Consider the following 67,099-nt stretch of genomic DNA (forward strand, 5'->3'; position numbering starts at 1 on the left):
GGATGCACTCCACTGCGCACCAGTACCCCAATCTGGGGCATTCCTCAATGCACCCCATCTTGCAGCTATGTTCTCTGGTTCCACCCTGTCCCATGTAGTCTGTGTTTACTGCTACCAGAAACTGCTTAAAACGCTGGTTCTACTAGAGATAAACAAACAAAAAGAACAAGTCGTATCAGTGCTGTATGTGTGCTTTTGCGTAGCCTATCTGATGTTTTGGGTTATTTAACTAGTGCATTTATTTACTTGTTTGTTTGTTTATTTTTGAGACAGGGTTTCTCTGTGGCTTTGGAGGCTGTCCTGGAACTAGCTCTTTGTAGACCAGGCTGGTCTCGAACTCACAGAGATCCACCTGCCTCTGCCTGGGATTAAAGGTGCTGGGATTAAAGGTGTGCGCCACCAATGCCCGGCTACTATTTGGTTTTTTGAGACAGGGTTTTGCTGTGTAACAGCTCTGGCTTTCCTGGAGCTTGCATTTGTAGACCCGGATGGCCTCAAACTCACAGAGATCCACCTGCCTCTGCCCCCACAACCTCTTCTACTCCCCCTTCCCAAGTTCTGGGACTAAAGGCATGTGCACCACCACCCCACGGTGAATACAATTGTATTGTGTGTATGTACATTTTGTTTATCCATTCATCTGTTGATGACAGCTAGACTGCTTCTATTTTTTAGTTAGTGTGAACCACACAATGAACAAGACCATGCATGTATCTTTGTGGTGTGCTAACCTAGAGTACTTCACTGCACAACCAAGAGTGGTATATAGCCAGTCTTTTACAGTTTCATTTCTTAGCTTTCCAAGGAAGCCCCACACCAACTTCCATGGTTAGAGGCAGCATCAGTTTACAGTCCCAACTGTAATGAGTCTTTCTCTATACTGCCAGCTCCCAGATAACAACATAGACTTATTGCTAATTATGAAAGCTCAGCCTTAGCTTAGGATTGCCCCACTAGCTCTTATAACCTTAAGTTAACCCATATCTTTGTTAATCTTCATTCTACCACTCGGCCTTTATCTCTTTCCCATTCTGCGTGTCCAACTTGTTCTGTGTCTCCATGGGGTCTCTGCCTCTCTTCTTTCTAGAGTATTCTCTGTGCCTGGAAGTTCCACCTATACCTCCTGCCTAGTTATTGACCATTCAGCTCTTTATTAAACCAATCAGAAGGTGCCTTGGCAAAGACACATATTGACAGCTTTCAAAAAGATCACTCCACAGCACCGTTTAAGGGCTTCTTCCCTCACCCAGCATTTGTTGTGGTCTGCTTTCTAGGTGATTACCATTCTGGCTGGGATGGATTTCTGAGATGGAACCCCAAAACCATTTAATTTGCATTTCCCTGATGGCTAAGGCTGTTGAACTCTTTCTCAAATACTGGCCATTTATGTTTCTCCTTTTGAGAGTTGTCCACTCAGCTCATTAGCTCATATGTTGATCGGATGTCTTCTCTCATTGCTGTTTAACTTTTGCAGTTCTTTATGTATTCTGTATATTAATCCCCTGTCTGTGTATAGCTGGCAATTTTTTTCTCCCGTTCTGTAGGCTGTCTTTCCACACTGGAGATTGTTTCCAGTGCTGTGCAAGTTTTAAATTAGATGTGATCCCACCTGTCAATTGGGATTATTTCCTGTACTGTTAGAGTCCTTTCCCAAAGTCCTTGCCTATGTCTTCAAATGTTTAAACTGTGCTTTCCGCTAGAAGTTTCAAAGTTGCCAGTCTTGCATTGAGGTCTTTGATACATTTTAATAGACTTTTGTGCAGGGTGAAAGATAGGGATCCAGTGTCTACCTGTACATGTTTTATTTTCCCAGCACCATTTGTTGAAGAAGGTGTCTTTGTGTTCCTGGTATATTTTGGCATAGTTGTCATAGCTATAGCTGTGTGAGGTTTCTGTGGGTCTTGTGGTCATTATATTCGTCTACATGCCTGATTTTGTACCATTGCTTCTTAGTTTTGCTACTCTGGCTCTGTATAAAATTTGAGGTCACTGGGGGATCCCAGCATTCAGGAAGCAGAGGCAGGCGGAGCTCTGAGTTTGAGCCCAGCCTGGTCTACAGAGCAAGTTCCAGGACATCCAGGGCTACACAGAAACCTTGTCTGAAAACCCAAAATAAAAAAAAGTTTGAGATCAAGTATTGTGATGCCTTTACCTTTGCTCTTGCTGCTCAGGATGCCATTACTATTCAGATCCGTGATTCATATAAATTTTTGGAATATTTTTTATTTCTGTGAAGAATGTCATTGGAATGTTGATTGGAATTACATTGAACCTGCTGATCACTTTTGGTAATACAGCATTTTTACAATATTAATTCTGCCATTCTTTAAGTATAGTGGCTCTTTCTGCCTTCTAGTTTCTTCTTCAGTTTCTTTCCCCAGAACTTTAAGTTTTTTATCTCCTTGTGTAGGTTTGTTATTCTGGCTTAGATTATTTTCATTCCTTGTTTTCTCCCCAGCTAGAACTGCATTTGTTGATTTGTTGGTTCTCTGTGTTGAATATGATGGGCAGTTCCTACCCTCACTGCTTTTTTTGCTTGTCTAATCTCGATTCAATTTATTCCTGTGCTTTTTTTTTTTTTTTACGAGACAGGGTTTCTCTGTATTGTTTTGGAGGCTATCGGTCCAGCCTGGCCTCGAACTCACAGAGATCTGCTTGCCTCTGCCTCCCGAGTGCTGGGATTAAAGGCGAGCGCCACCACCGCCCGGCTTATTCCTGTGCTCTTTTATGAAGAATTCTCTCCTCCTCTGGAGATAGCATTCCTTTCACTATCTTCTGTAGTGCTAGGTTTGTGGACGTGATAGATAGTTTGTCTTCATTTTTTTTTTATTTCTCTGTCTATTTTAAAATATAGCTTTTCTGGATGTTGTAGGGAACAGATGAAGTCTTGAGTGAATGTGTTTTGTTGACATGAGTAAGGCCATGTCAAAGATCCCAATGCCTCAGACTCATGGGAATGGCCAGGTCCGGCTCAGGAAGAAAAAAAAAAAAGCCTTTCTATGATCAGTGTGTGAATGTTGATGGTGTGTGAAGCAAGTACGACTGAGGTTCTTCCTCCTTCCTGTCTACAGCCCGAGACTACTGTTCCCCTTGACCTGCTACAGAGATTAGCTAATCTGCCTCTCCCTTGTCCCAAACAGATAATAAATCCACCTCCTCCTTCAGCTGTGTGTAAATAGACCTGCCTCCCACCTTCTGCCTCTCCCACCATGGATATATAATAAACTGAGTTTCTGGGCAGCTGCCGGTGTCTCTGTTAGATTGCGCAGTCCATCCATGCCAGCTGTCCTATACTTGTGCCTGTGTGTCAGTCCTGTTTTTAATTCCAGCATGTGTGTGGAGGTCAACCTTGAGTGTTAGACCCTGCCTTCTACCTTGTTTGAGACAGTCTCTTGTTTGCCATTGCATTTGCCAGGCTGGCTGGCTTGTGAGTTTCTGAGGATTCTCCTGTTTCACCTCCCTCCCATCTAAAAGTACAAGCACTGGCGCTACCTGGCTTCTCCTGGCTCCTAGGGAGTGAACTCAGGTACTTGTGATTTCATGGGAAGTGTTTTGCCCGCTGAATTGTCTCCCCGTCCAATCTGTATAGCTTCAATACTGTTGCTCTGCTTTGTATTTTTAAAATATTGACTATGATATGTCATGAATTGATTCTTCTCTGCTCATATCTACTTAAGATTTTTAATGTCTCTTATACATGGAAAGTCATTCTTTTCTCTAGGATTGGGGTATTTCCCCCAATAATTTCATTGACTAGGTTCTTGGTGGTCTTAGTTGTACCTCAGATCCTTCTGCTAGCCTGTGGATTCTTGCCTCTTAATTATATCCCAGAGTTTGCAGATGTTATGTTTATACTCAGTTATTCTACTTTTCTTTATTGGCAGTTGAATATAGTGTCCCTCCACAGAATCTGTCTTAATTAGGGTTTTATTGCTGTGAAGCGGCACCATGACCACGTAAAATCTTACAAAGGAAACCGTTTAATTGGCTGGCTTACAGCTCAGAGCTTCAGTCCACCATGGTGAGAAGCGTGACGACACATTGGCAGACATGGCACCAGAGGGGAGCTGCCAGTCCTGCATCTGGATTGGCAGGCAGCAGGAAGAGAGAGCAACACCGGGCCTGGCTTGAGCATCTGAAACCCCAAATCCTACCCCCAGTGACACACTTCCTCCATCAAGGCCACAGTCCCACTTCCTGTGAGCCTATGGGGGCCGTTTTCATTCAAACCACCACAGTATTCCTCTGGAACTGTGAGTCAAAGTAACCCATTTTCCCCTAAGCTGTTTCTGCCAGGGTGTTTTAGCACAGCAGCAGAAGAGGCAATACTCTCAGTGTTTCTAACTTTTCATCCATGTTGTCATTTTTTTTTTTCTCATCCATTGTGCTGGTCCCTGTATCACTAACCTTCTTTTCCAGTCCTGGATTGAATTCATCTGCTCGTCTGCATCCTCTTTGAGGTCACTGACTCTTTTTACTAGCATACTTTTTTACCTATCTTTTTACCTATGCTCTTACCTATCTTTGAGTCTGGTCATTGAGAATTATAGCCAGCTTGAGGAGTTAGGTTGATGTTGCCTTCTTTTTGCATGCTTCTTGTATTTCTGTGTTACGACTGGCACCCATGTGCTTGGAAATCTCTCGGGGCTTTATTTGGTTGTCATCTTATTATGCATCCTGCTCTTGAATGCTCCCTCCCCAGCATCATTCAGTGATGATTGAACAAACCTTTGGATGAGGCGTCTGCCGCAGCCATGCCGGAGACCCCCACGGCTGGAGCCATGCTCTACCTGCTGGCTTCTTCTTGGTGTGTTGCCTGTCACTTCCCTCACACATTCCGGCTGTTCTGTCACTGCTTTTGTGAGTCTCCACAGCTCTTCTCCTTTCTCTCTTTGGGACAGAGCGTATTCTTCCTTGCACGGACTCCTCTCCTCAACTGGGGCATGTAGAGGCTGCTCATCACTTGGTATCTTGCCTGAAAGTCTCCGATCTGATTTAACAGAAAGTTTTCCATTTGTTCCCAATATTGAAGAAGAAAGATGGATTTCTAAAGACACTTGGCACCTCTGGGATGCGTTTCGACATTAAATGGACGGGAGGGGAGTGCAGCGGAGCCATTCTGCTGCCATCATCGCTTCCTGGCCAGTCACGGCTTCGTGCATTCAAAATACCCAAGCAGCCCCTTCGCTCATTAAAAATAGATAAATAACAAACAAGCCACTCACTCCATCATTGAGTTGTTAAGAGTTTGTCTTTATTTTTTAACTAACAAATTCCTCCTCACACTGATTTCCTGTTGGGTTAGTTGCTGTGACAAACACAACATAAGAAGGGAAGGTTTATTTTGGCTTACAGTTTGAGGTAGTGTCCATCCTGGGAGAAGGCATGGGAGATGTTGTTTTGGAAGTCAGAAAGTGGAGAGAAGTGAAGGATTTTGCTCTGTTTGCCTCCTTCTTTTATTCTGTCCAGAACCCCAGCCCATGAGCTGGTGTCACTCACAAGTAGGGTGAGTCATCCCACTCTAATTAACATAGCTTAGGAATGCTGTCATAACAGTGGTTGGGATTTGCTCCCTGCATGCTTCAAGTTGACAATCAATATCAACCGCCACACTCGGAGTTAATAACACCTTAAATCAAACTTTCCCTATCCAAATTGCTTCATAGTATCTCAATTTGATTATGATTTATATAGAACGACCATAACTCCTTCTCTGATATGCTCTCAGGAAACAGCCAGGACAGAATTCAGAAGGAGGGAAAGCTTGAGACTAGACAATGTTCATTTGGATCCCAATTCTGCCACTTCTGTATGGGCTTGGACAAGATATGACCTTTCTGAACTTGCATGTTATCTATACAATAGGAAAATTATGTCCACCACAGAGGATTTTCTTAAAGATTAGAGACAACACACACAGGCAGAGATGAGAATAGCACAAAGATAAACACTCAATAACTCAGAAAACCAGCAACAACAGCAAGTGACCAAGGGGAAAGGAGAGAGAGAGAGAGAGAGAGAGAGAGAGAGAGAGAGAGAGAGAGAGAGAGAGAGAGAGAGAGAGCATGATGTGGACTCATCCTACATGTGCTGTCCAGTCTTCAGCTCTGAAGATCTATTTCGTCAGTGCTCCAGCAGCGTCCACACTTAGGAAGGTTGGCCTATGTCAACATAGCTCACATGGTTATTTCAGTCTTCAGGATAAATGATATGACTCACGTTTTCAGGAATCAGGCTGTTGCTCATACCACTGCCTGTTGTGAAGGTTACAAGATGATTACTTTTCATCATTTTTAGTACAACTGTTCTTAAGCTACAAAATATTGCCGGGTGGTGGTGGCGCATGCCTTTAATCCCAGCACTCGGGAGGCAGAGGTAGGCAGATCTCTGTGAGTTCCAGGCCAGGCTGGACTGACAGCCTCCAAAACAATACAGAGAAACCTTGTCTCACAAAACCAAAAAAAAAAAAAAAAAAAAAAAAAAAAGCTACAAAACATCAAGTTCCTATTGAAGAAAATATAGACACTATAATATTGCAGGCATGGCTGCAATACTCTGACAGTCCTTCAACAGCATACCTGGTAGGTAATTCCATGTATTTGCTTTCTCTGAATGAGACTTTTTGTGGTTGGTAGACTGTGAGGATTAGAATCAGGACTAGATGCTATAAAGGAGGGATAATGAGTAGATTTCCAAGTAGAGGGCAATAAACATGCCTAGGGCTGAGAACTGCCACCCAGGGACCTTCAAAGGACTCCACCAGGGAAGTGGAGACAGGACCTGCCTTGTGTCCTAAGAAGGTCTTCTTGGTGGTCTTTGGGTTGGGCAAATGGAAGATGTGTTCATTCATCTCTTCCGGGAAACCTACTCTACCTAGAGTTAGGTGTTGTGGAATATTATTTTTACTGGGAAAAGGTGTGTTACATTCATTTATACATCAGAATATTACTTTAGCTGTGTAAAGGTGTTTTACTTTTCGTTTATGTTGGAGTTGTTTAATTATGTAAAGATGTGTTGCATTTGTTTCAGCGTGTCTGCCTAAGGCACATGACTGGTCTAATAAAGGGATGAATGGTCAATAGCTAGGCTGGAGAAAGGATAGGCAGGGCTAGCAGGCAGAAGGAATAGACAGGGGAAATCTGGGCCTGAAGGAGGAATGAGAGAAGAAAGGATAGAACAAGGGACACAACTGGAGCAAGAAGCCAGGCAGCCACCAGCCAGACACCCATAGAGAAGCAGCGAAAGTAAGATCTACAGAAGTGGGAAAGGCAGATAAAAAGAAATGGGTTAACTTAAGTTTAAAGAGCTAACCAGAAGTGAGCCTAGCTAGGCCAAGCACTTATAACCATTTGTGTTAATGACACAAATCTAAAAACTCATCTCAAGTATCAAAACCAGAAACTTAGTCCTAGTATGACCCCAGGCACCTGGCATTTCCAAACTATTAACAATGAGGATCAGTATGGAAGGATGTGTGCTCTCCTCCATCCCTCATCCTGCCTTCCTTTAAGAGAAAATGGAATATGCCTGGGATTGGTGTCAAACACCCTTTCCCATCATTCATGAAGGAGTCTGATCTTTAGGGCTCCTCCTCTCAGCACAGCTTGCTTCATAGCTCCTGAAACTCACCAGCATCAATATTCTGCTGTTTCTGTTTCTTTGTCTGATTTGTCTTGCTCTGTACTGTTCATTGCCCTTTGACTATGAAGAACTGCCCATTCTATCTTCATTAGGATTTCAAGGTTCCCTCAAACTTCTGGTAGTCTCTGTTTTTCTGACCATCCTTTCTGCCTGCAGACCCAAAGGGGGTGGAGCCACCACCAGCACCATGTGCTAAACCTAGCCATGCCAAGGGTGGCCTGGTCATTTGGGGTATTGTTCATACCATCAGAGAGGCTGCAAGCATGCAGTAGGACAGGTCCAGACCAAGAAAACATCTGAACAGGTACAATATGCTCAAAAGGGTGCTTAGGTGCTGAAGAAAGAAAAGGAAATGGTATAGACAGTCTTACAACAATAGTTTAAAAATAATAAAGTCTTTAAAAAAGAATAAAGTAATATAAAAAGAATAAGCCATGTTAGGATAAGAAATTTCATAACACAGAGCACAGAGAGCTTGGGCCCTAGTGCTTTATTAGTTTAAAAATTCTTAAATTCTCATGAACAAAAAAATGACAGCTACTGAGAGACATTGGATTACAAAAGAACTATTGAACTAAACCAGCCTATATATTTTAAGGATGTCTTCACTTTAGAATGGAAGTCAGAAAATATGTTAAGTTGAGGAAGAGGCTATGCCTTTATTTCCTCAGGTTACAAAAAGCTATGGATTCCTTCAAATTTAACAAAGACAGGATTTCATTGGGGGGAACCTCCTGAAAATATTGGCTATAGACATGAAGGAAGAAACAAACAAACAAACAAAAAATCCTTTAAGACAGGTGACATATTAGCTGATCCCTCCACATGGGAATAGCTCTGAGACTGGATGAGATATGATAAATATTGTTGGCTACAGAGTCCTCATGACTTATTATTACATGCCATCCTTTCATATGGCACAAGTAGAACAATTTCAATGCAGCTAGCTGAGGTGGTCCAGCCTCATAGACTAGTCTAGCCAGAACTTCAGAGAGGCCCCGCACTTTCCCATTATAAGAACTGAACAACAGGTGGCTCTCCCAGAACTTTGCCATTATCCCAGTTTTCTCAGGGTCCACGAGGATGCTGTCACCCTCTGACAACAGATAGTAATTTTAAAAAACATGATAACCTGGGAAGAGATGACACATGAGGCTGCGTCCTCAGTAAGATAAGACCTTATAGAAATATATATTAGTAATTATGAGTTAATAATTAAGTCAGAGCTAGTCATTAAGGAACCATAGCAAATGGCCAACAGTTTCATAGTTAATATACTGTTTTGTGTGTTATTTGGGGGCAGAGACATCAGCGGGACCAAGGCGGCTGACTGGAAGAATGCATGTTACAACTCTCACATTCCCAAGAGGTGGGTTGGGTGGCTTTGGGTCATTTGATGGGTTGTGGATGTTTGTCATTGTTTGGAGGAGTTAGTTACAAGTTGTTATTGGTCATGATAAAGGAGAAAACCAAGCAAAAGAAGTAAAATTCAGGGATCTCTTTCTAAAAAGAAAATAGGAGTGAATATAGGAATGATAGAATAAAAGTGTAGATTAGTGAATCTTCTTTTAAACAACTACTAGTCTCAAATATTTTACACTGATATGGATTTTTATATGTTGATACAAATTTAGGGTTATTTTTGTTTAAGGTATTGTACCTATGCAGCTCATTTAAAAATATAAAGTTCTAGTCCTTGAAAACTATTATTGCAAACTATTTAGGATAATTTAAAAATGCAACTTAGTAGTTAGTCATCTATAACAATTAAACTTATGGTCATATTAGGTATGTTTTCAAAGCCAAACAGATATATTTTGGATAGACAGTTGGTCTTCAAACACTTCAGTGATCTACAGAATATGGCATCTAAGATGTTTTAATAACACAAGGCTTTTTGTGACAACAAGACATGTCTATTCCTGGTAGCACCAGTCTACTTCAGAGAAGATGATGGGCATTGAAGAATCTCCATATGGGGTTTGCTTTAAATGTGCCAAAGCTAGCCAATGAACAAGAAATTGCCATTGCCTCAACTGCTGATAGTATGCTGTCCAAAGTGGACAGGCATGACACCAAGGAAGTCAACTGCTAAATTTTGCCAAGACAAGGTAGGCCAGTGTAAAGAGAAGCTTTTTCTTTGAGAGTAGCTTTCCCGCCCGCCTGGTTCCAGATCCGCATCAGTCCCAAATAAACACACAGGAGGCTAAATGAATTATGAAGCTGTTGGCCTTGCTTATTTCTTACTGGCTAGCTCTGACTTAAGTAGTTACCCCATAATTGTTAATCTAAGTATGTCTCTTACCAGAGAAGTTTCCGGGCTTCCTACCCCAATGGCGTTACATCTCGACTCCCCTGTGTTTCTCCTTCCCAGAATCCTCCTGAACTCCTAGCCCCACCTATCTAGATTCCTATTGGCCAGCAGTAATTTATTGACATATACACAGGACTTCCCCAACATCCCCTCTTTTCTGTTTAAACAAAAAGAAAGGTCTTAACTTTAACATAGTCAAATTGTATATGACAGAACAGTTATCAAGTAAGAACACAGTTACAACATTTTGTCTAGTAACATTTAGCAAGATCTAAAGAAAATATCATCCATCCCATCCTTGTGAGTCCAAAGTCCTATATGTAGCTTATCTTTTATCATAACTAAGGAAAACTATAATTATAACTATCTGTCTTCAACTCCATCAAAGACCACAGAAGGATAATATATAAACACTAGGATTGACAAAGGTATCTTACTGCCTGGACAGTCACCCGAAGTTCCTCTGTAACGTTGGGGCATCCATCTTCAGCCCATAGGCCACAATGTGTCTGGAACACTTCTCAGCAAAGCAGGAAATTTCAAACTGTCCATCTGCACTGGCAGTCTGTCAGTCATTTTTCTTTGTCCTGTAGAAAGTCTCTTAGACTCTTTCATGAAGCAGGAACCCTGTAAGACTGATTTCAGCAGTCACTTTCCTATGGGTCCTTCATGTCCAGTTTATACAGCAACAGTCAAGCAGTACAGGCAAGAGCAGTTTCTTGCCCACATGGCTAATCTTGCCATGTTGAAAGCAAACTCCATAACGAGTTTCTTCCATGCCCATCTTCCTCTCATACGTAATTGGTGCTGCCAGGAGCAGACATTTCTCATTGTCAAGAAAAACCCTAGACCATTTTAAATGCCATTTTCTGAAGGTCTTTGAGAGGTTTGAAGACTGTTTATCTATCTCAAATATATTTCTGCTTATCTAGAAAACCTAACTTACCTAACTATAAATTCTATTATAAGTAACTATCTATAGTCTGTATTCAATTATGCATTACATTTTAAAAGATCAGTATAAGCACAATACTTAATCAAGAGGAGAAATATACACATCACAAAATTGACCTTGAATTTGTATCAATAAATGAAAAACAATACCCATACCATAATTCCCCTTTTTACCATTAAAAGGAGATTGGTTGTGATCATTAACCAATTATAAACAATACCATTTAAATGAAAACAAAGATTTATAAACAAGATGGGAATTAGGACGTCGCTCATTCCAAACTGCTTCATGCTGGAAGGGGGCGCTGTTCATACCATGGGGATCATGACAAAACTCAGAAACCTGTATAAGTCCGTATTTTCGGGGTCTGTAAAGCTGCATCATCTTAGCTGTCTCAATAGTTGGAACACCTGGTCCACTGCTTCCGGGGGTCTTGGTTCGTCAAACCACAGAAGCCTGGAAGGAATCCTCAGCTTTTCATTTTCTGTGGAAACATAAATAAAATCTCCTTTTCCAAGTAACATATCCTTATACTTAAATTTTAAAGTCAAGGCATTTTAAAAAGATAGAAGTTGGATTAATTTAGCAGCATTTATAATCAAGTGTACTTTAGTAGCAGTTCCTTCTTGAGCAAGGAAAAAACTGAAAAACACAATAGCGTACAGTATCCAGACTCTCTGTGTATTTTCCATCTTTACGTGGCTTATTTATTTATATATTATTATTACTCTATTTCTTTTACTTTTATTTATTTTTCTCTGAGACAGGGTGTCTCTTTGGAAACCTGCCTGCCTCTGCCTCTGGAGCAATTCCTACTGGCGTGCGCCACCACAACCGGCTTCTCTCTCAATCTTACGTATATTTTTAAACACACTGTAAACCTTTAGAGATTTTCTTCATCCAAGTCTGACTTTACTGTAAATCTTTACGTTTTTCTGGCCACGTGTCTTATCTGTAAAACCGCGGCTGTTTTAAACTGCGGTTTCCAAGATGGCGGGCGTAAGCATGATTCCAGCTTACCGCCTCAGTCCATGCTGACATCCAGCAAAAGCTGTCACTTCCAGCTGTACATACACACCTTTCAATCGTTAGCAGAGTCTCTTAAAACAACCTTGTTTTTTTTTCTTTTTATGCTGAGTCAGGAAGACTCCGGTAAGCGAGCCACTTTCATAATTAATAATAAGTCTCCATGTTATTATTTGGGGGCTGGAGGTCCAAAGAAAGTCCCACAAGAAAGACTTGCTACACTACTATATCAATTGTTAAAAGTCAATAGAGGTAGTTCCTTAGCAGGCAATTCACTATGGTGTGCTGCCCTAGAGTTTAAGAATTATTGGGAAGTAGTGAGTTTTCTGGTTTCCTAGTAAGCATAGCACTGTGGGTAGGGTGACTTTTGATTTTGTCTCCTGAACCCTGCCAGCCAGGTGTCCTGTTGCTGATGGAGGCTAGACTCCTGCGATGTCATGCTCAGTCCCTCTTTGGTCAATCCTTAAAATCCTATCCTATTTCTCTGCTCTCCTTACTTACTGTAGTGTGATTTTTTTTTTTTTTTTTGGTTTTTCGAGACAGGGTTTCTCTGTATTGTTTTGGAGGCTGTCGGTCCAGCCTGGCCTCGAACTCACAGAGATCCACCTGCCTTTGCCTCCCGAGTGCTGGGATTAAAGGCATGCGCCACCACCACCCGGCCTGTAGTGTGATTTAAGGGAGTTTCTGGACCTTTCCTAGCTTTATTATCCCCAATTATAGAAGAGGCTACACCTAGAAGAGGTTTGGATGTGAAGAGTAACGTAAGGACCACATGTAAATCCTTCAAGTACAGTGACCGGCAAGTAGGAGGCAACTGATAACCATGGTCCCCTCTTCCCTCCCTCTCCTATTCCTTCTCCCTTTCTCTTCTATCCCCTCCCCCTTTCTCCCCTACCCACTCCCTCCCCTCCTCCCCTCCTCCCCTCCTCTCCCCTTCCCTCTCCTCTCCTGTAGCTTCCAATAAGTATAGACATGTTAGATCTGGTGCTGTACTTACTTCATGGGTGATTTTTCATTATGAAGAAACCATGTCTTTCAGTTCTTTAAGTGTCTCCTCTCTCCAAAGTCCAGGCTGCTGTGCTTTGGGCACAACAGGAGTTCAGCGCATGCAGCCTGGGCGATTCTTGGAATGTTAAGAACGGTAGCTCATAGCAGGGTGGCCAATGAACCCTGTAGCCCTTCTGAGGTCCATATGGCAATCAACTAAAGTCATGGTAGGACTGTGTTTCACAAGGACCCTGTACACCGTTCTTTAAAGCTGTTCACCCTGCCAGCCCATGCCAGAGAGCCAGACAGAAAAGCAGGTAGTCAGTAGAAAGTAGAGGGAACACTCCTTTATTCTCTATTTACTAAAATTCAGTTAAGAAGTACTTTAAAAGTCCTTTCCTCAGTTCTCTTAAAATTTAATTTGAGAATTTTTTTGGTAATACTTACTGCTACTAAAATAAAGAGAAGTTTTGTGCATGGATTAAAGTCACACATTGAAGGAACCTATCTATCCATCCATTAAATCCATCTATCTATCTATCTTCATCATCATCATCTATCCATTATCTATCATCTATCTATCTTGACTGTAGAGCAATTATCATGAGTCAAGTATTTTTTTGTGCCTCCACCCAGTGCCTCCCCAGACTTAGAAGTAACTCATGATGTTGGGGGAGATCATTACCCTATTTAACTTCTCCAATATGAGCCTTAATAAAATAATTACTCTCCCCTCAGTTTGAGGAGTAAAGGAACAAAAGTGGTCCAAGGTTGAGGAGATAAGTCATCCTCCAGTTAGGGAACTCAAGCGTGCCAGCTCAAAGCATAGCAGAATATTCAGGGCGGCAGGCCACTGGTTCCCTGTGAGTGAGAACTTAATGAGCCCCAGGGGAACCAGGGCTGGTTAGAGCTGATGATCATCCACTTTAATAATCACAGCCAGTAAGAAGGATGCTCTGTAGAGTCCCTTGCTGAAACTTTTCTCCTGGAGGAAAGGGAAAGACAAATGGGCCAGCTGAACACAAGGGCACTGCTTGAGTGTAGAGGGGGCACTTTTGAGTGCCTGCTGCTGATGGTAAGGGATACAGTGTATAACCTGGTAAGATTTCAGAGGATGCTGTCTTTGCTTGGCCCTAACCACTTTGAATACCTTCACATTTTCTTCAAACTTGTGGGGTGCAGTCCACCCAATCCAGATACCTCTCTAAAACAAAGATCTTTTTACCTTGAACATTGGGAAGATGGAAGAATTAATTAGGCTGGAATGAGCCGGTATTCTGGAATCAGAACTTTATATGTTTACCACACAGATAACCCATGCAGGAATGCACACAAAGCTACAGTTGACAAAGGTCAACTGCCAGTCACCAACCATGTAGCTCTTTCCTTAAATTAGTACGTTCCTTCAGGGGGCGTCATAAGACTCAGGAAGCCAAAGAGACTTCCAAGGTTAAGGAAGTTACAGAAACTTACAAGACCCAAATGTCCTCAAGTAACAGGATTTGCCAGTCCCATCCACAAGGTTACAAAAACAGTAGCTGGGAAGCAGTGGTGCACACCTTTAATTCAGGACATGGGAGGCAGAGGCAGGTGGGTCTCTGTGAGTTCAAGGCTAGCCTGGTCTATAGGACTAGTTCCAGAATTACACAGAGACACCATATCTCAAAAAACAAAAACAAAACAAAACAACAACAAAAACATTAGCCAATGACTGGCAAGGAAGGCTCTTCCTGGGGGAACTGCCTGCAGGTTCTGAGTCATCACCCATGCTGGGGTTAGACTTGTCAGAGTGCTTTGACTGGGTAGTCCTGGCTTGGGATTTCCTATGGGGGTACAGTCTAGTCAGTTGGTACTGAAAGCTTGACTGGTGCTGGAGGATCTGCTCCCAAGGCAATTTATTCACATGACTGTTGTCAAGAGGTTTCCATTCTTCCCTCTATGCGGCTCTCCCAGAATGTTGAGTACACTCCATGACATAGCTCTGTTCCTTCCCAGTGAGCAGTCTGAAACAGGAAGAAGATGCAGGTCACATTGATCATGCAGGCAGTTGCAGTGGTTTGAATAGGAATGCTCCCCACCCCCAGACTGTGTGTTTGGTTTACTTGGTCCATAGGGAGCGGCACTATTAGGAGGTGTAGTCTTGTTGGAGGGAGTGTGTCACTGTGGAGGTGGGCTTTGAGGTCTTATTGCTCAAGCTGGGCCTAGGGGGCAGCGTCTTTCTGCTACCTACGGCTCGGGATGTGGAACCCAGTTACCTCTCCAGCACCATCATGTCTGCCCTCACACTGCCCTGCTTCCCACCATGACAGAAATAGACTAAATCTCTGGACTGTAAGCCAGCCCCAATGAAATGTTTTCCTTTATAAGAGTTGTGGTCGTTGTGCCTTTTCACAGCAGTGGAATCCTCACTGAGACAGAAGGCTGTGTGGTGTGGCAGGAAAAGAGATTGGATCTTTCTGAGAATACAGTTTACTTGATTTCTCCTTTAGTACTCCACACTGTCTAGCATCTCGTGAGATTTCCTCATTTAAGGCCTATAGTTTGAGGATCTGGCACTAAAGTGTTTATGGGCAGTGACCTTGATCTGCTTGCCGAGTGTTCTATCTTTAGTGTCTAGCACGGTGTCTGGCATATAGCAAGAACTCAAATATTTAGCTCATGAATAATTGAGTAGAAAGCTATGCAAAGCCCTGTCTGCGTGCCCTGATTATTATTCTGAAGCAGCTCTCCTCTTACATTACAAGGAGACACAGCTCCTGCAGCCCTCTGCAGTTCTCTGAGCAGCCGGTGGCCTGGCTCTGTTTTCTGAGCCAATCTATTTAGTCTGCTTTGCTGGAGCAAGTAACTTCCTGATAGATCTGCTCTAAACATGAATTCTTCCGTTCTTCCTCATTGGGAACACACACACACACACACACACACACACACACACACACACAGACACACACACATATACACTATGAAAACAGATACACACAGATACACACATACATAAGCACAGATAAACACACATGCACACACACTATGCAAACAGACACACAAACTATGCAAACAGACACACACACATACATAAACACAGATACACATACACAACTATGCAAACAGACACACACACAGAGTAAGATGATGATGATGGTGGTGGTGGTGATTTTATCGCTTTCTGCCTGGTGAATGAAAAAGCAGTGACCCGGTCGGTCCTCTGGGAAAGAGGGAGTGGTGGAGCTTAGATGGAGTCAAGGGAAGGGCTCGGGCTTGAGGGCAGCTGTGCGAAGACCACGGGATAGGATCTGCTCTGTGATTTAAAAGAGCAATGAGAAACATCTGGTGGCCATTCTTCTGTCACCAGAGTCCAGGAGTTACTGAGCAGAGAGGCAGCAACTGTCCCCTCACTGCAAGTTTCAGGACCAGACTCTCTGGTGCCTGAGGTGACGGGAGCTCCAGTGCAGGGTGTGGCGTAAGAGCTGGCAGCAGCTGCGAAGGGGAGACTGACTGAGCGGTGAGGAGAGGGAGCCTCGCTTCTCACAGCGAACCCCAAAGCGCATTCTTGGGTCTACACCGACTTCAGTCGCTCACCGCAGCGACTCCCTCGCTCCTTCCTTCTTCCTGTGCCACTGCTTTCTCCTCAGGCTCTGTTCTACTCTTAAAACCACTTCTCTCCCCCAGGACCACACACACACACACACACACACACACACACATACACACAGTGACTCTGCAATTTTGTTTCTAACCAGCAGCTGTAGTTCCATTTAGCAAGTATTAAATGACCTATCTGGGCACCCGTCCTTCTTCTGGCCATTTGCTAACTTATTTCCTATTAAGAGAGCTGCCAGTAGAGAAGGATGGGATGGCTGAATAAGAAGTTGGACGTCACCGGGGTGTAGGAGATGAGTCAGGATACGTGTGTAGTGCTAAAGCAGAGAATGGGCCCCTAAAGGAACAGCAGCACCGTGTGTGGCCAGCAGAAAGCAATGCTGGATGAGGATGCCCCACGCACCGCAGATTCTGAACACATCTGTGCCTGCTACCCCAGTCCTGCCACTCCATGCTCCTGGAGTACAATCGAAGTGAGGGAGGAGCGATAATATGAACAAAGGAGTCAAGACCATGATGGGAAAACCCACAGGATCAGCTGACCCAAGATAGTGAGAGATCACTGACTCCCGTCTGACAAATGGGGAACCAGCATAAGACCAAACTAGACTCCCTGAATAGAGCTGACAATGGTGTGACTGGGGCAATATGTGAGGCCACTGGCAGTGATGTGTGTGATGGAGGTTGGGGGTTTGCTTCTCCTGCTCAGCTTGGTGCAGGTGGAGGGGCAGGGGCAGGAGAAGAGGAGAAATGGAAGGGGGGAGGAGAAGAGAGGAGAGAGGAGGGGATGGGAAGAGAGGAGAGGTGAGGAGAAGGAAGGAGAGAGGATAGGAGAAGAGGGTAGGAGGGGAGGGGAAATGGAAACGGAGACTATCATCTGCACCTGCTGGATATTGTTAGCCGAAAGAGGTTTAAAAGGATGCTAGCCGGACGTTGGTGGTGCACGCCTTTAATCCCAGCACTTGGGAGGCAGAGGCAGGCAGATCTCTGGGAGTTCCAGGCCAGCCTGATCTAAAGAGTGAGTTCCAGGACAGCCTCCAAAGCAATACAGAGAAACCCTGGCTCAAAAACTAAAAAAAAAGAAAAAAGAAAAGGAAAAAAGAAAGGATGCTGAATGCAGATCAAAAGATGATTCAGGGCCTGGAGAGATGTTTTTTGTGGTTAAGAACAACTGTCGTTCTTGCAGAAGACTTAGGTTTGACTCTTAGCACCTACACGGTGGTTCACAACCATTGGTAACTCCAGTTCCAGGGGATCTGATACCCTCTCTGACCCTCAGGTATCAGGCACATTGTGGTGCCCATACATGCACAGAAGCAAATACTCATACACATAAATGCATTTAAGTCAATTCAGTATTATGTTTTATCTACCTACCACACTTCAGACACTGTCTAGGAATACAATCACAGATAAGCCATGGATGGGCCTTATTTTCAAGTTCTGAAGCCAAAGAGGTAACACAGAGGAATGCACCCCACTGCATGACAAGTGACATAGGAATATCAGACAATGCAGAGCGGAGGGTGTTTCCATACATGGAGGTATCGGGGTTGCCTCAAAGAGGTTGTGACATTGAGGTCGGATCTCGAGTGGGTTTCAACCTAATTGCTAAAGATACTTCAGGTGTACAGGGCCATGGGGGCAGAGGTGTAAAGATTCATAGTCAGAAATGGGTAGGCTTCAAAATTACGTGTGTGCATGTATGAGTCTGCACACAGGCGCTAGCAGAGACAGGAGGGCATCAGATCCCCTGGAACTGGAGAGCTAGAGTCCTGAGCTGCCTGACATGGGTGCTGGGAATCCAACTCCAGTCCTCAGGAAGACGGCAAGCTCTCTGCCTGCTGAACCAGCTTCTAAGCACCCTAGGCTCGTGCCATTAAATTCTGATGGATAACACATAGTTTGCAGTTACACATACTTTTACTTTGTCATTTTGAAGGTAATCTTAGAATTACCATAAATCACCAATGTTTATTTATACTGTTTTAAAAATTGAACATGCATAAATTTGTTACAGGAATAGATATGACTCAACAAGACTGTCAAACAGACAAATACTTTCATTTCATAGAAACAATTTATATCTTTGAAATGTTTACTAATGTATTAATAACTACACATCCCCCTACTTTTAATCATTGAATTTAGGAAAGCACAATTGAATTTATTTTAAAAGTGTAACTATGAATAAAGCATGCTAATGTATTATTGATAGTATAAATTTTGATTTATATGCTTACAATGAAATATCTACAAGAAGTTAGTGAGGACTGGAGTATGATATTGGAGAGAGAGAGAGAGAGAGAGAGAGAGAGGGCACCTACGAGGTGATGGGAGAAGAAAGCTTGGAAAACAAGGCTTCTGGGCCGTTATTCTCTAAAAGCAAACATGGAGTAAAGTGCTAAAGCAGGAAAGGAAACTAATAGGACAAACCTGGATAGGGAATATTTCACAGGGCCTCACCTCCGGCTGAAGAGCTACTGGCGGTTAAGGGCTGCTGAAAGGGAGAGGTAGACTTCCACAGAGATGAGCTGCTAAATGGTCAGCCAACCCCAAGTGGTCAGACTTAAAAACATATGCACAAAAACAACACTGAATGGACGCAGCAGATTGCATTTATTCACACATGACACACATACACACACACACACACACACACACACACACACACACAGGCACTCACAATAATGTAGTAGCCCCTGTAGTAGCTCCTCGTTGCCGTGCCAATCTGTATTAACCCATGTTCGTGCCTAGAGAGGGAGTGTGGATTGAGAAACGGCAGGTAAAGATACTAAGGAAGAGAGAGACACAGAACAGAGTCAGGAGGGCAATCCAATGAACACTGAATGCACCAAGTTTATTCTTCAACATTCCTAAATACCCCAGCCAAAAAGGAGAAAATGGCAACAGACTTCTTTATCAAGATACAAGGAAGAAACAGACTTTCTTCCTTAATTCTCCAAACATTGTCTCATTATTTAGATGAGACATCACCTCCTAAGACTAAACATCCTACAGGAGCCATGCCTTAGACCTTTAGGTCTTATGACATTAACCTTGGAAGAGAAAGGATAGATTTTATCTCTCTGACCTTAAGTCAAGATGAAGTGAAGCCATTTTTATGGGACCTGACACAACAGTAATAGTTGAAGCCATGAATTTGATGGGGGCGGGGGGGGGAGGGATTGGAAATGTTGGAGGGAGGAGGGGAGAAATGATGTAAATATATGTAAATACATATTTTAATTAAATAAAGATAAACTTAAAGCAAAAATATTACTAAAGATTTCATGAGTTAAATAAAGTTTAGCAGCTTAAGAAAACTGCAGGAAATATTTTAAATAAAGCATACAGAAGAGCGTGTGTGCATAGTGCAATAGTATACAAAATACGCACAGCAGGAATAGTGTGTAATTTTGTTTGGCATTTTCTACATGTCAGGCACTCAGGTAGTTATTTCTTCCTTCCTTGGCTTCTTTACTGCATTTCCACTCACTTAGCAGAAGAAAAATTGTGGCATCTTTTCTGCCGTGACTCCAACCTTCTCCCATTGTTCGACACAGAATTGCATGGGAGTATATTTTTAAATATATCTGGGCCCAGCCAGGATGTGAATATGGGTGCTTTCCTCAAAATAACTGAAAACCATTTTGTGAATGAGTGGTACCAACTTTTTGTCTCGGCCCAGAGCATTTTCTTGGAATTTAATTCTGAAAGACACCACTTTTTTTTTAAATGTTTTTAAATGTCCAGCTGGCCCTTGGGTGCGGGAGAATTGAGCTGATCACACTCTCACCACTGCATTCCCACGGTTAATACTTCCTTCTGCCTGTGTTCTGCCCAGGTCCTTTCAGATCACTTCCCGTGAATTTATTGAATGGGGAGGTCACATTGGGAGCTTTGAACCGTGACCCCAGGGGAGGTCAAACTGGGACTCACTGGCTTTGTTCCCTTGTGATCTGGAAGATCAAAGGCCAGAGATTAGGTTGTTTAAAAGAGCAAAAGGCTGGAGATAAGGTTGTATGGGATAGCCTCCACCCTATCTGTAGATGGCACCACTACCTAAGGCAGCTTCGATGGGCGGAGTGGGTGGGAGGAGTCAGGGCAGGGGGACAGCACATAATTTCACTTTGAAGTGCCAGCTTCCCATCTGGTAGTTGGCAATAGCAGCCTTTCCAGATTTCTACCACCACAGGTTTTTGTTTTTGTCGTGATGACCCCAGTCAGAGAAAATGAGTTTTTTGTGGTTTAATATTTAATAGGACTCAAAGCTTGGCAAAAACCTCAGGGATTTGTGCAATATGAACCTGTGACTTCCTGGCCTTATATGTCTGTCTGCAACACACAGGGATTATGCAGAACTACCATGGAGTCCTCATTCTTCCCTGAGTGCAACACACCACTAAAACCCTTACTGGGCAATCCATAGTCCCAGACGTAGAAGGGGACGGGGCTGGGAGAGGTACAGTCCCGAAGTTCTGACTCAGACAATTTTCTATTGAGTCATTTTCAGTCTCTTTCATCTCTGTCAACACACCAGGGGCATTGGGGACAAGCCACTTGACTCGTGGACACTGGGCTGAGGGTGTGGTTGCTGTGACAGCTGCCTCCAGAGTGCGACTGGATGGGGCACAGTCTCAGCTGTGGTCGTGGTGACAGGCGTCTGCTGTGGCCTCACCCACTTTCCAATTCATTGAGCACGATAGCAAAAGACCCCACACCGGGTGGCCTCCTGCCTGAGAGGGTGGAGGAGGAGGTGTGGAGGGAGGGGAGAGGCGTTGCAATGGCCAGGGCTGCTTGGCTTAGCAGCACACACTGGGAGGCATCCGTGCAGGGATGAGTAGGGCAGCATGGTGCTGGCGGGAGCCTCCCTGTAAATTCTTCACATTCCGTCTGCTCAGAGTAATATGCTCCTGAGTAGGGGTCCAGGGTAGCCTCGCGGCAGTTCCTCACCAGCCTAAAGAGATGATTCTACAATCGTCAGAACCCAGTGACCGTCTGTGGGTTGCTACATGCAAAGACATCTCTGGATCAAAGGGTTTGTGTCTGATCACAGTAAATCCCCCCAGGCCTGAAACAAAAAATACGAGTTTTCCATTTTATTCAATCCAGAGCAATTTTCATAGACTAGGCAATTAAGTGTGCATTCATTTTAAAACCATTTTGGAGAATGTCTCATGCAGGTCCATTGTCGCAGATGAGAAGTCCATACCCCACGTCCTTTACTTGCTAACAATGGGACCTTGGAGCAAATCACTTATCTAAATGGTAGTTTCCATACCCGTGAAGTGTAAATAAACCCATCTCAGAAAGTTGTTGGGAGAATTGAGAGGGATTATTCCAGTGGCCTATTTAGCACCGGGCATGTTAGCTTCTATTATTTCTTTTGCTTAAGAGCGTTTGTAGCAAGTAATATACTTGCTTGACTTTACTGTCAGAGAAGTAGTCGTTGTCAACACTCTTGCAACAAATGATAATTTTTATTATTTTAACTGTGGGTCTGTGTGTGGTTGTGTGAGGGCAAGTACCTGTGGAATTCAGCAAACAGGATCAGAGCTCAGATATCAGAAGCCCTGGAGTCACAGGGGGTTGTGAGCTCAACCTGGTCCGCAGTAAGGACAGCGCCTGTCCTTAGCTGCTGAGCCATCTTTTCAGCCTTCCCTATCTGCATTCTTACAAATAGGATGGACCGTGATGCTAATCAATGGGACCACAAAGAAAGCCATCCAGCCTGGCGGTGGTGGCGCACGCCTTTAATCCCAGCACTTGGGAGGCAGAGGCAGGTGGATCTCTGTGAGTTCGAGGCCAGCCTGGTCTACAGAGTGAGTTCCAGGGCAGCCTCCAAAACAATGCAGAGAAACCCTGTCTCAATCCTCCCCCAAAAGAAAGCCATCCAGTTAGAACCAACCCCGCAAGGTCTTTCTCCTGAGCCATTTGCACCCAGACGTGGTTCACACCAGATATCAGAACCCAGCAATTGAATAAAGGCAATGGATTAGACACTTCCAAAAGTGGCATTGAGAGACTGAAAAATAAGTAACTCATCAGTGGCTGGCACATCGTTTAGCCTAATGTAATAGTATCTTCATGCAATGTGGGCAAATAGCCTAGCCAGGAAAGGACAAAAGCAGCCATTGGAGGTGGGCAGTTTGCTTCATGGGTGCTTCTGAGATGACCCTTGCTCTCTACAGCCTCCTATGGGAGAGGACCAACAGCTTCTAGTTCCACTGTGACAGGCACCTGGGGGTGTGTCTGGTGCTGTCCCACGCAATCAGTTCTCTTCTTTGGAGCGCAGACCCTGCCCCAAGAGTTGTTCCCTCTTGCTTGAATACAGAGAGAGCATGCTGTCTCCCCTGTCCTAAGAGGTATGCCATGAAAGGCAGGGAAGACAGAGGAGTCTGTGTTAACAGTGTCTGCGCAGTTAGTAGGCCAGCAGGATTGGCAGCCATCTTGGGGGTACCCTGTCACCACACATCCTAGCTCCAACATCACATAACCATACTAGTAAATTTGAAGAAAGAAATAAGAGGCAGCTGGGAGCAGAGGACATGAAGAGTTCCCGTTTGTGCAGCCATTGCAGTTTATAAAGATTTTGTAAGTATGTCCTCAGCTGAACCTCCCAGAAGCCCTGGAAGTAGCAGAGCCTCAGTCACTCTAACTCAGGAGTTGGGGAGGGAGCTCAGTATGAGAACACTTGCCCATCATGTGTGAGTACTGGACTCATCTCCGTAACTACCAAAAATCAAGGAAAAACGTCTTCACACTCAGCAGTGTAACCAGCTCCGTGGAGGGTCTGCTGGGTTCCCAGCCTGAATGGGCTGTGAGCTTTGTGTAGCCATAGGCAAGTTACACAACTCTTTTGGTGTCAGTGTGCCTGCGTGGGTTGGTTCCACTGATTGTAAATGAACTTTAGTGCTGCTAATGATCTTAGACCTCAAATATTGTCTAACTCATCTAATTAGACTCACTGATCATCCCTTCCATCAATGGCCATTCCGGCCACGGACCTGCATTTCTGAAGGAAGCTCTGAACCCTTCTCCTTTCTGCCGATACACTTCACTGCCCACTCCAAATGCTAAAACCTTCGGGGACCTCCCCCCTGCCCATCATTTACACTAGTGGAGAGAACAAGGGCTTCTTGGGTACTTGTGCTGTGGCAGCAACCTGTGGGGCGGAGGTGCCTCATGCCTGGGGCCGGGCCTGGGCCTGGGGCTGCATTTCAAAAAGATGCAATTCCAGAGCAGGAGAAGAATGCCTTGTTCTCCTGGAACTGGGTCTCAAAGGCTGCTTGAGTCCTGCAAGGTTGAGGTTCTGCAGTTACTGGCTTCTGTGGGGACAGCCTTACTCTCCTAGTCTTTGGTTGCTCTGGGGCAGGAGTTCTGAGTCTCATTAGATGTAGGTTAAAGAACACAACCTTACTCAGGGTACAGACTGTCCCATCTTGTTCTTGGCCATCGTTCTTTACCTTTCACTCAAAGATTTAGCTCAGAGCCTGGCTGGAGACACGCACGCTCAACCAGTGATTGCAGATGGTTGCTTTTTGGACTTGTTTCCATTGCTAAGTGCATGTTTCACTGTAGTCTTCCCTGGCTAAGCAGCACCAGCCTCCAATAACAGACCCAGAGAAGCAGTAAAGGGCTGAAAGCATTGCTTGTGGTGGATAAAGTCCTGGTGTTTTGATCTTGACGCCAGGCCTTTCCTCAAGCTGCCAGCCTGGCTCCGGTGTCAGACACAGCACTGGACTGGGAGGGCTGTGGAAGAATCTGGCTACTCAGGGCAGCATTTCTTATCTAGTGCTGACCTCGCTTAGAGAACAAAGGGGAGTTGTGTGGGACTAGCAAGATCAGCCTGGGCTCAGGACGGCTGTTCATAGTTTTTGAACACTTATAGAACTATTTAGGAAAAATGTTCCAAGAACTCTGCTAGCAAGCGTAGGAAATTCATTAAGTTCCTATTTTGTTAATTCAGTCTTTGCTTCCTCTGAGCACATAGCATGCTGGGAGACACAGGCATTTATAAATAGCTTGTGTAGTAGGGTAACAGATAAGTGCTGGAGGAGAGACACCACACAAATGTGGTACCGCGAGAAACAGTTTCACTGTGTGTGTGGGGGATCCTAAGGGCATTTTGGAAGAACTGTGTTTTAAAAATTGATAGTCTTCTACACAGGCTCGGAGAGGGGAGGAGTCTGAAGAGGGAGAAGTCAGGTGTGGATGCAGCCTGAGTGAGACAGAGCTAGGAGCAGCAAGAGCATCATAGCATGTTAGCCACACCCCTCATTGTTGTCATCAAATGCCTGACAAAAGCAACTTGAGGGAGGGTTCCCTTTGGAGCACAGTCTGAGAAGATGCTATTCACCATGGCGGGGAGAGCGAGGCAGCTGGTCACTGTGTGTCTGACGTGAAGAAGCAGAACTTGGATGCTGGTACTCAACTTCAACTCTCCTATGTATTCTTCTGGGACCCCAGCCCATAGAATGGTGCCATCACCATTCAGGCTGTGTCTTCCCTCATCACAGATACACCCTTATTTCCTAGGTTATTTTAGATCTTGTTAAGTTAATGGTATTAACCATGCGTGTAGTGAAGGACAGAGTTAGGGTGAAATCCATAGAGTAAGCTGGGGAAAGCAAGTATGGGTCTGTCTTCCTTTCATCCTTTCTTCCTTTCTCTGTTAGACAGGATCTCATGTACCCCAAGCTGGCCTTGAACTCCTCATTAGCCAAGGATGACATTAACTTCTGGTCTCCCTGCCTCCCCCTCCAGAGTGCTGGCATTATAGGAGTGTGCTACATGCTAGGGATCAGACTCAGGGCATCTAGCAAGCTAGGCACAAACTCTACCAACTGAGCCCAATTGTAGGCGTTTTTGACTTTGTTCCATGAAGATCCAGGGAAGGAGTTGAAGGAGAAGGTGTCACAGTATGCTAGGTTTGTTTTTCCAGGAAGCTCGCAGAGGCATCAGGGTGCGGATGGACTCATTTTGGATGATAGGGGGTGGATGCAAAAGCATAGTGATGCATTTTAGGAGGATCGGGTACCAAGACTGAGACGGGGGAGGGGAAGCATTCAAGAGCCAGCAGGAAGCACCCGCTAAAGGTTTCTATAGTTCAGATGTGTGTCCCTTTAGAGAAGGCTCCATATTAGCACAGACAAAGGCTTTTGGCTGCTTCTGTGGGACGAAGAGTTGCAGTGGTTCCTTGTGGCCTATTGGATCACACCCAAGCTTCCTGGGCTGTCTTTCAAGGATCAGTTGGCTGGCTCCATTACAGAGCTTTCTACTGATGCTCACACTGGAAACATTTGGGGACTTTTTGGTCAAACCAAACTACTCATGGTTTTTGGCCTTGCCTTGGTTCCTGGCCCTGAAGGCCACTCAGCTGAGGCAATTTGACATGATGTCAGTCACTGCACTCGGGTGCAGACATACGCAGACTCCAATGCTCACCTTGGTCTCGTCCCTTTAAGTTCAATATATTCCATCCTCCTAGGCTCTGTGGGCCTCACACTGCTCTGAGCTATGACAGAGAGACCATTATAGCTTTTGCAAGCTCCCAAGGGAGAAAGCATGGAACAAAGTGGGCGAGCCTCAGCCATACACCCCCCTCTGCCTCTAATCCAATCACTTCTGCTCAGCTTGAGGGGGTCTATATATGAGTTTATGGGGTAATGCATTTGAAAAATTTCTCTGCTGCAAAAGGGCTTTGAATGCAATCACCCATATCAATTTCTTTTTGCTGCAAAAATGCACGAAAGCAGGAGTCTTTGTTCTATTTGCTCTCTAGACAGGCATCTCGAGAGGCACAGAGACACAGGGACTAGGTATCTTGCTCTGGGGCCTTGAAATTTCACTGCTTGTTCATGGGTAGAACAGTTGTTTGCTGTTTTACTTTGAGAAACTCTGAGATCCTTAAGCCAAAGGGTGGTGGTCCTGTGGATCTGTATGGGGCTGGAGGTGGTGCAGAAACCCAAGAGAGCCATGACGGGGACCGGGGACGTGCTACATGTGAGGGCATGCTGCACGTGAGGGCAGGCTGGTATAGGTTTGGTTGGGATGATTTCAAGAAGCCACAACGGGAAGCCTTCACTGCTGCCAACCATACCCAGTCTGCTCTTGAACATGTCCTACGGAATACTCTTTGCTTTCAGAAATTGAACAGCCCTTAGATACCGCTCCTGACAAACAATGTCAGCCTCAGGTTTTATTTTTACCTTTAGATGGAGCCAGCCCCGATCCACCCTTGGCAAAGATGGAAAAAGACTGTAGGTCAAAGCCAGAGTAGTTTGCCTCATGCTGCCTTCTTCCCCTCGTGTCTAACTAAGACAGTCTTCCCCATGCCGGGATGAAGGAAAGCGTGTCCGTGAGTATAGAGGGATGGACCGTATCTGCTTTGAGAGTTCCCTCTTCTCAGTGATCGGCACTGGTGTGGCTGCCCAACCCAACTGCATTCACTCAGCAAGCTCTACCTCATCACCCATGCCACACTGCGTAAGCTCTGCTTTTCCTGATTCTAGGCTCACATCAGGACCACCCAGTTTTTCGATGTGCCATCCTATAAGAGTAATGACATGAAGGTCATCTGCTGTCTGTCACGGGCAGCCCTCGAGCCTTGTTACACTCATTCACAGATCAAATGGCTTGTGTTAGTTCTGTTCATTCATTTGGTGCCTTAAACGTGCTAAACACTGGTCTCAGTGGTGGGACATCGTAATAAGAATGACAAAGTCTTTGACACACAGTGGGATTATATATATATAAATCATAGACATTCTTTGAAATATTGCTGAGATGGTATGGGTATAGTGCTCTATTAATAAAGTGAAAGGTGATGGGGTGATATTGAAAGGTGATAAAGAAAAAGGTGATATTTTGGAGCTAGAAGAATGATGGGAGTTAAGATGTAAATTATGTTTATGCAATCATGAACTATTAAAATCCAGTTTGGGGGCTGAAGAAAAGGCTCAGCAGTTAAGAGCCATTGCTCCTCTTCCACAAGAGAATCTTGTAGAATCTCAGAATCTATATTGGGTGGTTCATAACTGTCTGTAACGCCAGCACCAGGGTACCTGACACCTCTTCTGGTTACTGTTGGCACCTGCATGTGTGTGTGCATGCTTAACACACACACACACACACACACACACACACACACGTGCAAACTGAAAATAAATATAAGAAACTAGCTTCCTGTTACATGCAAGGTCATAGGCTATGAAAAATATTACTTTAATTATGGTTTTTGTATTCAAGCCCGTGGCTTCTGTTGGCCTTTGAGCAGTCCCCAGTACCTTGAGAGAAGTATATGAATAAGGGGGAAAGAAAGAAAGCATCAAGGCTGATGTCTAAAAGAATCTTGTGCGCTACTGACCATGAAGTTGGACATTTATTAAGCCTACTTATGATGTATTTCACAGAAGCATAGTGAACAGAGAAAGCAAATCTGCATCCGATGTACATCTACTCCAATAACCAAATTATCTCCTCCATGATAAAGGATCCGTCACAATCAGCCTCCTGGGCACATGGAACAAGAGGTACCTTTAGGCTGCAGTGTCATATGGAAGGTTTAAGGTTAGTTACTGCTCAAGGATGTTGTGTTCTCAGCAGTGACGCGGCCAGGTTAACCTGTATCTATTGGAATGTCCCTGTTGTTGGACCTGTCACTCAATCCCAGTATTCTCATACTCTCATTGAGAAGATATTTGGGTGAGTAGGAAAAAGACTACACTTCTTAAAACAAGACATCCTGTTCACTGTATGAGGGCCTCGCACACTGTGGACACTTTTGAGAGAGCATTCTCATGGAACAAACCGATTTTTACATCCTGGACCCATTACAAGCATTCATATACTGTTTCCTCAAAAGTCTTTGTCACAGACCTTTCAGTTATTCTTCCAAGCTATTGTCAATGAATTGGCTTAGATCCAGTTCTCAAGTCATTCTCTTTCTAGATAAAATGTATTTGACAAGTCCACTCCAAGCTCTGCACAATGGAAGGATTTCCCTTCTCTAGAGTCCCTCGGGGTTACCCCTTAAGCAGTTCAATGACAGCAGCCCACCTACTGCTGCTGTCTGCATACTATACAGATAGAGCTGTGGCCAGGATTTTTAGATTGAAGGTGGGGGTGGAGATGATGCTATTGAAATGGACTCCTTGGTTTCATAGGTGGGTCTAGATGCTATGACAGTGCTTGGCCACCAGAGGCAGAGTGGGCATAGTTACAGTGAAGAGCATCAGGGTCATAGAAATAACCAATGACCCTTAAGAGTCATTGGATTTGAGGCTGGAGAGATGGATCAGGGGTTAAGAACATAACTGCTCTTTCAGAGGACTTGGGGATGATTCCCAGAGCCACAGTGGCAACTAATAGCCATCTATAATTCCAGTTCCAGAGGTTCCAATGCCTTCTTCTGGCCTATGTAGATCTGGGACACAAATTTGGTACAGAGATATATTTGTCAACAAACACATAATATAATTGTTTAAAGTCAACAAATGGTTAGACTCACTATGGATCTCCTAGAGCAAACTATAAGGGAAACTTGATAAATTCCTTCTGGATAACCCTCCCATTACACTCTCCTCTCTCAGTCCTCCCTCTCCTCCCTTCTCCCTTCCCAAGCAGTCACCCTTCCACTCTCATGCTTTACATGTAGAGAGAAAACATGTAACAGTTGTCTTTCTGAGTCTGGCTTATTTCACTTAATACGATGACCTCCAGCTGCATCCATTTACCTCCAAATAGCAGAATTACACTTTTTTCATAGGTTGAGGTAAATCTCATTGTGTTTATAGCACATTTTCTTTATCCATGCACCTGTTAATGGATGCCTAGACTGATTCCACAGCTTGGCTATTGTGAAAATTGTCATAATAAACATGGATGATCAGATATCGTCTATGGTGAGCTGACCTAGATTCCTTTAGGGATCTACTCCATTGTTAGGTAGCTGGGTCATATGGTGATTCTATTTCTAACTTTTTGAGGAACCATTGCATTGATTTCCATGGTGAGTGTACTAGTTTACATTCAAACCAATAGTGTATAAGGGCTTTCTCCACATCTTCACCACCATCTGTATCATTTGTTTTATTGATGATAGTTTTATTAATCAGGGTTCTCTGAAGGAACAGAACTTGATTGACTGACTGATTGATTGATTGATTGTGTGTGTGTGTCTTATTTTCTGGCTGACAGGATGTGGTCCAGGTAGTCCAACAATGGTTGTCTTATGATAGACAGGCTAAGACCTTGGTAGTTGTACAGACTATGGGTCGGGTTCTGCAGTCCCAGTCTGGTTCTGGAGTCTGGAAGATTCCTGGAGAACTGCTGTTCTTCTGTCTACACTGGAATCCTGAAGAAGGTGGATTTAATCCAGGCTGAAGCACAGGATAGACAGTTTTGCCAGTAAGAGTGAGGGCAGCAGGCAAAAGCGAAGCTTCCTCCTTCTATGTCCTTCTATGTGTGCTGCCTCCAGAATGGAAGCCCATATTTAGGGTGGGTTTTGTGCTTCAAATTATTTCAATAAGAAAATCCCCTACAGGAATGCTGAATAGCTTGGGTTTTAGTTTTTTTCCAATGCAGTCAAGTTGACAACTAAGATTAGCTATTTATTAATTGGAATTAATGGGTATTTAATTTTTTGAGCTCTTAATATAGTCTACATACTAATCCCTTGACTGTGTAGCCGGCAAGGATGTCTTCCCCTCTGTAAGCCAACTTTTCACTCTAGAGACATTTTCTTTGTTATGCTGAAGTTTTTAAGTTTCATGCAGTCTCATTTGTCAGTTCTTGGTATCATTTCCTGTACCACTGAAGCCCTTTTCAGAAGGTCATTGACAGCTGGACGTTGGTGGCGCACACCTTTAATCCCAGCACTTGGGAGGCAGAGGCAGGTCGGATCTCTGTGAGTTCATGGCCAGCCTGGTCTACAGAGTGAGTTCCAGGACAGCCTCCAAAACAATACAGAGAAACCCTGTCTCGGAAAACCAAAAAAAAAAAGAAGGTCCTTGGCTATGTTCGTATCTTATAGTATTTTATCTCTTTTCCCCTAAAGGTTTCAAACTTTCAGCTTCACAAGTAAGGTCTTTAATCCAGTTTGAATTGACTTAATATAGGGTGAGAGATAGGATCTATTGCCTCACTGTTTTACAAGTGGCTATTCAGTTTTCCCTGCACCATTTGGTCAAGAGGCTGTTTTTCCGATGGATGTGTGGTGGTTTGGGTGAAAACATCTTCTGCAGGATTGTGTGCTTGAATAATTAAGGTTGCTTTGGCAATTTGGGGTCTTTTGTTCTTCCATATAAATTTCAGGATTTTTTTTTCATGTGTGAAAAAGAAGCAGAAAATTTAAAGTCTCTTTTCTTTTCCTATTACTTCATTACTCTGATTTTTCTTGAGTTAAATTCTTTCTAACTGTTTGACATTGGTGACTCATGACCTTAAGGCACTGGCTTTCCTCGGGTGTTTTTTTTTTTTTTGGGGCCTCGGGTGTTTTATTAACAGTTAAGAGTGTGTCTTCCAGGATATTTTTCACACCTTTTTTGATGAACAATTCATGTGTCCAGCAGATTTCTTTCAGTGCTAGAAATGGAACTACTGAAACCACATCTCTAATCTCACTCCATGGCTTTAAAAATGTTCACACACTGGGCTAGGATGCAACTCAGCAGTAGAATACTTGCCTGGCATGTACAAGGCCCTTGTTTCTAATCCCAGAGTTACCAGAAGAGAAAAGAAAGAAAGAAATTCATGTTATCTGTGACTTTCCCCCAGCACAAGCTTTCATTAGCCCTTCCACCATATTCCACACAATATGTTCCCCTGGACTATTATGACTTTACGGCAAGACTTTCTGTTGTTTCAGTGCACAGCACCCAAATACATGCTCTGTTTGAGGTTTGCTCAAGCTTTAGGCTCTAAGAATATACACAGATACGGAGCTATGAACTCATCACAAAAACTTGAGCCTGAGTATTGTTCCAGTGGCTTGTCTTCCTTGGTGACTCATGGGTGCCTCTTTTCTGCATTCGGTCCAGGGGCAGTTCCCCGAGGAGGCTCCCACGTGGGCACCCGAGCTTCGGGCTACCCATCCCTACAGGACAGCTCTCGGCTTGCCGATCGTATGTGTGGTATTGATGCAGAACTTAGTTCAGAACCAAGGTGTTCCCAGCACACTTGCTTGTCATGGTCGGTCCAGTGCCTCCTCCTTCCACATATTAAGATGTCTGTAGGGCCGGGCGTTGGTGGCGCACGCCTTTAATCCCAGCACTCGGGAGGCAGAGGCAGGCGGATCTCTGTGAGTTCGAGGCCAGCCTGGTCTACAAAGTGAGTTCCAGGACAGCCTCCAAAGCTACAGAGAAACCCTGTCTCGGAAAAAAAAAAAAAAGATGTCTGTAGGGAGATGAAGACAACTTATAGCAGGTCACTGTTTACATTCATCTACAAATCCCTCCCTCTCTGACCTGCTGAGATGAAGAAGCAGGGACATCATTAAAGCTGGACCCATCATAGGCCAGAGCATCAGAGTAGAAAGAGACGCAAGAGTCTAACCGCCTCCACCCCCCAGCCTCAACTAGCTCTAAGGCTTTAGAAAAAAACCACTTTGCTGTCTCAATTTGTGAAGTGGGAATAATAGCAGTTTATAATCAGAGAGCCTGGCGTGGGCAGTGATTGTGGCTCTGGTTGCGGCTCTGCTACTCACTTATACTTACTAGGTCACTTTGGGCAACTCGTGCTGGATGAAACTCTAGGAACAAGATTTCAACTGGGGAGGAAAAATAAAACCTGTTATCTAAAAATTAAAATAGAATAAAAACTGAGATGTGTCTTTCAAAAGCTGTCTGCAGATGAGTAGGGAAATGACACGGGTAACTAGAGTCTGTTAGGCCGCCATGGCACCATGGAATCGGACATTACAAGAATGCTCTCCATGAAGGAGATTGCTGCTGCTCCGCTGTCTCACAGGAGGAAATAGAAAGTCAAGTGAGGACCAAAGCTGGACTCTGCTGCCAGGTTTGTGAAGCCAGGACAGCTCAGCCTGAGCACCCCGCTGTGCTGGTGGCACAAATGCTTGGAAGAAGCTGGGCAACTACAAGGTGGAGCTCCCACAAGTGAGAACTAAATCCTGATGACTGCTCAGCCCCAAGGTTCTAGAAGTTCTGATATTTCTGGAAAATAAGAGTTCCATTTTTATTGCTGGTACCCCCTGTGTCCCTCCTCCCATACAGAAGCCTATGGCCCCTGGGCAAAGGACAAAGGATGACAATAAAACATGTCAGGTGTGCTGACTTTGTAGGGTTTACTTGGTGAGTCATGGGCATGTAACCCAGTTGCCCATGACCCAGTGCTCTGCTGGGTGGGAAAGCAAAGCCAGCGGTGTGGATGGAGTGTTAGAAGCAAGAGGGACTTAGAATGGCAGGGTCTAAGTGGGTGCCAGGGAGAGGAAGCAGAAAGAGCAGTGTTTGAGAAGCCAGAGGTGTCTCCCTTGGAAAGCTTGGCTGCGACACGGAGTCATTCTATCTCCGCCCTGACAGGTCCCAGGGCCAGCTGTCAGGGGGCCCCTCTCACTCTCTCTCACCAGCTGAAGAGCCCTGGCCATCCTGAACTCAACACCTCCACACCCTCAGCCCTCCTGCCAGAGCCACGGGGAGACAAAAGCCACCTTCACCTCGGTCACTCTCCACCTCCAGAAAACCCTCCAGGCAAGAGGCGGGTGTACGGCTCAGCCGGTAAAAGTCCTTACCACCAAGCTGAAGCCTGAGTTCCATCCCCGAGACCCACATGGTGGACAGAAAGAACTGTAAAGAACAGACTCCCGTAAGTTGTCATCAGACCTCCATACACACACTGTGGCACAGCAACTTTCCCTCACTGTCCTATTAACACACACACACACACACACACACACACACACACACACACACACACAAGTAAATATACTTTTTAAATACTTAAAGGCTGATATGATTGTTAAGATAGAGTCCCAATAAGTGGGGTGTGGTGTGGGTGTGTGATTTTTAACTTAACTAAAATTTTGAGAATATTTTAGGAGTGATGCTTTTTATTAACTGGGTAGAGAAGAATGACTCCTTTTATACCCCCCTCCCCTTTCCAACTGAAAATTAGAAAGAAAGGAAGAAAGAAAAAAACAGCATCTGAGGGCTATCGGTATGGAAGCAGATGTGAGAGAGCAGGATATCCCACTGAGGCTTGACAATAGCAGCATGCTTAGCTATTTCCCAAGAAGGAATCCACTGCTGGGAACGAGGTTTGGATGAAACCTGTATCACCACCGCATGAGTACAGTGAGCATACATCTGTGTTTCATGGACGTTTCCACCCATGCTTCTTTAGTAGACACAAGCCACAGAAGGAAACGTTTCTGAAACCAGTCTGTTGGGGCTTGGGAGTTGGCTCTTCCAGAGAACCTGAGCCCATTTCCCAGCACCCACATAGGTGGCTCACCTCAGTGGCTCCCAAGGGATCCAATGCCTCTCTGGCTTCCATAGGCACCACCTGCACTCACACATACACATGCTCACGTTCAGACATACATCATACATGTAATTAAAAATGATGAAAACACAATTTAAAAAAAAACTAGCTTGCGTATAAAATGAGGCAGCAGAAGACTGTAGAACCCAGGGAGTTGAGGACAGTTTTGAGATGGTGAATGTTTTCTGGCATCTCTTACCAGTCCTCCATTGTCCTAACTGCTGTACAACACAGACTCCTGCAAAGTCGCATTCACAGAAACTGACACAAAGTGCCAGGAGAATCCCTACAGATCTATGGAAAGGTAGGGCAGATACTTCAAAGGTCAGCATCATTTTTACCTGCGCATATATACTTGTTCTAGAAATGGGGTATTGCTGTTCCAGCCTTGAACACTAGACTACAGGATATTGAGAAGAACGAGATTCCAAATGGCTCTAGCACTTGGGACAGAGGCCGAGGCGGAGGCTAGTGTGTTGATTTACCATTAGGGTATGAAGCTCTAGAGACAAGAGTGGGGTCAAGGAGAGGGGTAGGAAAGAGGTAAAGCCAGTAGAAAGCTGCACTTGGGCCGGTTGTGTCCAAGTGGGGCTGGCTGCCCAGTCCAAAGGCCTTGCACCCCTAAGAAGCCCTATGGGCCAGAGTAAGTATTGCCAGGGTGGTGGGACGGGAGTGGTAATGGCTTCTGTCTCCCACCGGTCGAGGTGTATGTCTCCCACCGGTCAAGGTATAGCTCATCCCGCTTTGACTCCCACACTTTTAGGTTGCCCATGTGTTGGTACCAGCCCCGATGCGACCCTACCGCTGTGTCATGGGAAAACTTCCGGGTGAGGGTAGGAGTCTATCCCGTTGCTCCTGTGTGCGGTTGAATCTCACACTATCCAGGTAGCTGGAACAGGAGACAGCCACAGTGGAAGGACCTGAGGTGAGGTTGAAAAGGGGTCTAATGTATCTATTACCTTCTTGTTACTTAATGATCACCATGGCTTTTATCCTCAACCCCCCTGTCGTGGTGCTCTGTGAGGCACAGGGCAAGCTCACGTCTAATTTTTGTTGACTAAGTGCATGGATTCAGTTTTATTGACTAAATAAGCACAGAAACATAAAGCCTCCTACTTGTCTTCTTCTGCCCCCATCCCTCACTCCATGACTGGAGCGCTGCTTTTGTCCCTAGCTCCTGTCTGCCACTCTCCCAGCCTCTGGGTCTGAAATGCTGTCGCCGCTAGTCACTCTGAAGCACAGCTCCCTACAGTCCCCAGAGAAAGTCAGTTTCTAGTCATCACCATCTCCTTCAGTTCCACTCAGAATTGCTCCCAGACTCTGAAGCAAACCTTGCCGCTCTGTCATCTGTTCTGCTGGGGCATGGTGTGTGGTGAGGTGTGGTGTGGTGAGGTGTGGTGAGGTGAGGTGTGTGTGGTGTGGTGTGGTGAAGGGTGGTGAGGTGTGTGGTGTGGTGAGGTGTGGTGTGGTGAGGTGTGGTGTGGTGAGGTGTGGTGAGGGGTGGTGAGGTGTGGTGAGGTGTGGTGTGGTGTGTGTGGTGAGGTGTGGTGAGGTGTGGTGAGGTGTGGTGTGGTGAGGTGTGGTGAGGTGTGGTGATGTGTGGTGTGGTGTGGTGTGGTGAGGTGTGGTGAGGTGTGGTGTGGTGTGGTGAGGTGTGGTGTGGTGAGGTGTGGTGATGTGTGGTGTGGTGTGGTGTGGTGAGGTGTGGTGAGGTGTGGTGTGGTGTGTGTGGTGAGGTGTGGTGAGGTGTGGTGAGGTGTGGTGTGGTGTGTGTGTGTGTGTTAAACCTGTGCTGTCTTCTTCCACTCAAAGGTTTTCCCTGTCATAATAAAATCTTATTCCTCTTTCAAAGTCATCCCAAGCACAACCTCCTCTTCAGAGTTCTTCCTGAAGGCGTGCCTCCATACTCTGAGCTCCTACAGTAGTCTTTTCCCCTCTTACCACACTGAGCCCTTCTTCCTTACAACGCAATCAACCCTGAGCTGGCTTAGGCCAGGCTTCTCTCCAACTGCTGTCCTCCCAGCTGACGGCTGCCCCCAAACCCTGGCCTCTTGTAGAGTGGGGTGCTGTCCACACTCACCACACAGAAGGTGTGTAAGACCAGCGGTGGAAGTCAGCCTCCCACATGTGCTCCAGGGCCCAGCCATCTCCAGAGTCCACAGCTGGCCGACCCTCTGCTGTCACAGTCGCAGCCTGGATGCAGGATGGTGGCTCTTGCTAACCTTATTCCATTTAAGGGCGGCAGTCAAAGCCCAAGCAAAGAAAAATGTCCCCAAGTATAAGTTCTATGGAAATGGGGAAAGGCAGCTCCTGGCAGCCACCCAGGGCAGCACCAAATTTAGTCCAAAGGTTGTATATAAATATATTAAATTTTTTATTTTAAAAATAACATGGTAATACTAAAATAGCTCACAAAAAAGAGGGAGAGCACCCCCCCAGACTTGCCACACAGACACAGCTGCTTTCATTCCTGTTGCTCCAGAACCTTTGTTCTTATAAATATCTACTTTTACACATTGAAGCATGGTGCATGTATAATTTTCTGGCTTTCTTTTTCCCTAAGAATATACGACAAATACTTGAGAGAAATATAACATAGGCATAGATATGGGCTATGATGTGTACTAGCTGTGTAGGTTTGGATCTTCCTTGAGTATCAATTTCCTCATCTGTGAAGGTCTAATTGCAGGGTCTTAGCCCTACCGTGGAAGGCTGAGTTCGGTGTGAAGAAGGGTAAATTTGGGCCTGTTCCCCAGGATCCCGGAGACAATCAGACACAGTGGGGAGTCTAGTCAAGCAGGAACTCATTTATTGCCCCACAGCAAGCATCCTTTAAAGCAAACCCCCTCCCCACAGAGTGTGTGTGTGGGGGAAGGCCAGCCAATGGTTTTAAAAGTCAGCCTATCATGTGCCTAGGCACCCTACGCTTTACCTAGTGAACACGAGCCATTCATGCAGTGACCTCATCTGGTTCAATCTTGGCAACCAGTCACCCTTTTTTGTAAACATCTCAGGACTTGCCCTCCTGACTTCCCCTCGGCGCCATCTTTAACTGGCTTGAGTGCCCTTCACTAATGAGCTCATGGGATTACTGTTTGGATGAAATCAGAACTCATTAAACTTCAGCCCTCAGCCTAGCAAATAGTAGCTACAGAATTGCAACTGTTGCATTGCCATTATCCAAATCTAGGAGTTTTTCAAGTTGACCTTCACCCAGTCATTCATACTCTATACAGGATTTTATGCTGCATACCTTTAAATATGTCCCATCCCACTTAAATGACAATCCCAGGAAGATATAACATAACTTTCTATCCAGTCCTGAGTCTCCATGATGCTTGGTAGCACTGGAAGGCCTTCAACTTTGGCTAGACTACAGAACCCAAGACAAAAACATTCCTAAAAGACTTCAGACATAGATATTTCTCCTTGGGGAAACCCTTGTCACCAAGTGTTGTGTCCACAAGGGCCTTGACTCATGGTAGTGAAAAATTCCACCAGGTTAAAGGTGTAGACAGGGGAACTTGAGCCTTGTTTCCAAACTGTGACCTCCCCAGGGCTATAGGTAAAGGAGTGATTTCAGAGTACCATTGGACCAGCTCCATGATAAAAATGGTCTCCCCATCTGCTACCTCAGCTTGTTGAGGTGCCTAGAGCTCTCACAACTGGTCCCTCTTCAGTTTGAGGTATCAGCACTGTATTACAGGCAATGATTCTATTCATCTGCATCTCACTGTAATTCTGCTAACTGCTTCTTCTTGTACTACCCTGAGGCTCTGTCCTGGCACCCTGGTGAACGACCCAGCTCTCAGGAGAAAGCTCTGCTGTGCCCACGTCAGTCTTCCACTGAGTCTAGAGACTGGCCTCCAAATCTCCAAATCCATATCGGGGCTGTGGTCCCTGCTGCTGAGATATGTTCCTGACACGCCTGCCTGAGTGGTACCATGCATAGCTTCTACAGTCTGGCTTCCATGATGTGCCCACATCCCCACTACCCACCTTTCTGTATGCTTGAGGTCTTACACTTTGACTTCTCTGATGTCAAGGCTACTCTGGAACACACAATAGGCTCTTCCCTACCCTCTTTCTGCCAGCTGGTCCTAGTATCCTTCTGGGCCTGTGGAGCAACCTCATCTCCTGTCCTATGTCCACTCCAGGGAACAAGCCCAGCTTCGAAGACCAGAGGATGTCATAGGAGTAGGCACTGGTGGAACTAATCATAGCATCCTTAAGCGGGACTTTTTTGTTCAGCTTGATGCTGGTACTTGGTTGCTTTCATTCAAGTCTTTTCCCAGTGTTTCTTTATTTGCTTCAGTGAAAACGTTTCTGTCCCTTGAGGTTTTTCCAGGAAAGGGTCTGTGTGTTTTGCAACAAACCGGGCTGAAGAGCTCTATTGTAGGTGCCGCTTCAATTCTGTATCTTTCAAAAATGTTAGGCCTTACTGAAATAAGAGACAACTGTTTTGTGTTTTCCTAGAAGAAATTTGAATTCCCTGCCTGGCTCACCAGCAACTGGCATTTCAGTTGTCATATGTGAGTTTCTACTTCCTCAGAGAGGACTTTGCACTCAGGCTGCAGAAGCCCCGCCCCTCACTCGGGCTGCAGAAGCCCCACCCTCACTCAGGTGCAGAAGCCCCGCCCCTCACTCAGGCTGCAGAAGCCCCGCCCTCTCAGCCTTCCTCTGCTCCCAGTTTGATTCGTTCACAGTATTTAATATGATTTGAAATTCTGGAATCTCTTTGTTCACTTGCTTTGCAGGCCCTTCTCTTATAAGCTGGAAAAGGCAGGGGCCACTTCTGCTTTGTAACGCTGTGTTTCTAGAGCCTGATACAAGGCCTGGTGAAAGCAAATGTGAGCCCAGCACTCAGCAGGCAGAAGCAGGAGGATCAGGAACTTACGATCTTCGGATACATAGAGTTTGAGGCTAGCCTGGCCCACATGAGACCCTGCTTCCAATGAATGAACAAAGATAAATTGTTAGTTGCAAGTTTTTCTCCTTCCCAGTGAAAATAATGATAAAATGTATAGTTTTACCAGTGTCTGATAATCATCAAGTGACCCAAGGCAGCCTCTAACCCCATTCTTTCTGCTTATTTATCATTTGCAAGTTCTGTTTACTATTGAGGGCCACTGTGAGGGCTGCCTCCCAGGGCTCCCAGATCCTCCTGAAAGGGGGTCTTATTTTGACAGCTTCACTCAGACTCACTATTTTTCTCACAACTTTTCAAAGAGCCTCCAAAGTGCCTCCTCCTGTGTTCCGCTGGCTCTCTGCCATCACATTTGCCATTTATAAAACCCCTCAGTCATTCTCACACTACGGCCGTAGGAGTGATGCTCACATCTCATCAATGACTACTCTCCGGCCAGTGGAATGAAACACCAGTGATGACCATTTTAAGGTTTATTGTATCATTTCTCTCTCTCTCTCTCTCTCTCTCTCTCTCTCTCTCTCTCTCTCTCTCTCTCTCTCTCTCTCTCTCTCTCACTCTGTGTATGTGTGTGTGTGTCTATGTGCACTCCTGTGTGTATATGCCTGAGAAGACCAGAAGAGGGCGTCAGATCCCCTGGTTGTGAGTCACTCAGTGTGGGTGCTGAGAACCACACTTCTCCAAGAGCAACAATCCCTCTTAACTGTTGAACCATCTCTCCATACAGATAGAAATTCTTAACTGACATCCAAGGAAGAAATTAAGGGAAGGAACCTGAAGAGCCTGAACTCAAAGTGTGTTTACTGCATTATTAATCAGTTGGTGCTCTTATTGATGAACCATTGGAAGCTGAAGAGAAACTTAGAGTGCAACCACAGGGCTGAGATTTTACATAAATCATCCATGTTCCTGTGCTCTGAGCATCATCTGAATCATTCTATGTATAGCCATGTTTATAAAGCTATGAGATGTATTATTGATCTTCTTCCATTAGAACTACTCAGGCCCTGCTGGTTGGGAACCTTACCTTGTCTATGGACAGGTGCCAGTGAATAGTGTCTCAATACGCATGTGATAATCTGCAGGATCTCTTCAAAGAGCTTGTCTGCCGTGACAAACAGGATCGGTGGGCAATGGAGATGGTGACACTGCTGTTTATTTTCCCTGGTCTTTGTTTCTCTCTCTCAGAAATGGTAGTCCATTTGGTGGCAAAGGGCTAAGGCAGCCTCTGATCCTTCTTTGGAGTGTGAACTATTCCACCATTTTCTAAGACAGGTGATCTCATTCAGAGGCCAATGAGAAACCACCTCACTGTACTGGAGAACCTTCTTGTACTTCAATTTCCATGTCAATAAAATGGGGGTGCTAAGACTATTTCACGAAATTATCTTTGTGGTCCCCACATTTCTCCTTTTTCCCTCTGTGTGTGTGTGTGTGTGGGGGCTTGTGTACATGTGTGAAGAGAGGACAACCTCAGATGTTCTTCGGGAGTCATTCACCTTGTTTTCTGAGGCACAGTTACTCACTGGCCTGGAACTTGCCATGTAGGCTCTGTTGGCTGGCTGGTGAACCCCAGGGATCTGCCTATTTCTACCTGTACAGTGCTTGGATTGTAAGTACATGACACCATGCCCCATTTTTTTTCTTTAAAATATAGACTCTGTGGCTAGAACTCAGATCCTCATGCTTGCAAAGCATGCATGTTACCAAAGCTGAACTATCACACCAGCCAAGGCCTGAGTCCAGGTCTGGTCTCTCCCATGTGCATTTGTTTGTTTGTATCACATTCTGGAGACTTACGGTTCTTAGAATCAATAAAAATTAACGTTCTAATTGTATCTGTGTGTGAGTGGGTATTATATATTTGGTATATGTGTACAAGTGAGTGAGTGAGTATATATGTGTGGATTATGTACATGAATGTTTGGTGTATGTGTCTGTGTATGTGGGATATATGTATGTGACATGTATATGGAGTATGTGTTTAATGTGTGTGAGAATGTAATGCATATATGTGTATGGAGGTAGGTATGTGTCTTGGGGTTTCTATTGCTGTGAAGAGACACCATGATTACAGCAACTCTTATAAAGGAAAACACTTAGTTGGGGTGGCAGTTTACAGTTCAGAGGTTCAGTCCATGATGGTGGGACATGGTGGCATGTTGGCAGTCATGGTGATGGGGAAGCAGCTGAGAGTCCTACATATTGCAGGCAACAGGAAGTGGTCCATGACACTGGGTGGTATCTTGAGCATAGAAGAAACCTCAAAAGCCAGGATGACACACTTCATCAACAAGGCCATATCTCCTAAGAATGCCACTCCCTTTGGGGACCTTTTTTCCCAAACCACCACAGTATGTGACTGTGTGGTACCTGTGGTACATGCCTGAGTGTGTGGTGCATGTGGGAATCTGTGGTACATGTGTGAGCATGCAGGGTGCACACACATACACACAGGCCAGAGGAGAACATTAGATACCCTAACCTATCACCCTCTGTTCCCTGAACCCAGAACTAGGCTGGTGGCTAGCAACCTGTTTCCAACCTCACAGTGCTAGGTTTACAAACCAATGGCCATGCCTAACTTCTTATGCAGGTGTCGGGGATTTGAACTCAAGTCCTTGTGCTTGCATATCAAGTGCTCTTATCCTTGAGCCATCTCCTGGGGTTCCCCCTAATTGTTTTCTTCACATGAGTTCATTTGTTCACCTTTGGTAGATCACACTGTGAGCCCCAAAAGGGGATGTTCTAGAACCATCCCTTAACACTTTGGGTTCTCAACCACTCTGCATTGAAAATAATAACAACAGTTACCACTTGATTGCAAACTATTAAGTCTGAAATAATCTGCTCTTCTCTTCCCAAGCCGTCTCTCACTTCGCAGGCTAAACGGAACAGATATTACTAGATCCAGTTTACAGGTGAGAAAAACAAAGCCTCCCAGCAGGCCAGATGTAAATCAGCAGCTGGGGCTCCACGCTCTGCCTTCCCCATCAACTCTGCCACCCTCTTCAAGTCACAGTCCAAAGGACACACAAACCAGAGTTAACGTGTAGAAGCAGATTTTTATTTAAAACATGTTACATATATCATTTCCTTTTTCCCTTCTGAAAACCTCACTATTAAAGGCTGGTCTCAGATTTTCAAATTCAAAAACACTCATTTCAGAAAGCAAACACATCTTATAACTAGAAGAACAGAGAGTGGTAATGTCAGTGCCGGGTAATGGATGAAATGTGTTGGGGGCTGGAACAGCCGTCATGCTTTCCCGAGTACCTGTCACTTCGCTCCCAAGCCTTTCTTTCTACCCATCAGTAGCATCCAAATGCCAGCAGAGGGGCCCAGAGACAGGTGGGGGCAGAGACTGACCTCTGAGCCTTCACCCTCCTGTACTGACTTCTCACACCTGTCCCTTAGCCTGATGCAAGCTCTGCCTTTCTGCCAGACAACTGAAAAGCAGGCAGGGAGACCCAAGTTTCTCTACACATCTCTTTACCGTTCTTTAGGACTTTTCCTCACCATTCTATCGGCACGCACACACACACACACACACACACACACACATGCATATGCACACACACATATGCACACACATATGTACATACACACACATGGATGAGCATGCGCACACAAAGATCTATTTTCATGTAGCAATGTATCTATGAGTCTTGGTATCTGATTCTGAGCATCTTTCATCTGCATAAAAAAAATGGGAGACACCTAGTCCCTGAGGAAGGCAGAGCTTTTCTGCACTCCTCCCCTGGTAATCTTCCTAGGGATACCTAGGAAACATGGGAATTTATATAAGGGCCTTGTCCAAAACAACTGGAGATCGCCTCCTTCTTCCATGTGCCCTTGATTCTTCTAAGAGAGAGATCTGGGGCTGTGGTCGCTATTACCTGCCTCTTCTTGACATTCAGGCAGTGGAAGACGTACATAGGAGAGAAAATGGTTTTCCAGTGTCTTCTCTCATTTAAAAAAAAATTTCATCTTCACAGCAGAGTTGTATTTTCCCAGGAGAACCTGAGAAGCACAATGCTCTCTTTGTTTCGCCAAATCCTGGGGAAATTCCACTGAACTTGGTGGCTGGTAAACTGGCCAGGATTCAAGAGAGGATGGTGGCTTCTTGGACATTCCCGTTTCTGAAGATTGTGGAGGAATGCTGGGTGAACTGCCAAGGAGGTAGGCAAGGATGGTTTCTATCATAAGGTTGAACTTAAGGGACTGCAGGATGGCAGGCGGTGACACTTCCAGGGATACTTTGGTGTGCACAGTGACTCCCTGGAGGTCTTGGTACCCTTATGAGCCGTGTGACTCTCCTGGCAGAAAGGCTATAACATCAGTAACGTGAGATGTTTGCCAAAGGCACAAAACAAGGCACTTGTAAGGCAGATGCTGGCCAAGACCCAAGGGTGCCTCCTTATGATTGGGAGGAGGGAGATGTAGCCAAGGGCAGTCCACAACCAGCTCGCCACCACTCCATGGAAACAACAGATTCGAGGGAATGATATAATGTAAACTACTTGATGAATACTCTGAATTGGCTGAGAACCTTGGACTCACCCCTCCCCCCCAAAAAAGATGGGCATAGTACCAAAGAAGCCAAGACGTGGGGGGTTTTATCTGGTATGCTGCTGGTGTTGAATCCTCGTGTCTGTCCTTCCAGGCCAGATTTTGCCATGACTCCCATCCCTGCCTTCATCCTATTCAATAAGTCAAGTGAAAGGCTTCCCTGTGTGTACGGGGAGAGGATGAGGAGGGACGGGATCTGAGGAGTAGCCCTGTCCTTGAGAACACCCTCAAACTGTAATTTTGAGAATTGATGAGCAATGCCATCCAGACCCGGACCGGAAGGAGCCCAGCAGGGCTGAGAGAAGAATATACTGTTGTGAGAGACTGATTCTCCCTGTCGCAGCGTCCCGAGATCCCTTCTGGGACTGAGGCTCCCTCAGACGGTCACACTGATAGGTCATCTGACCTTGCTTTGCTGCTGGCCTTGCTAAGGCGGCGCTTGTCACTATGGTAGCCAGGAGGAAGGCGGTGGCCCGGAGAGGCTCCATTGTGTTCCTCGGGCTTCTGGCCGTACTGCATGTGGATGAAACCCTCTCTGGAAATAAGCTCCTGATCTGGCACTTCCTCGGTAGCCAGAGTGTCTGGATTCTTCCGGGAGCCCATATTATTACTGAAGTCACTTAAGTACTTCTCGCCTGGCCTGTTCTTCAGACACTGATGGAAGTCAGGGGGAGGAGTGAGGCTCTGGACCAGGCTGGTGGAGGGACCAAGAAGCTGCTGCTTATCCATACCTTGCCGGGACTTGACGAAGCGCTGTCGGATCTTCTTCCAGCCCAGGTGGTAGAGCTCAGCCAGGCTGAGAAAGAGAGACAGTGCAGCCACAGCCAGCATAAAGACAATGAAGACATTCTTCTCTGTGGGCCTTGAAACATAACAATTGACTGGGTGAGGACAGGGGCTCCTGCGGCACACGTGCAGGGTATCCAGGAAGATCCCATACAGGAGGTACTGGCCCACGATGAAGGCCACTTCCATGGTGGTACGGATCAGAATGGTGCAGACATAGGTGTTGAGCAGAGTGCCCTGGAGGACAATCTTCCCATCCACTTCCTTCCAGCAGGACAGCTCTGCCTTCTCGGCCACCGGGTACTCATAGGACCCAGGGCCGCGGGCCTCTTTGGCTTTCTCCGCATCCCGCAGCTTCTGCTTTTCCTGCATGCGCACTGTGTGCATGGCATGGCCCATGTAGACCAGAGAAGGCGTGGACACAAAGATGATCTGCAGTACCCAGTAGCGAATGTGGGAGATGGGGAAGGCTTGGTCGTAGCAGACATTCTGGCAACCAGGCTGAATGGTATCACACCGGAAATCAGCCTGCTCATCTCCCCAGGAGGACTCAGCAGCGGTGCCCAGGACCAGCATTCGGAAAATGAACAGGACGGTGAGCCAGACCTTGCCAATGACCGTGGAGTGCTTGTGCACCTCCTCCAGGAACTCCCCCAGGAAGCTCCAGTCACCCATCTTGCCAGACTTAGGAGACCGATTCCGAACCTTCTGCAAACAGAGCAGAGAGAAAAAGATGTCTGTGAGGGATGTTTCAAGAGGTTTAGAAGGTCCCATCATGCTCTGGGGCAGTCATCCATACCAATGTGTTCTGTACGAAAGCGCAACCTTGTGGGTATGGTGGTGCGGACCTGTACTCGGAACACTTGGGCAGAGGATGCGGGGATCAAGAGGTCAAGCTCCCCGTGGTCTCGTAGAACGTTAGCTATAGGCTAGCGGGGCTACACGTGAGCCTATCTCAAAAACAAAAGTAATGGATGGATGGTTTAAAATAAATGATGCATGTCCAAAAAATGCCCTTTAATTATTAGAGGCTGTGTGTGTGTGTGTGTGTGTGTGTGTGTGTGTGTGTGTGTGTGTGTGTGTGTGTGTGTGTTTTGTGACGTGGCCTGGGCATCTGGAGTCAGGTCCTGAGTAGAGTTGACCTGACCCACTTTTGTACACATGAACTGACAGAGGCTGAAGCCCCGCCCCTAGATGAGGCGCTATTGGCAACTGATGGCTGCTGGACAAGAAAGAGACAGTTTTCTTCAGAGATTTGCCCCGAGAAGCTACCATGCTGCAGTAGATGACACTTCCCCTTGCACAAACTAGCAGTGTGCAAACGATTGACTTAGTCAGAAAGAGCCGATGAAGTTGGGAGGGAATAGTGGTGGGGAGAAAAGGGAGGAATTGAAGGGAAGGGATTGGGGGTGAGGTGAATTTAGTAACTTACTTTTTAAAAACATACATTGAATGAGGGCAGAGGCAGAAGAGACGGCTCAGCAGTTAAGAGTTCTGGCTGCTGCTGGTCCAGAGGACCCAGGTTTTGTTTCCAGCACCCACATGACAGCTCACAACCTCCTGAAACTCCGATTTTGGGGAATCCTGGCCTCATAGGCTGCTGCATGCACATGAATTCATGCAAACACACAATGATACACACACACACACACACACACACACACACAAAATACTTCAAAAACGAGGACAGTGTAATTTTCTTAAAGCCAAATGTACTGAAAAATGCCCTCCCATTCAAAAGTTAGAGAGGGAATTCTAAACCAAGTCAGTCACAGCATCCATGTGAAGGTTCTAGAAATGGTATAAGGTGTATGTTACAATGTAGAGTCCATGTCTTACCTCCAGACATTCTACTGCAGAAGGTGAAGTGTGATAGTTCATATCCTGTGCCTTGAAGACATCAGTCTCTCTAGGAGGCCCAGATCCCACCTACCCCCAATCTCTAGGATGGAGAGTTAAAAAGACGTGTGTTGTGGTCTAACAGCAGGTCTCTAATGGTCCTAACCAGCACCTGGCTCCTCCATGTACATTATGCTAAACTAGACCATGTAATAGGCAAGGTCCTGCCGCCCCAGAAAGATATAAATACCAGACACCTCCTTTGCTTAGGCTTTCTCTTCTAGACCAGCCTCACTCTCCTTCTATCATAACAGCTACCCCATGTTCTTTTCTTTTAAAAATGATTTGTTTTTATTTCATGTCTATGAGGGGTTTTGCCTGAATGTATATATGTGCACTAAATGTGCTCCTAGTACCAACGGAGGCAAGGAGAGGGCACTGGGTCACCTGGAACTGGAGTTATGGATGATTATTAGGTTCCATGAAGGTGCTGGGAATGGAACCTGGGTCCTCTGCAAGAAGAGCAAGTGCTCATAACCACTGAGCCATCTCTCTAGCCCCTCTCTTCTCTCTTTAAGCTAACCCTCTTAAGAAAGCTTGTTATTTGGGTCGTACCTTTTAAACCCTGGTTTTGTTGTTTGTATGACTGCCTTGTTCTTTTCCTTCTCTCTCTCTCTCTCTCTCTCTCTGTGTAGGTATGTATGCATGTATTATGTTTTGCCTATATGCTTATGCGCTATGTGTATGCGATGCCTGCAGAAGCCAGAAGAGGGCATCCGATTTTGTGAGCCACTATAGGGGGTGCTGAGAACTGAACCTGGGTCCTCAGGAAGAGAAGCCAATGTTCTACCTATAGAGCTATTTCTCTAGCCCTCTACCATTCCTTTCTAATGCTCCCTTACCTCAAGGCCCAATCACAGTTTCCAGAACCTTTCCCCTAATAAAGCTAATTCCTGAAAAGTAATTAGTCAGCTCCTTTCCCTACCCAACCATTTCTATTCCGTTATTTCTAAAGGGGCAGCCTCTTAGGAATCTGGATTTGCAACAAGCATTTCAGATGACTGTGGTGCCAGCAGTCCAGGCACTATGCTGGAGTTGGGACAGGAGGTGAGGAGTCTGCCATCTGCCTCTGAGCACTTACTTAGCTGAATCTGTTTCCTTTCATTCAAGGAGGAGCTGTACCAGAGGACCTGGGATCCAGTGGGGCGAAGAATGTGGTGAAAGGTTCAGGCATTACTCTGGCCTGCCCTGTTACCTGGCAGGATGCACTCAGGCAACACTCTGGCCAGCCCAGAGTTCTGTGAGAACCAGGCAGGTGCAAAGGACCCCTTTAAAGGACTGACCCCTGCCCGTTTACGCTGTCTTGCTCTTGCTCTTGCTCTTACTCTTACTCTCTTTCCCTCTTACACTCTTACTCTCATCTTACTCTGTCTCTCTCTCTGTCTCATATCTTATCTCTCTCTGCTCTACACGGGTTGGTTACCTCTCACCCCCCTTTTCCCTCCCCGTCCACCAATAAACTCCACGTGGGATCATTGAGTTGCGGTTTGTGTCTCCTTACTGGATAAACCTAAACATTTTAGCAACATGTGGTATACTGAGATTCACACCACAAACACTCCATGTGTTTTGCATGGCTAGTAGGCAGAATTTTTTTTTATGACTACAAAAGGCAAGCTGAGGTGGAGGAGGAGATAAGGCGTGATGGCGAGGGTAGCAAGCTCCGCTTCTCCAGAGGTGTTTCCACTGACCAGAACTGGCTGCAGGGCATCAGCTGTGTGGAAAGACAGCCAACAAGCACACTTGGGACACTTTAAAGGTACCACGGGTTCTCAGTAGGTCCCCACCTTCAGCTCCCATAAGTTTCAGGCAATATGACAACGCTGTTCTTGTCATGTCAGTGATATGGTACAGCCATTGCAACTGTGGCTCCGTTTGCTAAGAAATCTGCTTTGTCCATCTATACCAAGTCCCACTAGATTCCCAGATGCTCTCTGTAGTGATTTGAATGAGAATGACCCCCAACATTATAGGCTTGAATGGTTGGCCTTAGTATTCGGGTGGAGTTTGGGGAGAGGAGGGCAGTGGGCGGGGCTCACTCCAAACTCTGCCCAATGTCAGGAAGCCCCACAGATGCTCAAGACCACACCTACAGGATATTTAAACAGCCTCTCAAAGGAAAGGCCATATGGTTTTCCTGTTCGTTCTCCCCCTCTCCTCTGGGGGGGACGGAAGACCACCCAGGAGAGTTTTGCTCACTAAACCTGGTCTTTTAATTCTCAGTTTGGCATGGTTTTGTTTGCTGTGTAGGCAGAGAGACGGAGTAGAGAAATCTTTCACCCAGTTAGTGGAACAGTTTGGGAAAGACTACGAGGTGTGGCCTTGGAGGAGGAGGCGTGGCCTTGGAGGAGGCGTGGCCTTGGAGGAGGCGTGGCCTGGAGGAGGCGTGGCCTGGGAGGAGGAGGTGGGCCACTGGTGTAGGGTTTGTGGTTTCCAAAGGCCACACCAGGCCCAGTCTCACTCTGCTACCTGTGGATCACAACGCAAAGCTCTCAGCTGCTGCTCCAGCATGGCGCCTGTCTGTTTCCTACCATGATGATCATGGACTAACCCTCTGAAACAGCATGCAAGCCCCCAGGTAAATGCTTCCTTTGTAAGAGCTGCCTTGGTTACAGTGCCTCCTCACAGCAGCAGAACAGTACCTGAGACACCCTCCTACCAGCTACTTCTGACATACCCCTGCTCCCAACGCTGAATCCCACTGACCCAGCCATTGCCTTCCCTGCTCCCTCCTCCTCTGCTACCTTGGCGATGCTCAGGGCACTCATTCTCCACCCAGCGCATCTTATCTTCTCCCCAGCAGGGAGATTTTGAGAACAGAGTCTCTTGCCTTTTCTTCTGTCATTCAGAGACTGGCCCAAAGTAGGTGTTCAGTAGATCTTAGCTGAGCAACAGAGGAATAAGAGGCACTGGTGTTCGCTGCCCAAAGGTAAGCCAATTGCTTGTTCCTCGCCTGTGTGCTGTTAGCAAGCTGAACCACCCAGATGGATGGAGCCAAAGAAGTGGCTCAGTGGTCAAGGGCACTTGTTGCTCCTAGAGAGGACCTAAGTCCAATTTCTAGGACTCACATGGTGGCTCACAACCATCTGTCACCCCCAAGGGACCTGGACTCTCTTTTAACTTCTTGTGGGCATTTGTATCCACATACACACATAATTAAAAATAAAATAAATCTTTAAAAAATGAAAATGAGAAAGGGAGCTGGAAATGGAGAAATAATCGCTAGTTAAGAGAACACAGGTATAGGAGCTGTTCAGACTTCAAATTCCTGTTGTTACATGCTGAGCTTAAATGAGTAATTCAGTGCTCTACCACCTCACCCACAAAGTGGGTGGAGAGACTGGGACTCAGCTAACATGTCTACCGGGTGACATATAAACAGCACTGGCACAGCGCTCAGCACGTGGCAAACAAAAACCAAAGCCATTGCCAACTAGACTGTAGTTAGGAAAAAGGAAAAGAGGGGAAAGTGTGTTACAACAGAGAAAAGAGAAATGGAAGGAAGAACAGAAAGGGAGGAGACATGAGAAGAAAATGAACATTTAAATGGAATAAAAATAAATGGCATATTCTTCCAGGATCTGGGACAAGCATTCCACATTTAATCCTGGAAGAATTTTCTCTTGATCTTTTCACTCTGCCACTCATTCCATACTAGTCCCCAAGGAAGTATAAAAATAATTCCAGACAACCACTGTAACACTTTGGTCTGATCTGCCAAGGGGTTTGACTGTGGGTCCCTTGTTTGTGGTCCAGGGGTGACACCTGGAAGTAGAAATGCCTAGGTTTAAAAAATCATATGAAAAATGGGAACACAGTATCAGGAAGGATGTCTCATTAGGAGGCAGTAATAGACATTGTCTAGGGAGGTGTAGGAATGAGGCAGACCCCCAGTCCCTGGCAGAGGGAACAAGATGAAGGACCTTTCACTTATAACTTCCTCCTGACCTTCAGACGATATCAGAACAACTTTAAATTGTGGCCATGTACCAGTTGTTCAGCTCTTAATGTGAAATAGCCATGGCTGCAGCCAATATCATGGCAACATTGAGTCCCTTTGGGGCCCAGACAAACCTCAGCCAAAGAAATTTGTAGATTAGCTACTGGGTGTTCAGAACACGAAATGCTTTCTAGATATGATCTGTTTCTCGGCAGGAAGTGTGTGTGTGTGTGTGTGTGTGTGTGTGTGTGTGTGTGTGTGTGTGTGTGTGTGGAGTGGTCAAAGGAAGTTGCCCATGCCATGAATATATTCAGTGAATACAATGGTAACTTCCCTTCAGTGCTTCAGACACGGTCCTCTCTGGTTTGAACCACTTAGACGTTCAAACTCACGTCTATCCTGAGACCCTTCAAACACTGTCTGATTCTATCCTTTCCCACTGCTTCCCTCACGCCCAGTTCTCCAGGCGTATACATACACCATGCTTTTCCACATCTTTGTCTCAGCTGCTCTTCTTTCTGTCACCTAGGATGTCCTTCACTCTGTCCTTCCATTTCATGTCTTTTGGGGGGTGGAGTGGGAGAGTGCTTGCTGTCATCTAGGCATGAAGGGAGGTCAAGCAAAGATTCTTTGCTTTTGCTTGACATAATTCCCTTTGTTTTCCTTACAGAGAGGAGTTAAACACATACTTTCAGCAAAGCACACAGTGTTACAACATGCTAATGCAGCAGTGTTGATGTTAATACACTAAGGAAGGGTAAGAAGCTAATGGAGCATTCGATGGGAGCTTGAATCTGGTTTACCGGGTTCGTAGGGTCTTGTTGGACCAGGGCCATTCAGAGGGCCAGGGATAACTAATTGTGTTCTGTAGCTCTCAGCAGCTGATCAGGTCTGTAAAATCTCTACGCTAAAAGAGGCGATCCCTAGAACCCAAATCCTGTTCCCAGGAACCACAGCAGACAGCTCACAACTGCTGGTAACTCCAGGTCCAGGGTATCAGACACAATCTTCTGAATTCCAAGGGATACACACACACACACACACACACACACACACACACACACACACCACACACACAATTTTAGTATAGTAATAAAAATATTTCTTAAAAAAGGGCCAGGTGTAGCAGTGTGCACGACAGTCCCAGCACTAGGTAAGTGGAGACAGGAGCATCTGTGTGGCTTACTGAACAGTCAGTCTAGATGAATTAGTGATCCCTAGGTTCTTCGAGAGACCATGACTCAAAGAATAAGGCAGAGACAGATTGAGGAAGGCACCTGGTATTGGCTTCTGACTACACACACACACACACACACACACACAGAGAGAGAGAGAGAGAGAGAGAGAGAGAGAGAGAGAGAGAAAGAGAGAGAGAGAACAGATAGATGATGATGATGATGAAGATAGATAGATAGATAGATAGATAGATAGATAGATAGAAGAATGAAAATGTTTCTAATCAATGAAGGAAAAGTGCCTTGAATAGGCATGGCCCTGTCCTGTGGACTGAGGTCCTGGGATGAATGAAAAGGGAAGAGGGTAACGTGAACTAAGCACCAGCATCTCTCTGCTCCTGACTGTACAAAACATGGCCAGACAACCTCCCTGTACCGGTTAGTTTTCGTCTGGACACGAACTAGATAGATTGGGAAAGGGAACACCAATTGAGGAATTACCTTCATTACACTGGCCTTTGGGCAGGTCTGTGGGGCATTTTCATGATTAATAATTGATGTGGGAGGACCTAGCCCTGGACAGATAGTCTTGGATTGTGTAAGAAAGCAAGCTGAGGGAGCCAATAGGCAGTGTTTCCTCATGGCCTTTGTATCAGTTCCTGCTTTCAAGTTCCTGCCTTGACTTCCCTCAATAATGGACTGTCACATGGAAGTGTGAGCCACATAAACCCTTTTCTTCCCGCATTGCTTCTGCTCAGTGTTTTATCACACCAACAGAGTAGCCAACTGGAACACTCCCACCGCTTCCCCATCCCGCCATGCCACTGTGATCCCAACATGTCACCCGCCTACCGTCTCCTGCCCCCACCCTCACACAATCCCAACACCACACTCTCCCACTGCCTCAGCCTCCCCATCACACTATCCCATCATCACCCCAACTATCACACTAACTAACACACCATCACACACCGCACCATCGTGTCTTCCATAACAAACATTATCTCTTCTTAAGCTGTGAGCCACAGCAAGTCCTCCTTCCATAAACTGCCTTTGTAAGGTATTTTTTACAGCAGCAAGAAAAGTAACACAAATAACAACTTCACAAAACGGTTCTAAGGAGGTTTGGATCTCCTTCCTGGAACCAGTGCTATAACTAACACTTTTCACCTCTCGAATGAGCTTCTCAGCGGTCTCCTGCGGACTCAGTAAGCAAGGACCACATTTCTCTACTCAAGGCTGAATCTCACCTTCAGGATTACAGACACTCAGCTTTTGCTATAAGTGATGGATCCTCACACTCTCTGTTCCGTGATTACTAGTGCCTGCTCTGCAGAGGGGGAAACCTAGAGGTGAGTTGAGTTGGTTAAAGAAGCAAAGACTGACTAAAGAAGCAGAGCCGGGCTTCAGTTGCTGGACAGTGGAGTACAAGGCCACTGAGTCTCCTTCTGTCTTCCCTCCCAGCATGCAGCTCGTCAATTCTCAGGTCTCTTCCCATGAGTGTTGGAGTGCTGAGTGATTTCAGACATGATTCTGCTGTTTAGTGATAATGCCCGGGGTCAGATTTTATGCAATCAAGCACTTATTTATTATTGTACTCTGATGTATCGTACGCTATATATAGTGCTGGGGAAAGTATGTAGGAAAGCATAACTCATTCCATCTTGAATGTTTACCGTCTTCGTACACTAGCCCAGTGCTGGAACTCATAGACCCAAAGGTCCATATGACTCTACGTTAAAGAAACACTGTCCTGTGGAGTAATACAAATAAAGTCAGAAACAGGCTAAAAACTAAGTGTGTTGTGCCATACACACAAGTGAAATAGCATTGCCCTTAGCTAGAAGGGAAAGTAGGAGCAGGTGGGTGGGTAAGAGGACTTCCTGGAGGAGGCAGCCTTAGTAAGTGAAGTAGATGCAGGAGTAGAGAAGGAGATGCAGGAGAGATGAGGCCATTTCTGACAGAGAGAACTGCAAGAAGGAACTCGGTGGAATGAGAACTGGCCTAGCTTTGGGCGCAAAGAAAACAAGAGAAGGGAGTCTGCCTGGGAGGCTGGGGTCAGACTGTGGAAGACACTGGAGGTCATGCCTCAGAGTTCAGAGTAAGTCTCTATTCATGTGCTCACCATGCCCAGTACACACCTTGCTTTTGAGGGCAGACCCTGAGCAGGCAGCCCTGCCTCATCCATGAGGGTTTGCATATTAAGAACCACACAGTTCGTAATCTCCATCACTCCTTTAGCAATGGCTGCAGTGTAATCCACGTAGACCACAGGAGCAGGTGTCCCCCAACACGCTTCCCAGAATTGCACCCTCATCTCTCCTGTTCAAGAGTACATATTATGAATTGCTGGGCGGTGGTGGTGCATGCCTTTAATCCCAGCACTCGGGAGGCAGAGGCAGGTGGATCTCTGTGAGTTCAAGGCCGGGCTGGACCGATAGCCTCCAAAACAATACAGAGAAACCCTGTCTTGTAAAAACCAAAAAAAAAAAAAAAAAAGAGGGAGTACATATTATGAATGAACAAAGTGGAATTTATCTGTATTCTTTGGTGACGGTTTTATTCTTTGGGGTCACATGTAGCAAACTTTCTAATATAATGTCTGATGACAATTTCTGTGTGTCCAAGTCAGCAGCTGAGCCTTGAGGTGCATTGGAAAGTCTTTGGGGTCTTGCAAACACACTAAGAGCTATTTGCTTTGCTGGCCATGCCTTGTCTCTCTTTGCCGTCTCCACAAGGATTTCCCTCCCATGTTGTACCATGCTCCTGGTGGTATAAAACAACAATGGATGAAGGATAGCATTCACGTGACTCAAAACACCGAGTGCCAAATGAGTGGAGACTGCTCTTTCTCTCCTGCTGAAGCAAAGGGCAAGATGAATGCAAAGAGTTAGTTCCCCTTAGGAGTGATTCTACATGCCCATAGGCCAGCCTCCCAGGAAGCTGGCTTAGGGACTCCTGCCTCCTGACAGAACACTAAGGAGATGGAAGCCACTTCCTTCGGCCTGCGAGAGAGACCTCTGCTTGGCTTATCAGGACCACTCAGTCTACAGTAGACAGTGTCACTGTGGACTATTCCTCATGCCCCCTCCCCTCAGATTACTGGGAAACTTTCCCAAGTATGTCAAAATTAGATTATAAGAGCACTCCACAGAGGCTAATTCTGGAGAGTGACACATGCTCTGGACAGTATCTTATAGATCTCTGTTTCTCAATAAAGGCTGTTATTCATAGTAATGATAACAATCCCCTGGGGTTCTGCTGCAAGTCCGCTCGCTCACCATACAGTGGAATGCAGCGCAGAGAAGGGATGACTTGCTTCCCAATTAAGAGAATTCTGTTGTAAAGGGACCCAAAGGGCCTTCTCAAAGAATGCCTCAGGCACAGTAGTGTGCCAGTTCAGCTCATGCATAAAGTGTTTACTGAGTGACTGTGCTGTGCCAGACAGCAAAGGCAGCTGTAAGGTGCCAGCAGAAACGTCGCCGCAGAGCGATGTGTACTCATTCACTCCTGCGCAGTTTTCCGAGTTCTCCTTTCCTAGTAGTGGTCCCTGAAAATATGTGGGAAGAATTCCATGCAAAACCAGTCTAAACACTCAGATATCGTAATCATCTTTACTATCCTCGAATTTCTCGACTACATCTCCTAGTTTATCTAGTGTCACACACACATGCACACATGCATACACACATACACACACATACACACACATACACACACACACACTGAATATCAATGACAATGGTGATCTAATACTAACATATTTCTGTGAGCTGAACACCCCATAAACATTACAGATTGTTTTGCTTTGAGCCTCACACCAACCTAAGGAAACAGAAGTCATTTTCATCCCCTTTTAGAGCTCAGAATGAGGTCACACCACTAGTAAAAGGTGGCATGGATCAAATACAGACCCTAGAACACCCGTCAGCAATGCTCCGTCTTAAAAACTGTGCTAATGACCATCTAAATCGTCTGTCCTGCATTTCCTTGACAAAGCCTCACCAGGGGAAGCTGGCTGCTTTTATAGAAGGTGACTGGATGGATGCTCATGGGACAGTTGCCACTTTGTTTGGGGTGACTGGGTGCTCACGGGACAATTGTTACACTGGGAGTTGACTTAAGTGGTTGGAGTAATTCTTACATTTCAGGTTTAAATTCTCGAGGGAATGCTCTGGCACCTGACAGTGGCTACTGGGCATGCGCCGTGAGCTACTTCCTCAGCATTAGCAGGTGACTAGGGGCCAGCATCCCTGAACCTTGATTACTGTATAAGGGAGAGGAAGACAGAGGTGAGGGGGGAGGAAAGGGACAGATGGATGGGATTCAGTTTTCCTCCTACTCAAGCCGATGGCAGATAATTGACTCCTTTTAAAATCTAATTATTTTATTCTGGCAAGGACAGATTGCTGGACTCAGAGACACCTGCCAGAACACTGTTGTTTTGAAGCCAAGAGGGTGAAGGGAGGATGCAAAGTTAAGAAAGAATTGTGTTGGGAAAAACAATCATTTTCTTCTTAAAATGTTAAAAAGGAGTAGTCAGAACTGGGTAGTGTACAGAAATACTAATTCACAACAAAATACTGGGATGTCTTTATTAATTACCCCACGGGAGTTGATTAGTTCTGATACAATAGGAATGAAAACTCTATTTATGAAAATACTCAAAGGTCTTTATTGTTCCTATGGTCTTATAATAGATTCACAGACCCTTACAGCTGCAGACAGAGATCTCCCAGACTCAATCCTATTTTTATATGAGACAACTATAGAAGAGGGACCACAGGAACATTAGCACCGCTGGGAGCAAGATGGATTTCCATGTGCACGGCTCTTTACACACCATAATTTAAAACCCATCCATTAGCTCTCTTAGGAAAGTCAGTCATATTATTCCATTTCACAGAAGAGAAAGTGGAGGTCCGAGGGTTTGGTAATTGGTCTGAAGTCCCATGATTAGCAAATGCAGCAAAGGGACCTGACTCTTACCACTCTGATCTCAAAGTCCACACTCCCTCATGTCTTTATAAAGGGAAAGACAAAAACTCCGAAGACCAACGGAGTATAACAAACCTGCGTCTAGAATACCAGTCTCAGCAGGTGAGCAGGGCATTGCTCATCTTATCCAGTCCCACAAGAAGCCTGGGATCTCTTCTGATACCTTCTGCTTCACTGGCAGTCCAGTTCTTGCTTATGCTGTTCCTAGCATTAGTCACTGTGTCAGGGGCCTCGGCCCACAGGGGCCACAGCTCTTCAGCAACTGCCACCATTGGTCACAATTCACGTATAGAAAGTTCTTCCTTTTTTAGCCAGTAAGTGCCCTTGGCTGTGGCAGTCTTGTCTGATGGACTTACAGCTAGCCAAACAGCATGCTCTGAGGTCTCATGGCTGTCACCTCTTAACAAGGTCAACAGAAACAGTCATAGCTAGATGATGGACTCATGGTTTCTAAGAAATACTGGGGCCAGGACCCCAATTTCATTGCTCTCTAGTTGAGTGTGATCTCAGTTTCCAGCTCAGAAAACAAGTGGGAATGTTTAATCATGGGCACTAAACAATATATGAATATGTGGAAGCATCTAGAACACTATTTGGCACACGAAGGCCAAATAGTGTTTTCTTTTCTGATTTTTCCAGGAAAAACCATCAACCATCAACTATTTAGTTAGTGGACTAACTAACAGGTTAGTGACACTACAAGGCTCTCACGGCATCAGGTACCGTCTCAGGGACAAGGAAATCATGGGTGACTGGAAGGACACGCATGCATCTATAAGATGGTTGTTTAAGCATCAGGACCCTCTGGGTAAGACTGAGGAAGCAGAGAGGTGAAGGTAGGCCTGCTCAGGTCAGGCTCCTCTTGTTCCTGAGGCAGACTTGCCTCACACGTGTCTTTAGCACCTGAGAATGCATCATGGGATTGAAGAACTAAAGCGCTTTGAATGTGCTCGCAGCTGAAGGCAAAGGAGTATCCAAGATGACCAGGTCTACTGGAAAGAGAGAGAGGAAATTCTCTACTGTAAACCAGGATCAGAGACGTCTCAGCTGGCTACTTCCGCCTTCTCCTGAAGGTCTGAACTGGGAAATTTCCAGGTTGGCACTGGGACTCTGGAAGTCCTTTTAGGCGCCCAGGGTTAGCGTCTCATGATGGAGGCGCTTTCTGGCTTCTGATGTTTGCTTTGCTGTGCCTTTAGACAGACGTGTTCCTTTCCCTGAACCACAATGCACTGGTCTAAAGAAAAGCAGTTAAATGCAATGGTTGCCAAGGCCCGACAATCCTAAGCTGGTGCCCTGGGGAGCCTGGGACTTGCCCAGTTATGAGAGGTTGGCAGGTGAGTGGCAAAGTCAAGAGAAAAATCAGACCCCCTAACTCCTAGCTGAGAGGTCAGCAAGCATGGTCAGCAAGCAGGCGGAAGCCTCTAGTGATAAAAGCAAGCAGCACCTTCTCAGGATTAGGTGCCACACTGTCCTTCACTGAAGAAAAGGCTTTTGTATCAAATGAGATACAATTCAGAGAGCCTGGGGCTGAGGACCAGGTCTGCAGGAGTAGGCTATGTTGTTCTATTGCTGACTGAACAGCCAGCGTGTGATAGCCATTTAAGATAGCAGGCTGGGGGATGTAGCTCAGTGGTGTGTTGAGTACTTGTACTCATGTACTCAGACCCTAGTGTTCAATGGGCAACAGTAAGCTGGCTTTGTGCAATGCTTACTAAGCCTCACAGAAGATTTCCTCCTACTGAAGCTGAGGATAAGAGACATTAAGTAATTTCCCTGAAGTCACACAGCTAATTTACACACCGTACATCCGAATTAGACAGTCATGTCCCTCTGCGCTATTTCAATCCCTCTGCTTCCAAAACAGCAAAGCTCCCTTTATTTATCAAAGTGAATGGATTACTGCATTTTCCTCGCCCATTATTTGCTAATATGTCAGAAACAATTGATTCAGAAAGTGGCACTAAGGTACCATTCACAGGTCAGTCTCTTCCAGCAATGGGAAGGAAGTCGGCTTTTCTTACAGGAAAATGGGCATCTCTCCTTCCTGGCTGGCTTAGGCCTTGAGCCCAGAGCCATGCCTGCGGGCATTCACAGAGCTCACACAGACAGCTGCAGAAATCCCCTGTGGAACAGTCCTTCCCTGGAAGGCAGAGAGCCTGACCTCAGATTCCTGATCGAGGGGCTACAAGTCTCCCACTTCTGGTCCTGAGTGATAGACATAGCTCACCTGTCCCATTTTAATTGGCAATCCCCAGAGATGTGGTCAACCAGTACCCCAGAAACCAGGTGGCACCGTGACAGCCTTGGTGACTGCAGGAGTCCATGACTCTGCTGTTTGCACCTCCTAGCGCAGCCAGCTGAGGTGAGGAGGGGAGGCAGGACCAGTGTGAGTGCCCAAACCCAGGGTTGTGGAGATGCTTAAAGGGAAGCACCAGGAGTGATGAGAACAGGACCCTGGCCAGACACCACTGGAGTTCCAGGACAGCCTCGAGACAGAGCCCCCCCACACTTAGTGATGGCCAGACACCACTGGAGTTCCAGGTCAGCCTCGGGACAGAGCCCCCCCCCCCTTAGTGAGTGCCGTGGCTCCGTGAACATGACCTGTCTAGGAAACACAGGACCTGGAGGACATCCCTCTTGGGGTTTTCCACTCTGCACTGGACTCCTCAGCTGCTGAGTGAGGAAAGGGCCTGGAGGAACAGTCACAAGTTGTAGGCTCCAAATGGCTCTGCTGCCCCAGGGGTGGGGTGGAGACCTGACAGGAAGGTACAAAGTCCAGAGTCTGTCCCTAGAGAGCAGTGAATCAGGCTCTGGGTTGGGTTAAGACTCTGGGGACAATGGCTAGGGAAGATGGAGGCCACCTAAGTCGCTACTGTGAAAGTCAAGCTGGTGTGCCTGCCAGCCACAGGGCGGGGCCAGTCAAGAAGCTGCCCGCACTCAGCAGCCCTGGTCTCCACCCTGGTGAGCATCTCTGGGTTTCAGGTCCCCTGGCCCTTTGTCCAGTGCTCTCCCACTGACCATCCTTCTCTCAGGCCGGTCTGGCCGTGCTATCCCTAAACCCTGGCCAGGATGCACCCAGGTTAGTGATGAGCTGAGGAGTCACCAGGAATCCCTATGATGGACATGATGATGGGGCACTGGGAAGGGAGCGCACCAACTGAACGAAGAATGGAAACCCTGTGTCGAGTGATGCTTTATAGTTGGTTCTGAGTTGCGTTGGAGCCCATGGAATCAGTTCTGCATGGTGTTGCTACTAACTGGACCAGAGAGGGTCCCTCTAACTTCCAACATTTCATGGGAGAACAATGAGAACCAGAAGGAGGAAGTGTCACACCCAAGGTCACATAGCTACTTAGGGGACCAGCCCCAGGTTTCCGAGCCCCCAAGTCTGGATTATATTGCCACATGATCAGAAGCAAAGGAGGGAACTGACAGAAGTCGCTGCCTCGCTCTGCTGCCTTCAGGTAGGATGGAGCCCTCCAGGCCTCCTCCCTCGGATTGGATCTCAAGGTCTCTTTCACCTGACCTCAGGGGCGACCGGGATTCTTGTACATGACCACTGAACAGTGGGGGCAAGCTACACAGCAGGAAGCTAAGCAGAGAATATTTTTAAACTGTCCAACATGCCTTATGAAAGAAAAAAAAAACCCAAAGTGCTCTCCTAGACTCCATGGAAAGCATTTCCAAAAAAGAGATCCCATGCCTAGAGAAAACATTGTAAAACACTGCTGGTTTTTGTTTTTAAAGGGCTAATTCCCACTTACAGAAAGTTCTTGGAAATGAACTAGTGACCCACTTCTTAAGATGCCCCCAGAGCACGGCAATTCCACAGGGGCAGCCTGTGACCCGAGGGGCCCTGGCCCCACTCGCATTTCCGTGGGACCAGGAATCAGTAGATTTGCCAGCCTTCCTATTTAATTTAGCCAAGCTTCACTAGGGCAGGAATAGGGACGGGTAGGGAATCACAGGTACGCGGAGGAAGACTTGCTTCTGATCCAGCCTCTGGAGAGGCAAGTCTCGGTCTCTGAGCTACTTCCCGCTGATGTGCAGTGTTAGCTTTTAAAGTTCAAGTCCACCCTTACCTGCTGCTTTTCCTCCTCCCTGGCGTTGGTTTCTTCAGGCTCTGGCTGCCGTTCAACTGCCCACTGTCATTTGAGCCCGTCAGTTGCTCCCTCCCACCCTCTTTTAATCGGTGTCCTATACCCTCCCTCCTCCCGCTTCTTCCTCCTCTCTCTCTCCACCCCTTTCCTCCCTCCCTTCTGTCTTCTGCGCTCTTAGAATTTTACACTCATTTAAAAGTCATCTCCCTCCCCGCACCTCGCCACCCCCCCTCCCGTCCCAACCCCGAGACAGACAGCGCCCTGCCCCCTCTCCCCAGGCTGCTCTCCCCGGCGATCCCGGTGGCTGTCCTGGTCCTGGCAGTCAGCGCACTTCTCAACTGGCTCAGGCACAGCCTCCCCGGGTCTTCACCCCTCTGCCGGAGGCTTCAGAATTCTGCTTTCCCGAAGCACCCCGAGGAAAATTCCCTCTGCCCCATCCTTTTTCTGTGGCCATAAGAGAAGGTGACCATCCACCCAGCAAGCCCTCGAAGAGCCTGGGAAAACGTAATTCTCCCAAGCCACAGCTGCTTGGCACCCAGAATGACACAAGGCTTATCCTGAATCGTTGGAAGACCTTGACCTGGGGCTTGCCCTCTTTCCTCTCCCTCTCCCCCTCCGACCAGAAGACAGCATCGTCTGTGTGCCTGGGCACTGGGCTAGGGGCTTCACGTATGTGGCCTGCTTTACTCCATTTAATCATTCCAGTTTCTGACTTCTCACAAGCTGGCATTTTTTTCTGCAATGCTCCTGAGGATACAGAGGGTCAAAGAAATTGAGTAACAGGATCGGTTGAGAGGCAGGTTAGGCTCAAAAGTTTCAGCCAATGCTAAAATTCACCTCCTTGGGCAATCGAAAGAAGTGTACAGATGCCCCTGGTGTAGCTGAACCAGTGAGAGATCTTAGTATATCATTTGTCACAGGAGAGCAGATTCTGACACCATGCTGCAGCCATCACCTCAGGCCTCTCCTCTCCTGTCTTGTATCAATCCCTCTGTTTAAGCATTAAGCCCAGTGAGGCTGTGACAGATGTCAAAAGTGGGGGTTACTGAAGTCAGAAAAACCAATGACTAAGAGCCCACAGATATGACAGCTGGGGCCAAGAATCTCAGCCAGGGAAACTGAGGGACAGTCTAGACTTCTTTACAGTGTCACATACCACAGTGGGCGGCAGGTGCCAGGCCAGCACACAGATCTGCCTCTTGCTCCATGCGTCATCTACCCAGTGCCTTCCCCATCAGACGCAGTCACAAATAGACCTGTTTTCCGTGGTTGAGTAAGCTGAGGACCAGCAGGATAGGACAGACCGCAGGGCTTCATTTACTGAGCAGGGAAATGGCTCCGATAAAGACAAATGCAGGATCTTGATTTCTTGGCCACACGTTCCTTTGCAAGAATGTCCTGTGTCAGCCTGTGTGGGTTTGAGTCCTGACTCTGCCACTTGATAGCTGAGAGCAACACTGCGCAAGCCACCCTCCATGAGCCCAGGCTTTTCAGTTGTAAACTGGAGGCAATAATTTCTACTTTTCAGGGTTGTCACTAGAACTGACAAGGGTCTGTAAGGACTTAGACTAGTGGCTAGTACAGGGAGGTACAATGTGTATGACTACAGTTACAGCACAGTATGGCACAGCATGAAACCTGCCCCCTCCCTCCCCAGGCTGACCATGGCTGGGATAGAGTTCAGCCAATGAAGCTAACATAGAGAGTCCTGGGACCCAGTTTCTTTTCCAGATTGTCCCCATAGTGTGACTTTGTCCCTACTTCCCAGCCACTCCACACAAGACACTTGGAGACACATTATTATCTCTAGCCAAAGACAGCCAGTTAAGATCCTAGAAAGTCTCACCTGGGGATGATCTGAAAGTCGGGAAGGTTTAATAGAATATTAATTTATAGATCATGGGGCTGCTAAAGCAGAAACTAAATGCCAGCAATTAATACCTAGGTCATCAGGGATACCGAGAGAGTATCATTTTGCTTTGGCTACCTAGAAGGGAAGACATGCCTAGATAAGTAGGCACACTCACAAGGCTAGACAGTCTAGGGAATAGTAGGCGAAGACTACCATCCTACCTGGAGGATGGAGAATCTATCAGTGGAGACAGTAGGTGAGTCATTGGAGACGCCAGGAAGCTGCGTCCGGGAAGCCATACACAAGGTTCAGCATGGCACAAGGCAGAGCATATTGTGATGTATCCAAAATAAGGGGTTTTAGAAGGACTTTGGAAGCATGGTGTATTTCTTGCCAGCCTCTCTCTGGAACTAAGGCAAGGATTCTCACAAAAGTAAGGGAAATGTCATTCAAGTTGTAGGTCTGGAGTGATTTTCTAAAGGGACCCAGTACGACTGTCACCACAAACCAGAGAATATCACAGGTAGATGCCTAACACCCTACAAAGAAGTCTTGACAAGGACTGGGGGTAGAATAGAAATTCTGTTGTGTCCTCCCCATTCCTACTCATGTTCGTGTGAAAAAGAGTCCTAGAAAGAGGCATTGAGGGTGGGCTCCACGCATTAAAATGGTACTGCAAAGACAACACTTCATAATTTTTTAAATTTTGAGTTGGAAGGATAGAAAAATTATCTAAGTTGTTTTTTTTAAGATTTACTTTCTTTTTAATTATTTGTATGTGTGTATCTGTGTGGAAATATGTGCACATGAGTGCAATGCCCAACCAGACCAGAAGAGGGTGCCAGATCCCCCTCGATCTGCAGTTACAGGCAATTGTGAGCTGACAGTCATGAGTGCTAGGAATCCAACTAGGGTCCTCTACTAGATCAGCAAGTGCTCTTAGCTACACTGGGCCATCTTTCCAGGCCCTAGAAAAGCAAACCCTTGAAAACCATCTGATCTACATTTACATCACAGCCTTGTCAAAGACTCATTGGCTACCTCTTTGGACTCAGTCAATGGTGAGAAACCAAAGGCCACAAGGAACTGCTGTTCTAATTGCAAAATAAAGTTCTTAACTGTAAAGCAATATAAACACAGTATTGCATATAAAATAAGCTGCTAGACTATGTGAGGGGGAAAATTTAAAGAGTGCGATTGATTGCTTTATTGTGTGATAGCAACGTAGAAAGGACTGGAACATTTTCACTTCACAATGTTGCAGGATAAACCGGGTGCTATTAGTCCCATTTTAATATAAAAAAATTTCAGACCCAGGGAAGTTGAGTAACTTGCCCAAGGTTACTTAGGATGTGGAGAAAACTTCACAGCTATCAAGAAAGCGTGAACTCCACTGGCCTAGTAGGAAAGGGGTACAGGGCACCCCACGTAAGAGCATGAGAAGAACGGACTCCACCCCTAGCAGGAAAGCCTGTGCCCCTTGTAACCACAAAGATGACTCAGCATGGCCTGAGATCCTCACATTCTCCACTGGGTTTTTTAAAGGTAGCCTCTCAGAACTTGCTTCTTTCTCCCTTTAGAAGCAAGGAGGGATGGGGAGACACATTTTCCATGTCCCCCTCACCCAGTGAATCTCTGGATCTCCAAGTTTCTCTCCCAAGATACTGTGGTCCAGATGTTTTAACAGCTACCTCCTTTGCAGCCTACAGGAGAACACGTGCAAGTGATTTCTGTCAGCAGCTAATTGCAAGAGCAACGAGTCCCCAGCGCCTAATTGGAGGGTGTAAATGGGTAATTGGAGCAGTGGTTAGTGGGCTGAGGTCACACTTCTCTGCTGGTTGAGATGCAAACACCGCAGGCTTAAACCATTCCCTTTAGGACTTTTACTTTCCAGATAGTGGTCCAAAAAAAAAAAAAAAAAAAAAAAAAAAAGGAGACAAGAGACAGGAACACTTTGTTCCAAGAAGCAGCAAACAAAAGCAACACGGACTCCTTGCTTCTGGTGTTTCGTTCTCTACTCATCACATTTCAAGTTCTAATCCCAAAAGACAAGGCTAAAACTGTATCCATATCTGATCAGGCTGTGGGGTCCTCTAGGGTCCCAGACTCCAGAGCTCTTTTGAGGTGGGCTGAGTCAAGAGAAGGAAGAGTCACCATCGTCACCCTCATAGGCATCATCTCGCCCCTAATACCAGGCAAGCCTGATTCTTTCCCACTGAAGTCAGAGCATGGGCCAATAGTGGCCACTGAGGGTCCAGGACTGGAGATTGCATTCTGTGACACAAATGTAGGGTCTTCACCTGGGCATCTTGGGACAGCATTTGCTCTCCAAGTTCAAGAAGTCCCTGAAACTATTGAGAGTATATAATATATCCATACATATACTGTGCACATAAATGAATCAATAATGGAAATGTTAAAATGTGTTTATACTCCGCTTTCTAAAAAAATCAAGAAAAAGTCAGTGATGTTCAGTCTGCATCCAGAGAAAGCCTAGGGAGATCTTTCTAACAGAAAGAAACTGGGCCATTCAGCTAAGAATACCACCTGTGCACCTTTGGAAGAAGGAAGATTCAAAGATGGCTTCCCATGTGGTAGCTCATGCAATCCCAGCTCTTAAGAAGTAGTCAAAGGGGGATCAGGAGTTCAGGGCCATCCTTGGTCAAGCCTAGGCTATGAAAGACTAAAAGAAAAATAATTCCCCAACCTGAGACCCAACCCTATCCCAGTTCTGGAGGAGAAGGAAAGACAGAGGTCTTGCCCATCAGCTTCACAGCCAGCAAAGTTGAAATGTACATTCTTAGTCAGCAGACTAGATTCTCAGGGGGCAGACCAAAACTCTGCTGACTCAGTCTCTCTGCTCCTGCAGAGGCTGTGAGAGAGGACCCTGCTTGCTGTCAGATTTGGGATGGAGTCCCTCGTGAATTGTGTGACTTCAGGCAAGTCATCAGGCCTCAGTGTTTACATCTGTAAAATGGTCATAACATTACAGTCTTTCACAAATTTGTTCTTTTGAACAAAATTATTATAGGCTTCATTATTATAGGCTCTTGGGTGAGGGTGAGATTTTAAGAGTTAGGAAGAGTCACAAAGGTCTTTTGCATTCACAGAATCTTGCCTGCTCAACAACCTTCCAGGTGCCTTTACCGTTCCTAAGAAAGGGGCCCTTAGACCAAGGGTATTGTGCTCTGAAGTGGGCCAGCTCAACCCTGCCCAGCACCTCATTTTGTAAAGAAGGAATTCCAAGGCTATCAAAAGGAAGTCAAATTGTTTTCGGAAAACAATAGCCAAGTAACTACAAGTCATTAGCTTCCTCCCAGGGGCCTCAAATCAAGCTTGTCTGGAGAGCTGAAAGGGCTGTTAGCACTGTTTACTTAAAGACCTCTGGACAGGACCCATAAATTAATTCCTGTGCCTGGCTTTCTGGAAGAGGGGGAGGTGAGTCATGGAAGTGGGAGAATGAGGTGATTCCTGTTTCTGTGGACGCAGCTGAGTCCCTGCGGCGGGATCTGCCTTTTCTGGTGCTGTAGGTGGAAGTTTCATTCAGATGGATGTGAGCTGCATTCTGAGTGCCTCTTGAAGAGTTTCTTCTCAAAGGGGATAAAAAAAAAAAAGAGGCAAATATGCCGGTTTCCTGCCCTCCCGCTGAAGGCTTCTGGGAAACCAAATATTTCTCAGACAAATGCACAAATGCCCTGGAAATCCCTCTCTGAGCAGACGTTTTCTTGGTGACCAGAGTGGGACTGACCGTGTCTTCTCAGAGGGATCTCAGAACCACGAGTGCTGGGACACTGGGAGCAAAGAAAATGCAAAGATGAGCTGGGCAGACCAGGGCCCCGAAGCCCTGACAGGCTGAGCAATTTGTCTCGGAACAGAGGCCAGCTCTCTCAAGGAATCTAGGAAATCTGGGGACTTCCCTGAGGGCTGAGCAGGGCTGGTAATTGCTAATAGATCCTCCTAAGTCTGTTAGAGGACTTAGCTGAGAGTCTCTGAGCTTAACCTGCTAACACTAGAGAAAAGAGGTTATTTCTTGATCTCTCTCGGTCTTGAACATCTTGACTCTACACATGAAAAGAACTGTAGTTTCTAAAAGAACCAGGAAAGAGAGGTCATAACAGTTGTCTGCGGTCTGCTCTCTCCTGGGAACATCGGGAGAACCCGAGCTGGGGAGATGGCTCCATCATGATGGAAAGTGTTTGCTAGTGTGAGGACCTGAGCTCGGATTCCCAGAGTCCACACACAGCGCAGGCACAGTGTCACATCCTCTGGACTCCCTGCTGCAGACACAGACAAGCACATTCCTGGGACTTGCTAGTCGGAGCTCCAAGTGTCAGGGAGAGACCCTGTCTTAAAATACAAGATGGACAGCACCTAAGAAATGACATCTGGCCTCCATGTTCGCACGCACAGATTGCCACAGGAATCTGTTGCATTTAAGATTTGGTGTGTAGGCCAAGGGAGCGTCTTGTTGCATGTGTGGACTGACTCCTAAAACATCTTCAGTAGGCATCATGGAGTATAGAATCCTATCTAAATCATAAACGCTCCTGACCCAGAAAAGGTCAAAGTTCACTGCTCCAAGTTTAACTAATCAAGGTTATTCCTTACAAACCTCCAGTTAGTGCAATGGCTGTACAATCTACGTGGTCAGTGTAGCAGAGGCCAATGTGTTATGCCTCTTCTTTGACCTAGAGGCCTCTTAGCAAGCAGGTTGGAGTCTGTTCCCTATGCGAGGTGAGTCTCTCAGTTCAGTCTCCGTTTGTCAGTCATGGGAAGACCATCTCAGATCATGTGTTGGTTTCCTAGACTCATACAATTAAACAGGACCAGC

At 46.0% G+C, this 67,099-nt stretch overlaps 1 protein-coding gene and 1 long non-coding RNA gene across 2 annotated transcripts; one reads left to right on the forward strand and one right to left on the reverse strand.

Moving 5' to 3' along the window:
• The first annotated feature begins 24,858 nt into the window (after positions 1 to 24,858).
• LOC121142390 lies at positions 24,859 to 40,331 on the forward strand. Its single transcript, XR_005879406.1, has 5 exons — positions 24,859 to 24,946; positions 26,738 to 26,880; positions 27,935 to 28,054; positions 34,783 to 34,944; positions 39,674 to 40,331. It is a non-coding gene; the product is annotated as an uncharacterized LOC121142390 (long non-coding RNA).
• Positions 40,332 to 41,991: 1,660 nt separating this feature from the next.
• On the reverse strand, positions 41,992 to 60,511 carry Gja5 (gap junction protein alpha 5). Its single transcript, XM_013123772.3, has 2 exons — positions 60,399 to 60,511; positions 41,992 to 45,012 (listed from the first exon to the last, which is right to left on the reverse strand). Exon 2 carries the CDS (start codon positions 44,977 to 44,979, stop codon positions 43,903 to 43,905), a length of 1,077 nt encoding a protein of 358 aa, XP_012979226.1. The 5' UTR covers positions 44,980 to 45,012; positions 60,399 to 60,511; the 3' UTR covers positions 41,992 to 43,902.
• Between the last annotated feature and the right edge of the window lie 6,588 nt (positions 60,512 to 67,099).

Source organism: Mesocricetus auratus, unplaced genomic scaffold, assembly GCF_017639785.1.
Source record: "Mesocricetus auratus isolate SY011 unplaced genomic scaffold, BCM_Maur_2.0 Super-Scaffold_100009, whole genome shotgun sequence".
NCBI lineage: Eukaryota > Metazoa > Chordata > Mammalia > Rodentia > Cricetidae > Mesocricetus > Mesocricetus auratus.

Excerpts from the sequence above, each read along its gene's own strand:
- Gja5 (XM_013123772.3), bottom strand. The coding sequence starts at position 44,979 with ATGGGTGACTGGAGCTTCCTGGGGGAGTTCCTGGAGGAGGTGCACAAG.